Source organism: Hordeum vulgare, chromosome 1H (assembly GCF_904849725.1).
Source record: "Hordeum vulgare subsp. vulgare chromosome 1H, MorexV3_pseudomolecules_assembly, whole genome shotgun sequence".
In the NCBI taxonomy this organism is placed as follows: Eukaryota; Viridiplantae; Streptophyta; class Magnoliopsida; order Poales; family Poaceae; genus Hordeum; species Hordeum vulgare.
The window spans coordinates 401,192,665-401,264,753 of NC_058518.1; the positions used below are offsets into that span (position 1 = coordinate 401,192,665).

General features: G+C 43.8%; 1 pseudogene; it reads left to right on the forward strand.

The window, feature by feature from the left end:
- The first annotated feature begins 19,436 nt into the window (after positions 1 to 19,436).
- Positions 19,437 to 55,100, forward strand: LOC123399639 (annotated as a pseudogene).
- Positions 55,101 to 72,089: the final 16,989 nt, after the last annotated feature.

The window sequence follows — 72,089 nt, forward strand, 5'->3', positions numbered from 1 at the left end:
TATTCCTACCATTAAGGATAAAACGATGGCATTTATTCATGTTAATTGAGTTTACTTTGTGTACATCATGTCACCTTGCTCCAAGCATTACTCTGTTTTATAGTTAATAATCTAGATGCATGGTGGATATCGATCGATGTGTGGAGTAATAGTAGTAGATGCGGGCATGAGTCGGACTACTTGCTTATGGACATTATGCCTATATACATGATCATTGTCATGAATGAATATTTCATAACTATGTGCTATTATATCAATTTCCCAAGAGTAATTTGTCTACCCACCGTATTTTATCTTCGAGAGAGACGCCACTAGCAAAAACTATGGCTCCCGGGTCTACATAAGACATATTATTAAAATCCTAAAAATATTTCTGCCATTTATATTTTGCTATTTTATTTTATATTTATATTATATTATATCACTATTTATTCCTTACAAGTAACCCTCTTGCTCGTGTTGTGTGGAAGTGTTTGCACTTTTGTTTCTAGGTGTTGACGATGAGAGTTTGCGTGATTCTCCTATTGGTTCGATAACCTTGCTTCTCACTAAGGGAAATAATTATCTTTATTGTGTTTCATCTCCCCTCCTCTTCTTGGAAAAACCAAATGCAGTTTTCAAGTAGCAGATGCATGGAGCAAGTGATCTTTATGATATAGGTCATGAAATTCCTCCCCAATCCATAAGAAGAATGGGTGTGGGACACTTCCTACCCATTGAGAAACCCTTGTGGATGAAGGAGAAGGGCAATGTTCTACACAAGTGGAACCCTCACCAACACTTGACCAGCACGCTTCCGAAGAACAAAGTGATGTCCCTCAACCAAATGAACAATATCAAGGGCAAGATCAACCTCATGATGATGGTGACTCGCCAAGTGATGCCAAAGATCATGTTCATGACTCTCATCAAGCTAAAGATCAATAGAAAACTCAAGATCAAGAGCAAGCTCAAGATGGTGCTCATGTTAACAAATAGGGTGCTCTTCAGTCTCTATGGAGGATATTTTTGAGCATCACACCACCAAGACTGCTTCCACTCTAAAATGCCAACAACATGTCTTGGAGAATGTCTATGGGAGCTTGAGTAAAGGGGTAACCACTTGTATACAATTAAAAAAATTTGTGAGTATCACACGTTTGTTTCTTGTATTGAACTTCTACCTCTTGAGCTTGCGTTGGTTTTCCCTTGAAGAGGAAAGGGTGATGCAACAAAGTAGATAAGTATTTCCCTCAGTTTCTTGAGAACCAAGGTATCAATGCACTAGCAGGAACAAGCAAGGCCCCAATCATAGTACCTACACAAATAATCAAACTCTTGCACCCAACGCTAAAAAGGGGTTGTCAATCCCTTCATAGTTATTTGCAATGAAGAGATCTGATAGAGATATATATATAAAAGATTACGAAAACAAAAGTAAATAAATTGGATCAAGATATTTTTGGTATTTTTGGTTTATAGATCTGAAAGTATAATATGGAAAATAGACCCGAGGGGCGTAGGTTTCACTAGAGGCTTCTCTCATAAAGTAAAATAATACGGTGGGTGAACAAATTACTGTCGAGCAATTGATAGAAAAGTGAATAATTATGAAGATATCCAAGGCAATGATTATGCATATAGGCATCACGTTCGTGTCAAGTAGACCAAAACGATTCTATATCTACTACTATTATTCCACACATCGAGCGACTCCTGCCTGCATCTAGGGTATTAAGTTCATGAAGAACAAAGTAACGCATTAAGTAAGATGACATGATGTAGAGGGATAAACTCAAGAATATGATGAAAACCCCATCTTTTTATCCTCGATGGCAACAATACAATATGTGCCTCGCTACTCCTACTTTGTCACTGGGTGAGGACACCGCAAGATTGAACCCAAAACTAAGCACTTCTCCCATTGCAAGAATTACCAATCTAGTTGGCAAACCAAACCTATAATTTGAAGGGACTTGCAAAGATATGAAATCATGCATATAAGAATTGAGAAGAGACTCAAATAATATTCATAGATAATCTGAACATAAACTCACAATTCATCGGATCTCGACAAACACACCACAAAAGAGTATTACATCGGATAGATCTCCATGAAGATCATGAAGAACATGGTATTGAAGATCAAAGAGAGAGAAGAACCCATCTAGCTACTAGCTATGGACCCATAGGTCTGTGGTGAACTACTCACGCATCATCGGAGGGCAATAGAGTTGATGTAGATGCCCTCCGTGATCAATTCCCTGTCCAACAGATTACCGGAAAAGGCTCACAGATTGGATCTCACAGGGACAGAGGCTCTCGGCGGCGGAAAAGTATTTTTGTGGCTCTCTTTTGCAATGGGGGAATATTTGGGAATTTATACGCCGAAGACTCCGTTTAATATCCCTTATATGCAATACTCAAAAACATGAAAAAAAAACAGAAACTGGCACTAGGCTCTAGATTAATAGTTTAGTCCCAAAAATAATATAAAACAACATATTAATGAATATAAAACATCCAAAACACATAATATAATAGCATGGAACAATCAAAAATTATAGATACGTTGGAGACGTATCAAACATCCCCAAGCTCAATTCCTGCTCGTCCTCGAGTAGGTAAATGATAAAAACAGAATTTTTGATGTGGAATGCTACCTAACATATTTATCCATGTAATATTCTCTATAGTGGCATGAATATTCAGATCCATAAGATTCAAAACAAAAGTCTAATATTGACATAAAAACAATAATACTTCAAGCATACTAATAAGGCAATTGCTTCCTTTCAAAATAACATGGTCTTAGAAAGTTATTCCTACAAAATCATATGGTGTGGCTATGCTCTATATTCACCACACAAAGTATATAAATCATGCACAACCCCGATGAAAATCAAGAAATTGTTTCACACTTTTTATGTTCTCAAACCTTTTCAACTCTCACGTAATACATGAGCATGAGCCATGGATATAGCACTATAGGTGGAATAGATTATGGTGGAGGTTGCAAAAAAAGAAAAGATAGTCTCACATCAACTAGGCATATTAACGGGCTATGGAGATGCCCATCAACAAATATCAATTTGAGTGAGTAGGGATTGCCATGCAACAAATGCACTAGAGATATAAGTGTATGAAAGCTCAAAATGGAAACTAAGTGGTTGTGCAAAAGATGTAATTACACTAGTTATATGAAAGTAACAAAATAGGAGACTCTCTATGAAGAACATGGTGCTACTTTGGAGCACAAGTGTGAAAAAAGATAGTAGCATTGTCCCTTCTCTCTTTCTCTCATTTTTTCCTTTTTCTTTTCTTTTTCTTTTTTTCTCTTTTTTTGATGGGCTTCTTTGGCCTCTTTAATTTTTGATGGGCTTCGCTGGCCTCTTTTATTTTTTTATGGGCTTCGCTGGCCTCTGTAGTTTTTTGTAAAGTCCGGAGACTCATCCCAACTTGTGAGGGAATCATAGCTTCCATCATCCTTTTCTCACACAGGACAATGCTCTAATAATGCAAATCATCACACTTTTCTTTACTTGCAACTCAAAGATTACAACTCGATATCTAGAACAAAATATGACTCTATAAGCAATATGGAAGAGATGGTGCGTGTCATAAAAATGGGATCATGGTGTTGCATGGCAATATATCTCGGAATGGCTATGGAAATGCCATAATAGGTAGATATGGTGGCTGTTTTGAGGAAAATATACGGTGGTTGTTTTGAGTAAGGTGGGTTTAATGTATCGCATGAGAGTTGCGCGGTACTAGAGAGGCTAGCAAAGGTGGAAGGGTGAGAGTGTGTATAATCCATGAACTCAACATTAGTCATAAAGAACTCACATACTTATTGTAAAAGCCTATTAGTTATCAAAGCAAAGTATTAGACGCATGCTCCTAGGGGAAGGGTTGGTAGGAGTTAACCATCACGCGATCCCGACCTCCACACAAATGTTGACAATCATTAAACAAATCATGCTCCGACTTCATCGCATAACGGTTCACCATACATGCATGCTACGGGAATCACAAGCTTTAACACAAGTATTTCTTCTAATTCACAATTACTTACTAGCATGACTCTCATATTAACATCTTCGTATCTCAAAACTATATAAATTGAATCAAACTTCTCATCATATTCAATGCACTGAATATGAAAGTTTTTATTATATCCCTCTTCGATGCCCATTATATTAGGACTAAATTCATAACCTAAACCAATTACCATGTTATTTAAAGAACTCTAAAAATAATATAAGTGAGGTACGGGAGTTTAACAATTTCCATAAAACACCACACCGTCGTGCTCTAAAAGATATAAGTGAAGCGCTAGAGCAACATTGCCTAGCTCAAAAGATATAAGTGAAGCACAAAGACTATTCTAATAAATTCAAGAGTGAGAGTGTCTCTCTCATAAGATGTGTGCAACAAATATGGTTGTGGAAAACTAAAAAGTAAAGACTCATATCATACAAGACGCTCCAAGCAAAACACATATCATGTGGTCAATAAAAATATAGGCTCAAGTAAATTTACTGATGGATTGAAGAGAAAGAGGGGATGCCTTCCAGGGCATCCCCAAGCTTAGGCTATTTGGTATCCTTGAATATGGCTTCCGGTGCCTTGGGCATCCCCAATCTTAGGCTCTTGCCACTCCTTATTCTGTAGTCCATCAAATCTTTACCAAAAACTTGAAAACTTCACAACACAAACCTTAATAGAAAACTCATGAGATCCGTTAGTATAAAAAAAATCACCACTTTAGGTACCGTCGTGAACTCATTCTTTATTTATATTTACTGTATTCCAACTTCTCCATGGTTCATACCCCACGATACAACCCATAGATTCATCAAAATAAGCAAACAACACAAATAAAACACAATCTCACAAAAACAGAACTGTATGTAGAAATATATTTACTTTGAATACTTATATAACTCCACAAGTTCCGAAAAATTAGGAAAACCTGGGCAATTTGTAAATCAATCTTGTGTAAAAATTTCAGATCAAAAGAACGTTCGAGTGAATTTACAAAATTCCTCGACTGAGAGCGAAAGTTTCTATTTTTCAGCAAAATCAACTTGCAAACACAGTAGACCATCCTAAAGGTCTTACTTGGCTCAAACAATAATTAAAACAAGAAACGCAATTATTACAGAGGTAATAATGTGTGCATCACTCAAAAACAGAAACAAAAACAAAAACATAAAAATGAAATTGCGTTGCCTCCCAACAAGCGCTATTGTTTAACGCCCCTAGCTAGGCATAAAGCAAAAGATCTAGGTATTGTCATCTTTGGTATTCACAATTTTTGTGAGGGCCTTCTCAAATCATGGGGGCTCTTTCCTCTTCCCTAGGTTTGTAGGTGAATAAACCACCTTATTGTCCAAAATATCCAAACACTTATTGCAAAGGGTAATCAAAGTGTTCAGACGGTTGAGGTCTCCACTCATATGTTTAAAGGGTTCGTGATATTGCTGTAACCCAGTTAAGTACTTATGTAAGTCACTCAATTTGTTGAGAATTTGAGCTCCCTCTTCTTTAAAATTAAACCCCCTTTTTTTGGAGGAACCACCAAAATCCCCTCCAAGACTTCATAAGCAGTGTTTGTATTTAATCCAATAAAAATCCCTTTCGAGGCAAAATCGAAAAGTTCTCTATGATGTAAAGCCAATCCAATGTAAAAATTTCTGAGAAAAACCTTTGCATCTCCTTTTAGGTTGGAGATACGATAAGATTCCATTAGCCTATACCAGGCATCTTTCAAATTCTCCCTTTGTTTTTTTTCTTGAAGTATAAACTTCAAAATCTGGTGACAAAGGGGAAGAGGTAATGCTAGTCACACACACAAGTAAGAGATCCGGAAGGAGAAAGGAAAATGAAAAACGTGAATAAAAGGGCAAATCTTTTTGGTATTTTCTGAAAATTGTTTCAGAAGTGGGGCAGAGTAAAATGGGAGGAAAATGTCAAATAAAGTAAATGCAAGAGATGAGTTTGTTATGGGTGCATGGTAGGATTGATCTTGCTATGTATCCTCCCCGGCAACGGCGCGAGAAAACCTTCTTGCTACCTCTTGACATTGCGTTGGTTTTCCCTTGAAGAGGAAAGGGTGATGCAATGAGTAGATAAGTATTTCCCTTAGTTTGTTGAGAACCAAGGTATCAATCCACTAGGAGGAACAAGCAAGGCCCCAATCGTAGTACCTACATAAATAATCAAACTCTTGCACCCAGCGCTAAAAAGGGGTTGTCAATCCCTTCAGAGTTATTTGCAAGAATGAGATCTGGTAGAGATAGATATAAAAGAGTGCGGAAACAAAAGTAAATATTGCAGCAAGATATTTTTGGTTTATAGATCTGAATGTATAATATGGAAAATAGACCCAGGGGCCATAGGTTTCACTAGAGGCTTCTCTCATAAAGGAAAATAATATGGTGGGTGAACAAATTACTATCGAGCAATTCATAGAAAAGTGAATAATTATGAAGATATCCAAGGCAATGATTATGAATATAGGCATCACGTCCGTGTCAAGTACACCGAAATGATTCTTCATCTACTACTATTACTCCACACATTGATCGACTCCTGCCTGCATCTAGAGTATTAAGTTCATGAAGAACAGAGTAACGCATTAAGTAAGATGACATGATGTAGAGGAATAAACTCAAGCAATATGATGAAAACCCCATCTTTTTATCCTTGATGGCAACAATACAATACGTGCCTCGCTACCCCTACTATGTCACTGGGTGAGGACACCGCAAGATTGAACCCAAAACTAAGCACTTCTCCCATTGCAAGAATTACCAATCTAGTTGGGAAAACCAAACCAATAACCCGAAGAGACTTGCTAAGATATGAAATCATGCATATGAGAATTCAGAAGAGATTTAAATAATATTCATAGATAATCTGAACATAAACTAACAATTTATCGGATCTCGAGAAACACACAGCAAAAGAGTATTACATCGGATAGATCTCCATGAAGATCATGAAGAACATGGTATTGAAGATCAAAGACAGAGAAGAACCCATCTAGCTACTAGCTATGGACCCGTAGGTCTGTGGTGAACTACTCACACATCATCGAAGGGGCAATGGAGTTGATGTAGAGGCCCTCCCTGATCAATTCCCTCTCCGACAGATTACCAAAAGGCTCCCACATTGGATCTCACGGGAACAGAGGCTCCCGGTGGCGGAAAAGTATTTTCATGGCTCTCTTTTGCAATGGGGGAATATTTGGAATTTATAGGCCGAAGAATAGGGTTAGGAGGCCTGCAGGAGACCCTAGAATCCAGGGGCGAGACCCCCCCCCCCCCCCCCCGTTAGGCCTTGTAGGCTTGTGGCCTCCCGGCAGGTGCCTTTCCCCCTACTCCAAGTCTGTCGGGTTTCTTCTGGTCCAAGAAACATCATTCCGGAGATTTTTGTTCCGTTTGGACTCCGTTTAATATTCCTTATCTGTAATAATCAAAAACATGGATAAAATATCAACTAGCACTAGGCTCTAGATTAATAGGTTAGTCCCAACAATAATATAAAACAACATATTAAAGCATATGAAACTTCCAAAACAGATAATATAATAGCATGGAACAATAAAAAATTATAGATACGTTGGAAACGTATCATGAACCCCTTAAGGTACAATAGGCGCTCGAGGACACTGATTGGCTTGAAGCCATGCATCATGAACTCAAAGGCTTCGAGCGCAACAAGGTGTGGCAATTAGTTCCAAGGCCAAAGGATGACCAAAATGACATTTAAACAAAATGGATCTTCACGAACAAGCATGATGCAAATGCTGTCGTCATTTGAAACAATGCAAGATTCGTGTCTCAAGGCTACTCCCAAGTCGAGGGTATCGACTACAGTTAAAGCTTTGCCACCATTGCTCGCCTTGAATCTATTCACATGTTGATTGCATATACTTCTCATCATAATTTTAAGTTGAAACAAATAGATGTGAAGAGTGATTTTTTGAATGGTCCTCTTGATGAGTTGGTATATGTCAAACAACGCCCGGGGTTCGAGGATCTTAAGTTCCCCAGTCATGTCTATAAGCTCGATAAGGCACTCTATGGCCTTAAACAAGCCCCACGTGTGTGGTATGAGCACCTTATTGAGTTGTTAGAAGATCGTGGTTTTCTAATTGGGAAAATCAATCCCATGCTTTTTACTAAGAGGGTTAAAGGGGATTTTTCATATGCCAACTATATGTTGATGATATTATCTTTGGTTCTCCTAAAAAATCTTTCAATCATGAGTTTATTGCACTCATGACCAAAGAGTTTGATATGTCTATGATGGGAGAGTTGAAGTTCTTCCTTGGATTCGAAGGCAAGCAACAAAGATAAAGAACCTTCATCAACCAAGCAAAATACACTAAAGACATGCTGAATAGGTTCAAGTTGGATGATGTCAATCCGTCCAAGACTCCTATGCCACTCAAGTGCCAACTTGACATTGATCCCAATGGTAAAGTCGTGGATCAAAAGGTATATCGCTCCATGATTGGATCCTTGCTTTACCTTTGTGCATCTACACCAGATATTATGTTGAGGGTGGGAATGTGTGCATGTTTTCAAGTGGCGCCTAACGAAAGTCACTATGTGACCGTTAAGCAAATCTTTTTATATTTGGCTCATAGCCTATACTTTGTCTTATGGGACCCAAAGGTGCAACATTTGATCTCATGGGATTCTCAGACTTGGATTGGGTGTGAGACTATGTGGATAGGAACTCAACTTCCCAAGGGTGCCAATACCTTAGTCGCTCTTTGTTAAGTTGGTCTTCAAAGAAACAAAAATGTGTTTCTCCCTCTGCCAACCGAGGCCTAGTATGTAGAGGCCGCAAGTTGTTGTGCGCAATTGCATTGGATGAGGCAAACTTTAAAGGATTATGGTGTCGGTTATGACAAAGGGACTATTTTCTGTGATAATTAAAGTGCTATCAAGATCTCCCACAATCCCTTTCAACATTGCAACGCGAAGCACATTAATATTCGCCATCACTTCATCTCGGAGCACATCAAGCGTGGAGACACTAATCTTATCTATGTCAACACTCATGAACAACTTGCTGATATTTTTCCTAAGCCATTGGATGAAGGAAGATTTCGCGAGTTAAGGCATGAGCTAAATATCATTGATTCGAGAATGTGGCTTGAAGTATTGCACATCCCATCGCACTCATCATTTTGTCTTGTTTAGATGTAGGCATGGATATAGGGGGTTTTGTTCTCTCAATGGACTCTCCGCCCCCCCCCCCATTATGCATAAATCAATCAAGTCTTTCACATTAGCCAGTTTTCATGGTACTTATGCTTCAAAGACGAGTTTTTCTCATGGTCTCAAGGTTAAAAAATTCGCGGTGCCATACCAATTGACTCAAACATAGGTGGCTTCGACCACCGCCCCTCCTAGTGAGATATTTCCTAGAGTTATAGCTTTATGTGTGGTTTGTGTCACTCCAAGTTTGCTCCTCTTATTTTTCATTTTGAACTTGGAGTGTCCATTCCCATTTCATGGCCTTTATGTCTCCAACCCAAGCCATTCTCTCATCTCAAACCCGGATTATTGCATAAGACACCTTTCATAGTTAGTTGGGAATGGTTCTAGCATCTAAGAGGTATGCCCGCTGGGTATGGGGCGGTACTAACTCTTATAAGATGTACTACCACCGCCATCCACGGTACTACCACTGGAGAGATACTACACAGCCTCCTGCCGTGCAGTAGTACCGGGGTGGTACTACCGCTCCCGTGAGCGGTACTACCACTTTGAGTGGCATGGAGGGGGTTATGAGTTGGGCAGGGGGAGTTATAACTCCCACATACCCACTCATCTCTCTCTCCCCTCACGTCATGTCTCTCCAGGCGACAAACTTGCTCCGGCGGCCGTCACCAGACCGGTGATTCCGGCTGTTCCTGCACGATTCTGACCGGTGGAGTCGATCCCCACCCTCTCCTCTTGCCATGGTTGCGGGTATTGCTTTTGTTTTCTTCTCCTACGGTTATATTTTTCGGATCGAGGATTTAGGGAAATATGTGTTGCGTTTGTCGATTTTTGGTCAAATCGAGGCATGAGTTGGACGCGGAAGACTACTAGAATAGTAGATTTGAAGTTTTATTGGAGTATATTTGGGTTTGGCACCACTAGTACTATCGAATCTCGTCGCGGTTGTGGTTGCCCTGGCAACTTCCGCCTCGATCGGTACTGCTGCTCCCTTCATAGTGGTACCAACGCTTGTAGGCGGTACTACCGCTTGTAGGTAGTATTACCGCTATGGGGAAGTGATACTGTCGCTTGTGTTGTCAACTCCACATATCTTATGATTGCACTTCAATTCTTCTTTGTCATTTCAATCGGCTTATGCAACTTATTTACACCTGCTTTTCTCTCGCTCCGTGTTGTGGGTTCACGTGGTGGTAGCGGCTCTGGTCATCAGGATTGTCATCTGAATACGAGTCGTGAAGGTGGCTCCTAGCATTACCGCACATCAGGGGATGACAACACCAATCCCAGTGCCCCGCCCAAGAAGAGAACCAATAAGGTTGCCACCAAGCCACAAAAAACTCGGCCAGTGAGTGAATTTTCAAGCAAGGAGTTTTGTATTGTTCATCGCCGCAACCCGTATATCAATCTGCAAGATGCAACTCTTATGAACCGTCTCTTCTCGACCAAGCAGTGAGGCTCCATATATCATGATGTGCTAAAAAAATAAGGAGAAATTGTTTGTTCCTACTGTCAAGTCCGTTGATATTGATCATATGCATAAGGATCCTAACTATTTGGTGAAGCTCCTGCATTGTGTGACCAGCTGGATATTACCAAGGACTTTGATGCCTAGTTGTGGTCGTGTTCTATGCCATGGTCCATCTCGGAACCGATGATGAGAGGACTTTGACTTGGATGACTAATGGAAGAGTTCTATCTGTTAAGTGGGAGGAGTTTATGGCTTTGCTGGGATATGATGATCAGGGGATCCAGACCCCAATTGGATTGCTCCCTCACATGAAGACCGTCGCCACGCACAAGTCTTCACTCTGTCCCTACTCTACGGTGAAAGTTTCTTCCACCACTGGCAACACGACCTATGTGTTATGCATGTTCTTGGACATCATGCATCGCATATTGAGACAAACGCTCTTCCCTCGAGTTGGGAATTTCGATCAGGTACACTCTTACATTGTAGATATGTTGCTTATTTGCTAGAAGGAGAAGGACATGCCCACGTAAAAGGTTTTGGATGTGTATCATGTCGTGTGGTCGGAGCTTCACTCAGTCATGATGGAGCACAAGTGTCCCATCTATGGTACATTCTTGATGCATCTTATTGAGAGAATCTCGGAACTTGCCTTTCCAGAGGAATTCCTTGACAATGGTGATCTGACCACTCATGAGGTAGTGCAACTGAGGCTGAAGGACAAGTGGAGTACCAATGCTGCTCATGATAAGGAGATTCGTGAGGCTGAGAATGAGGATGGGGATAAGGGTTGTGTTGACCCCAGTTACGAGCCATCCAGCGAGGAGCCGTCTTGGTCTAAGAAGCTCAAATCAAAGATGAAGAAGATATTCTATATGGAGGCAAATGGTCAGTACACAACACACATAGTAGATAAGAAGTCCCGCATACGTGATAAGGTCATGATTAGGAACCTTGGCATGAAGGTTTTCTAGTGGGTCTAAGGACACCATCTCAAATGAGGAGGATTGGACTGCTCAGCATTGCAAGTGGACGGACATAGATGTTGATATGCCTGCTGCTAATGATGATGAGGACTCTAGTGACCGCATGGAGTGGTGATGATGACCTCATGCATTTGTACCATCTTGGACCATAGTAGTCCTCTTTGCCCTTTTGGTGTCTCTATGTCAAAGGGGGAGAGAGTTTAGGGGATTTGCTAAGTCAAGAGCGTGTCTTATTTTCTTGTTTTCTTCACTCGTCAACTCTTTTATCATTTGCTTTGGTTTGTGTTTGTGAGACCTAGAGACAGAGTCACATGGTGTGAGACATATGCTACCTTTTTATTTATCTATGTGTGTCTAAGTACTTTTCTAGTACATGGGTTTATGCTTATCTTGAGCTCTATGTTAATGCTCACATGCCATCTCTTGCATTATGATTAACTCTCATCATGTTAATGCAAGTATTTCCAGTTTATAAAATCTAGGGGGGCGGGTGTTGATCCTAATGTGTATACTTTGCATTACAAAAGCATACCTAAATAGTGCACACACCAAGGGAGAGCTCGTCTGTATTTTATAGATGTTGAGGTTTGCTTAATTCCTTGATATATCTTTGTGCAAATCTCGTGTTAGCATCAATCCACCAAAAAAGGAGGAGATTGTTAGGGCATACTTCTCTCTTAGTAGCTCTAGTGATTGATAACAATGCATTTGCGAACTAATCGTGTGCATTAAGCCTTTCACATAATCTATCATATGTCACAAGACGATACGAGCCCCTTGGAGTTTAAAAGTGAAGACGGTTATTTTTCTGTGTTTCTTTTTCGGTGGAATTGCGACCGTACTATTAAGAGGGGGTCCGCTTCGAAAAGGTTTGGGTGTAATTAACATGTACACACTTTCATTTGCATCCACATTCCTTTCCCGCTTCAACGGAGTTTCCCTTATGTGTCGTCCACACAGGAACCGAAGGCCCCAAGCAGTAATACTGCTCTAGCAAGCGGTAGTACCACCTATAAGCGATAGTACCGCTCTGGGCATGCGATATTGCCGCCTACACACGGTAGTACCCTTGTCTAGTACCGCGTGTACTAGCGCTGCCTCTAGGGGTCTCGACTTTTTGCGCCGGACTCCGCGATAGTGGGATGGTAATGCAAAGTGGTAGTACCACCCATCACTATGGCTCCACTTCCGCCCCCTTTCTGGACCCTTCGCACTCTCAGCGGAGGTAGGGTTGCAATGGGGCGAGGCACTACCGCTTGTAAGCGATAGTATCACTCTCTCAAGCGTTAGTATAGCTTTAGCGGTACTGCATCCATCCCGAGTCTCTGCCTTGCCCCTGTGAGCTCCTATGATGTAATCACAGCGCTAGTACCGCCGGGGCGAGCACTAGTACCACTCCAGCGGCACTATCGCCTCGTGGTTTCGTGTCATTGCACATCACGACATGCACTGCCGCCCAAGTAGTAGTATCTCTCTCATGAGTGGTAGTACAACTTGTGTGTAGGCTCAGAGGTGGATACCGGTTGAATCTTCCCCCAACTATAAAAGGGTGTCCTCTTCCCCAAGAAGACTACCTCTTCCTTCCCCAAGCTCCATTTTTCCTCCAAGCTCCATTTTCGCCCGATCTCTTTCCCTACCCAACAAAACTTTTTCATTCTCTAGGGTTTGGTTGAGAGGGAACCGATCTACACTTCCACCAAGAGAAATTTGATCCCCCCACTAATCCCTTGGAGATCTTGTTACTCTTGGATGTTTGAACACCCTAGACGGTTGAGGTCACCTCGAAACCACAATCCAGTATGGTGAAGCTTCGTGGTGGTGCTGGGAGCCTTCAATTAAGTTGTGGAGATTGCCCCAACCTTGTTTGGAAAGGTTTGGTCACTACCTTCAAGGGCACAATTAGTGGAATCACATCATTTCACATTGTGTGAGGGTGTGAGGAGAATACGGTGTCCCTAGTGGCCTCTTGGGAGCATTGTGCTTCCACACTACTACAACGGACATGTACTTACCCTCAAAGTGAAGGAACTTCGGTAAGACATCCTCGTCTCCATCGACTCCACTTGTGGTTACGTCTTGCCTTTACTTTGCGCAAGCTATATTTGTGTTGTATCCTTTACTTGCTAGCTTGTTGTTGTTGTTATTGCTAGCATCATATAGGTTGTTCACCTAGTTGCATATCTGGACAACATATTTGTTGCTAAACCTAATTTCTTAAGAAAAAATAAAAACCGGTAGTTGCCTATTCACACACCCCCCTCTAGTCAAATATATCGATCCTTTCAGGTCCAATGTGGAGACATACAAACACAAGAAGGCGAAGACTGGATCAATGCAGATCCTCCGAAGATAAAGACTAATCGAATCCTGTGAGATTGCACACACCACATGCCATCCAACTACGTCAGACGCAGCGCCTAAAAGGAGGCTTGGCGGAGAAACCTTTTTCCGTCTTGATGGTGACATTACCGCTCGCCTTCCTGATCGGGACACAAACCCTAAATAGACTAACAAATACTCTAAAAATGAAGCAGGAGCCCCCTTGTCCGTGAGCGGCAAAATACACCGCGCCTCTAGGTCCTAAGGCCACATGAGATGAGACAGATCGGTAGCGCCGTCGGCGGGAGGCGTGAAAACCCTAGATGCATGGGGTCGCTTGAGAGGGAAGGATAAAACCGTTTGAATAGGAGAGTAGGTTGTTGGTTACAACATCTCCAACTAGAATCATCAAAATGAACGCCTCTAAACATCGACATATATGTTCAAACATGTGCCCATACATTAGGCTGGGCGGAGGCCATCCTGGCGTGTCCCTCTAAATCTTTTATTTCAAATAATGCAAGGGTAAATCACGAATGAAATTTAATAAAGTACCCCCTCCGTTTCTAAATATAAGTATTTTTTAGAGATTTCACTAGAAGACTACATACGAATGTATATAGACATATTTTAAAGTGTTGATTCATTCCTTTTACTTCATATGTAGACCCTTAGTGAAATCTCTTAAAAGACTTATATTTAGGAACGGAGGGAGTATGGCATATTACATGCAAAGTACCCTAAATTAAACTAAACTAATTCGAAATTAAGAAGTTGGTTATGACCTTGTAAGCATGGCCTATGATGCCACTCGGAGCGTCGTCGACTTTTTCGCCGTTGTCATTGTTTCATCGTCGTTCGGGTTGCGACGATGGAGTACTCGCGCTTCACTCGATGCACATCCACCTTCATATTGCAACCATCATTTTTTGCCGCCTTGCGTCCCGACTGCTCCTCCTTCTGGCGAAGTGCAAACTTTGACTTGACGAAACCAAGGTGGAGAAGGTCTTGGTTGATGTGTCATTGGTCTCGTTGATAGTCTTCGACCATTCCAGGCCCACGCTGTCGCTAGCTCCTCGTTGGCGAGGGCCTAGGGCGGCACCACCTGGCTCTTGACGAAGGAGGTCGAGTGACGCTTTCATCCATCAAGGGCCCAGGGCGGCACCACCTGGCTCTTGACAAAGCAGGTCGATTGCCGCATTGCATCGGTGAGGGCTTGGGATCACCGGGACAAGGAGGAAGATGTGTTGCATTACCCACTTCTGTTGAGGTAGTACTTAAGGAGGCTACACGACTACAACGGGATGACGACTCGCCCTTCTCAACGGAGGTCAGGCTCCGCTTGGTGCCCAACTAGCGACGTTGCACCGACAGGGGGCTCCTCCTTAATGCATCCTCTAGTTTGGACGTCTTGATTCCATGGCGAGGACGATGATGTCTAGCCTGAGGCTTCGAGAATGGACGCGACAAACATGGCCAAGAGTTGCTCCTCCTCCTCCACGGTCCAAGGCATCGGAGACGACGACGCCTTCTCGTGTGGTGGAAAAGTACATACTTCCTAGACACATAGGGTGGTGGAAACAGAAATGCAAAACATGTCCAAGAATGAAATATGTTTCGGATTTTAAAAATTATTCATAAATTTGGGGAGAACATGATATCTAGAAATAGATTTTTAAAAATGTTCCCAAATTCCATAAATATTCATGAATTTGAAAAATATCCTTAATTTCAAAAAATATTCACATATTTGAAAATTGCTCCCATATTCCAAAAACAAGAAGGAAAAAAGAATAGAAGAAAATAGAAAATAGAAATAAAAATAGAAAAGTAAAGAGAAAAATCACACAAGACAAATGGAATCCACTTCGGGAAGGTTCAAGAACCGGCAACTCCTAGTTGACCCTTCATGCGCCAACTAAGGCAGGTGGAGCTCACATCCGCCAAATCATGGGCCGCTCATGTGGCGAGCGCTCAACTCGCCCGCCTGACATTCGCTCGCTCGCGGCTCTTTTGTACGATTGCAGTCGACCAATTGGCTGATCAATTGTTGACTTTAATAAGAAAGAAGAACAATATAAATTATAAATTATAAATAAAAAAATCATGGATTTTAAAAAAGATCGAGCAATTTTTATGAAGTCAATCAAATTTTAAAAAAAGTTCATTTAAATTTTAAAAAAGTTCTTCAATTTTGAAAAGAAGATCACTGATTTTGAAAAAAGTTTATTGATTTTGAAAAAAAAGTTCACCAATTTTAGAAAAATGATTCACCGACTTTTGAAGAAAGTTTACCGATTTTGGGAAAATGTTCATCAAATGTGAAAAAAGTTCACCGATTTTGGAAAAACTTCATCAAATATGAAAAGAGTTCGTCAAGTTTAAAAAATAGTTCACCGATTTTGGGAAAAAATTCATCTAACTTGGAAAAAGAATCATCAAATTTCAAAAAAGTTCAAAATTTTAAAAACAGTTCATCGTTTTAAACAAGAAAAGAACAAATTAGATGAACTCTTTTCAAACCGTTGAACCAGGTCAAAGAAAAAATAGAAAAATGGTTATACCAGGTTAAAGAAAAAAAAGAAAAAATAATAGGGAAAAAGGAAGAAAGGAGGAAACAGCGGGGGAAAGCGACCCCTCACCCCGCGTGTAGGTCACCTCTCGTTTCTTCCTTTGACTCATCCTACATGGGCCGGCCTAGCGCAGGCACGTGCCCGTTTACAAAATTGCATTACAACGAACGCATGTGGCGTTAAATAGGTTTTGCCTCCAGAACCTTTTGAAAACTAAAAGGAGAGACTTGAGAGAGCAACTATTTAGCGAACGCTCCCTCGCGAGCCTTTCAGCGATCGCTCCTGCGCGGCACCACTTGACGCGTCTTCAGTCGCCGCCGCGTGTCGTGCTCTGAGCGTTTTCTTTGAATTTTGTTTTTTTTATAAATTTGCACTCGTTTTCTCTTTTTTGAGTGGTTTTTTCCGATTTTTTTTGGTGTTATGGTTTTTCAACGGACTTTCCTAATTTTCGGATCAAAAAAAATATTTTTTTCATGAAAAAACGCGTTTTCTTTTTCTTTAAGCGAAAAAACTCGTTTTCAGTTTTTTTTGCGAGAGGCATGATTTTGCTTCAGCAAGAGACACGGTTTTGCCTTCACGAGAGGCACGGCCATGCCTCTTGAAAAGAAAAGAAACGCGTTTTTATTTTTTGCGAGAGGCACGGTTTTGCTTTGACGAAAGGCATGGTTTTGCCTTCGCGAGAGGCACACCCGTATCATTCGGAAAGGAAAAAAACACGTTTTCTAATTTTTTTTTACTAGAGGCACAGTTTTGCTTCCGCGAAAGGCACGGTTTTGCCTTCGTGAGAGGCACGCCCGTGCCTCTTACGAAAGGAAAAAAACCTGTGTGTTTTTTTTTGCGAGAAACACAGTTTTGCTCTCTTTTTTTGCTTCCGCGAGAGGCACACCCGAAAAGGAAAAAACGTGTTTTTTGCTCACTTTTTTTTCCGCGAGAGGCACGTTTTTTGCTTACGCGAGAGGCACGGTTTTGCCTTCGCGGGAGGCACAGGTCGTGCCTTTCGGAAAGGGAAAAAACCACGTTTTCTGTTTTTTATTCTATCGCGTGAGGCACGGTTTTTTTGTCTAGTTTTTTCTTTCGTTTCTTTTCATGAAAAAAAATCATCAAAACCTATCAACATGAGATCTAGTTTTAAAGATTTCGACGCGAGAAAGCCAACGATGAAAACAGTTCGAAATTTAAACGCATGATTTAAGAGATAAAACGTTTTGAAAAAACGGATCTACGAAAAAAAGAAAACTTTCAGGTTGCGACAAGTGACACGCATGCAGTACGCCACTTGTCATAACCTGTGAAGATGGAAATTGTCGTTGAAAGGTGTATTCGCTAGATTTCGACGACTTGGAGAAAGAAAAATCGATCGCAGTTCTACTTCACCCGATGCGACACAAAGTGAATAAGTGGGCAGGCCCGGAAAATAAAGGACGCGCCGAGCGAGAAATAGGATTCAACTCAAAGAAAAAAAAAACGCGAGAAATAGGATCGGCCATAAAAGCCCCTGGCCAGTTCATCTGCCGCCATCGCATTTTCTAGGGTTTTTCTCCGCCTCGATCGCTCCTCCGCCACCTCGGCTGTCCGTCGTCTTCTCACGTGCCGACGTGCGCGTGCGAGAAGCCACAGGATCGGAGCAAAATGGTCAGACCCTAACACCGTTTCGTCTCTGTGCTCTCTAATCGGTAGTGAACATTTGTCTTATGGCGCTTTATTCTGCAATGGCCTCTTCTTGTTCGGTTAGCCCATTTTTTCTGAAGTCCGTAATTTGCATTGCCCGTGGCTTGATGCGATCGGTTGCTTATTTTTTATTTGAGGCTTTAGAGCACACCTTCGTCTTTAACCTACGGTGGCATTCTTCTTGAGACAAATCTTCCTGTCATTTTGATCTGCTTGTAGAGTGAAGTGCGGCCATTCCTGTCAACGCGATACATCGATCGGCGACCTCCTTGTGTAGGCATTTTGTACACATGGTTCTTGTGATGAGATGTTATTTATGTGCTCTCGCACCATCATAGCCATTTTTAATTCCAAAAGTGAATTGTGTGGTAGTACTTGACTAGCCAATGGATCTTTCTAAAAAAAAGGACTAGTCACTGCAGTTTTGCAATTCACAATTTTGTTTTTCTAGGCGGTTATATCAATGGAGTAGCCACATAGTGGTTATGCAGTTCTAAATACCCTGGTTGTCGAGTTTAAGTTATGACGGATTTAAGTTGGATGAGTCTGAGATTATTTTTGGTTGTCCATGCCAATGGGCACTGTTTTTTTTTTTCTCTGAAATTTCCATTGCTCTAGTAATTTGCTAAAGGAATTTACCCAATTAGGATGTTTTGATGATTCAATAGCCAGTTTCGTTTAGATTATGTATTATTTGTGTGACTCTTGCATGCTATCGGAAATACTCCCTCCGTTTCTAAATATAAGTCTTTGTAGAGATTTCACTAGTGGACTACATATGGATGTATATAGACATATTTTAGGGTATACATTCAATCATTTTGCTCCGTATGTAGACATCTAGTGAAATTGCTTAAAAGACTTATATTTAGAAACGGATGGAGTAATATACTACTGCCCTAGAGGTGAAGCTTACATCATTTGTGAAGCTACCGCCCATTCTGCTGTTCAATCTTTGGTATGGTTTGTAGGAGTAGGATTAAGGTATCAAGTTTTTTTTCTTCAGTTATTACTTATTAGCTAGATTGTTCTGCTTGTGCTGATTGTTTTGTATGACATTGAGTCACATGAGTAACTTGATAGTCCACACATATATAGAATAAATTTGTAAATAAATCACTGGGTATACATGTTCTTTTCTTTCTGTCGACAGGCGAGGGGTCTGAAGAAGCATGTGAAGACGCTCAATGCCCCTAAGCATTGGATGGTTGAAAAGCTTGGTGGAGCATTTGTAAGTACATTTGATAGCTATAATATGATGTCCGAACTTTAGAGAGTAACGGGATACACACGTGCTATATTTTCTCAGTACTTATGATAATTTCTTTTGAGCAGGCACCCAAGCCTTCTTCTGGTCCCCACAAAGCTAGGGAGTGCTTGCCACTGATCCTTATGCTCAGAAACAGGCTGAAGTATGCTCTGACCTATCATGAAGTTGTTTCAATCATGATGCAAAGACATATAATGGTTGATGGGAAGGTTAGGACTGACAAGACATATCCCGCTGGATTCATGGGTAATTTTTCTTGCTTGGTTGTGATTGATCCAGATTCTAAATACACACTAGTAATTCATTTCTTGTTTATGAGATGTTGCAGACTCTGTTATTAATTTACTCTGTCCTGCAGATGTTGTGTCAATTCCGAAGACTGGGGAGAACTTCCACCTTCTTTACGACACAAGGGTCGCTTCCGTCTCCACAGCATCAAGGATGAGGAGGCTAAGGTAAGCATATGTACGATCATCAAGAATATTAGTTGTTCTTGCTTTGTATGCTTCTATGTGATATGGTATTTATACATCTGTTTGTATGCTTTGTGATATGCTAAATTCAGCACCGTAATTAGTCATGTTGTTTGTTCAGTATGTTTCTTGGATGTAACTAGCTAGATTGTTACAAGCCCAATTAATTGCAAAAAAAGTCATACAAGACTTATATATGAATTAAGTTGCTTACATAAAGCCCCTTGTCGTTTTGATTTTTTTGGTTACTTACTGGTACTATTTTCTGTCCATATGCGGTTACATCTATATTTTGCTCAGGTTGTTTTCTGTTTTACTTTTCAAAAATAAACTCACTAACGGTAATAAAAAAACATATTCCTAATGATGGTTATCTTGTGGTTTGAGAATTATATCACTTTTTTGGGGAACTGTTTTCTGTTATTGAGGTTGCAATCTGTTCTGCAGTTCAAGCTCTGCAAGGTCAGGACTGTGCAATGTGGACAGAAGGGTGTCCCTTCTCTCAACACCTACGACGGCCGCAACATCCTCCACCCTGACCCTGCCATCAGACCCAACGACACCATCAAGATTGACCTGGAGACCAATAAGATTGTGGATTTCATCAAATTTGACGTCGGCAATTTCGTGATGGTGACCGGAGGTAGGAACACCGGGTACGTCGGGGTGATCAAGAGCAGGGAGAAGCACCAGGGCAGCTTCGAGACAATCCACGTCGAGGATGCCCTCGGCCATCAGTTTGCCACCCGGCTGGCCAACGTCTTCACCATTGGCAAGGAGAGGAAGGTGTGGGTCTCTCTTCCCAAGGGCAAGGGCATCAAGCTCATACTAGTAGAAAACAGGGCTATCGTTCGGCCCTGGCCAACCCATTAGTCCCGGTTCTTGGGGGTATTAGACCCGGTTCGTGAGCCCAGGGGGCCGCCCGGGGCCTCGTGGGCATTGGTCCCGGTTCGTGTGGAACCATTTGTCCCGGTTCGAGCCACGAACCGGGACCAACGGGCTTGCTGCTGGCCCACAACCTTTAGTCCCGATTCATGCCACGAACCGGGACAAATAACTTGCCTACATACATACCCACCGCCGCGGCAGAGCACTCCACAGTGCTCTGTTTTTGTCGAGCCGGCGAGGGGAGGGCATTTGGGTGCTCTAGTTCACCTCCTATGCACATGAGGTGTTCGATGAAATGCCCGAGCCACACTAGTTAAGCTTTCTCCTCTCGAAACTCAACCTCCGAGCTCCATTTTCAACGAGACTTGTCTAGATTTAGTGGTCCGTCACGCCCCGTCCTCGCCCCATCTTCACCGCCGTCGATCGCCCACGCCGATCTCGTCGCCGGCACCACCGTGGTGAGCCAATTGTTCTTATCTTCTTTCTGAAAGAAAAAAAATTCTGACTTCAGATAGATACTTGTCTAATTTTCTTACTTTTATTATTCCTTGTTATTATATAGTGCGATGGTTTTGGTATCCGCCCCCGTCGGCCCTCGTCCTGTCTATGATTCACATGTGGTATATATTATCTTTTCATAACTATTTGGTTCATTTATTGTTTATGACAATTATGATGACCAACGTGACATATATTTTTAATCTAGAAGGTATGTGAACCGGAAATTCCAACCCACCTAGAAATGCTTCTCGAGAAGTTAACTTTGGTTGAAAAAGAAAACAAATACTTGAAGGAAAAATTGAAAATAATTGAAGATAAGAATATGGAAATGGAGTTGCATGTTGCCGAGGTCATTGACGATCGCAAGATGAAGATCGATGTGATGCGGTTGAAGATGGATGCAATGCGCTTGAAGATTAGGAATATTAGAAAATATGCCATTGATAAAGAGGCTTGATATCATTATGCTGTTGGGTCAATTGTTACCTTACTTCCGATTTTGATTGCGTTTGTTGTTGCATTTAAATGTTTTACATAGTTGTATGTTGTTTTATGAGAGAACTTTATGTATTTATTTTTTAATAATAACATTTAATCATTATTGTGCTTTGGTTTTAATGTGATGATGAACTTGTATTAATTTGGCCATTTCTCTATTCATTTTGTTCTGCAATGTTTTTTGATATATACTTAATTTCATAATAGAGATGAACCGACAATGGATGTACGGTGACCGACGCACTTTGGAGTACATTACGAACCGGGACTAATGCCCGAGTCAAAAAGGGTTGTAAATTGATGATGTGGCTTTGAATGGTGCATTTTGAACACAAAAAAACTATGGAGTTCAAATAAGTTCAAAAAAATGAAATCCCTTTGTAACAAACGAGTTTCCGTATGAAACCCTGATACTTTGAAAGAGATTGTCCGTCTTGTACATGAAGTGCATCCAGTTTTTGCCGTAACCCTCTCAACTTTCTCGCACATGCTATATGGGTGAAATGATGATACCATGCCAACTTGGAACCTTTTCAGAGTTCATTTCAAATGCTTTTCAATTTCATGATCTTGTAGCTCAAAATAATCAGTAAATGCATGGAAAATAACAAATGAAGTCAGAAAGGGTTGTAAATTGATGATGTGGCTTTGAATGGTGCATTTTAAACACAAAAAACTATGGAGTTCAAATAAGTTCAAAAAAATGAAATCCCTTTGTAACAGACGAGTTTCCGTATGAAACCGTGATACTTCGAAAGACATTGTCCGTTTTGTACACGAAGTGCATCGAGTTTTTGCCGTAACCCTCTCAACTTTCTCGCACATGCTATGTGGGTGAAATGATGATACCATGCCAACTTGGAACCTTTTCAGAGTTCATTTCAAATGCTTTTCAATTTCATGGTCTTATAGCTCAAAATAATCAGTAAATGCATGAAAAATAACTAATTAAGTCAGAAAGGGTTGTAAATAGATGATGTGACTTTGAATGGTGCATTTTAAACCCAGAAAAACTATGGAGTTCAAATAAGTTCAAAAAAATGAAATCCCTTTGTAACAGACGAGTTTCCGTATGAAACCCTGATACTTCGAAAGAGATTGTTCGTTTTGTACATGAAGTGCATCGAGTTTTTGCCGTAACCCTCTCAACTTTCTCGCACATGCTATGTGGGTGAAATGATGATACCATGCCAACTTGGAACCTTTTCAGAGTTCATTTCAAATGCTTTTCAATTTCATGGTCTTGTAGCTCATAATAATCAGTAAATGCATGAAAAATAACAAATGAAGTCAGAAAGGGTTGTAAATTGATGATCTGGCTTTGAATGGTGCATTTTGAACATAGAAAAACTATGGAGTTCAAATAAGTTCAAAAAAATGAAATCCCTTTGTAACAGACGAGTTTCCGTATGAAACCCTGATACTTCAAAAGAGATTGTCCGTTTTGTACACGAAGTGCATCCATTTTTTGCCGTAACCCTCTCAACTTTCTCGCACATGCTATTTGGGTGAAATGATGATACCATGCCAACTTAGAACCTTTTCAGAGTTCATTTGAAATGCTTTTCAATTTCATGGTCTTATAGCTCAAAATAATCAACAAATGGATGAAAAATAACAAATGAAGTCAGAAAGGGTTGTAAATTGATGGTGTGGCTTTGAATGGTGCATTTTGGCCACAGAAAAACTATGGAGTTCAAATAAGTTCAAAAAAATGAAATCCCTTTGTAAGAGATGAGTTTCCGTATGAAACCCTAATACTTTGAAAGAGATTGTCCGTTTTGTACACGAAGTGCATCCAGTTTTTGCCGTAACCCTCTCAACTTTCTCGCACATGCTATGTGGGTGAAATGATGATACCATGCCAACTTGGAACCTTTTCAGAGTTCATTTCAAATGCTTTTCAATTTCATGGTCTTATAGCTCAAAATAATCACTAAATGCATGAAAAATAACAAATGAAGTTAGAAAGGGTTGTAAATTGATGATGTGGCTTTGAATGGTGCATTTTGAACACAAAAAACTATGGAGTTCAAATAAGTTCAAAAAAATGAAATCCCTTTGTAACAGACGAGTTTCCGTATGAAACCGTAATACTTCGAAAGAGATTGTCCGTTTTGTACACGAAGTGCATCCAGTTTTTGCCGTAACGCTCTCAACTTTCTCGCACATGCTATGTGGGTGAAATGATGATACCATGCCAACTTGGAACCTTTTGAGAGTTCATTTCAAATGCTTTTCAATTTCATGGTCTTATAGCTCAAAATAATCATTAAATGCATGAAAAAAACAAATGAAGTCAGAAAGGGTTGTAAATTGATGATGTGGCTTTGAATGGTGCATTTTGAACACAGAAAACTATGGAGTTCAAATAAGTTCAAAAAAATGAAATCCCTTTGTAACACACGAGTTTCCGGGACTAAAGATCGAGCGAAACCACGTGGCGTGACGGGCAAACACGTGGCGTGCCGCATATGTTATTAGTCCCGGTTCAGGACAAAATCCGGGACTAAAGATCTAGCGAAACCACATGGCGTGCTACGCAAACACGTGGCATGCCGCATATGTTATTAGTCCCGGTTTTAGATACGAATCGGGACTAAAGGATAGCCTATATAAACCCTCCCCCTCCCACCCCTCTCCTGTGTTTTTGGGCGTTGAGGTGTGAGCATGCATGCCATCCTCTTGCCACTCTAGCTCATGCATATGAGAGAAGAAGAATGCCCGTTGTTGTTATGGGGGTCGCTCTTCCTTCTTCTCCTTGTGCTAGATATTTGTTATGCATTAGGGGAAGAAGGAATAGCGGCCATCATCGACGGTCAAAAAATCAAGTGAGGGAGTGTCCACCATATATGAGAGAAACTTTAATAGCAAAAAGAATTGTCATAAAATAAAATTAATAAGTAATTATAAACAAAATAAAATAAAATAAATAAGTATTTTGTTGTAAGTAGAAACAAAACAAAATAAGCTAACTAGCACTTTGAATTTAAGTAGAAACAAAACAAAAAATAAAAGAAAAAATAATCAGTAAATGCAACTAAAATTATCAAATTATTTTTTGTTAAAAATCATTAAACGCAAAAAGAATTTTCATAAAGAACTTTTTTTTGTTAGAAACTTTAATGGCAAAAAGAATTATCATAAAATAAAATAAAAAAGTAATTAGAAACAAAAAAAATGAAAAAAATAAGTATTTTGTTGTAAGGAGAAAGAAAAAAAAAAGCTAACTAAAAAAATAAACAAAACAAAAATAAGGCAAAAAAAACAAAAATAATGGATTTTTTTTAAAAAAATAGATGTTCCTCTCCACGTTGCACCCGCGGCGGAGCTTATAAACAGGCTCGGAAGCCCTTCGCTTGGCGAGGTGGTACTAAACATTCAACCGCACCACGGCTGTGGCAGGCAACCGGTACCAATGCAAAAAAGAAATAAAATAAATAACGCAAAAAAGAAAACAAAAAAAACTGGGAAAAAATAAAAAATTTGCCACCAACTGGGCCACCAGGTCCTGAATACGACTAGAAACCCATTCATGGGCCAGGATTCAGGCCCGCAGTAGGCCGAGAAGGCCCATCAGGCAAAGCATTAGCAAGTAAGCCCGTAAGCCTGAAGTGGAGAGGAGCTCGAGAGGGGTGCGACAGTGGGCCTTATAAACCACTGCGCGCCCCTCTCAACTAGCGAGGTGGGACTAAACTTTGGCCACGACGCGGGCAGCAAACGGGCCTTTGGTACCGGTTCGTGGCACCAACCGGTACCAATGCCCACCCTTTAGTCCCGGTTGGTGCCACCAACCGCGACCAAAGGCCGCCGCTTCCCGCCCTTTGGGCTGCTGAAAAGTGACCTTTGGTCCCGGTTGGTGGCACCAACCGGGACTAAAGGGGGCATTGATACCGGTTGGTGCCACGAACTGGTACCAATGGCTTTGCTATATAAGCCAGCAATTGTGAAAATTTCGCTAGTTTCTTCGATTCCTCCGACGACGCCGCGAGGCTACCCGAGCTCGTCGTCGTCGCCCCTGCCCCCGACCACGCTGCCGTTGCCCGGCCCGAGCACGCCGTCGTCGCCCCTTCCCCCCGACCACGCCACGCGCCCTCGTCGTGCCTTTACCATGCCCTACCCGCCCCGTCGACGCCGTCACCGCCCTTTCCCCCGTCGATCGCCATCGCCCCTGCCCCGACCACGCCGCCGTCGCCGCCCTCTACACCGACGCCGGCGCCGTGCCTCTCCTTGGTCAGGCCGGCGCCACCCACCCTGTCCTGTCCTTTGTTCATATAAATGATGATTTGTTTTTTGCATTTTTATAAAAATGTATATATGTATGCATGTTCTCTGTGCATATAAAAGTTAGATTTTTAGTACATTTTAGGTTAGTTTTATCTATATATGTTCTCTTATTTAGTACATTTTAGGTTAGTTTCATTTTTAGAAAAGTTTTATATATTTAGGAAAAGAAGGAAGAGAAGGAAGAAGGAAGAAGGAAGAAGAAGAAAAAGTTTTATATATGCAAAAGTTACATTTTTAGAAAAGTGTTATATATAGCTAGGAAGATAACAAAGAAGAAGAAAAAGAATGAGAGGAGAAAAAGGAAAATAAGAAGAGGAAGAAATGAGAAGAAGAGGAGAGGAAGAAGAGGAGTTTTTTTTTCTTCTTTCTCCTCTATTCCTTTTTTCTTCTCCTTTTTTTCTTTCTTTTTCTTCGATTGCTTCTCTTCTATTCCTTTCTTCTTCTCATCATATTATTTCTTCTTTTGTCTTCTTATTTTTTATCGGGTATGTCGTTGTCGATATACCCCCTCCCGATCGAACTTCAACACGAGGGGGGGGGGTACCGATATACCCCCTCCCTGATAACATTATTTCCCATGTATATGTATGTCGCGTCGTTGTCGATATAACCCCCTTCCGGATAACTTCGACATGAGGGGCGGTCGATATATATACCCACTCTCGACCGTGATAACTTATACCATGGGAGCACCCCCTCGGCCCTCTCGCTCGACCAAAACTCTCGAGGACACCCAAACCCTAGAGAAAAAACGATGTTGGTCTCCTACCCCCTCCCGCCGCGCCCCTACCCGACAAACTCTCTCGAGGCCACCCAAATTTACCAAGTTAAAAGAGCGTTGTCGTCGAGGCCACCCCAAACCCTTGAAGTGTTGTGTCGAGGCCACCCCAAAACCCTTGAAGCATTGTCTAGGCCACCCCAAACCCTAGAGAAGCAGCGTCGAGGCCACTAACATGATTCCTTATTGTGATTAGCTAGCTAGTTCTACGTTTCCCACTAATATATATCCATCTGTACCATGTTTGAATAATAATTGACATGTTGTAAATATCTGCAGAAACTATGGATCACTCCCGAGACGAAGAGGAAGAAGCGATGTTGGGGGAGATAATCGCACAAGGAAGTGATGTCATTGCGTCGTTTCTCAGAGACACCGATGGTCTAGAAGGACCGGGTGAAGAAGAGGGCTATGTTCATGATGATCTGGAAGGACCGGGTGAAGAAGAGGGCGTTCATGATGATCTAGAAGGACCGGGTGAAGAAGAGGGCGTTCATGACGGCTCCATTGACCGAACCGAGTTTGGCCAGGTATATATATATATTAGTTAAGCCCGTGCTGACTAGTTAATTGATGCATTCATTGTTTTCATATGTACACATATTAATTAACTCTCGTCTTTCTTCTTTTTTTCTCTAGCTCTCCGGATCGACCTCAACTTCGGTAAAGAAATGAGGCCCGAAGAAAAAGTTGCGCTCGGATGAAAGGTTTGAGATCACAGCAATCGCGCGCGATGGCAAGTCGTTTGAACCCATCCGGACAAGGGATGCATTTCGTGCTCAGTGCGGGGTTCTTGTTAGGGACAAGATCCCGATCAGTATCCAGCAATGGTTAAAGCCAAAGAAGGAAGACCCTGAGGTGCCGACGTCTTATGTCTCCGATAAACAGAAAGAAGATCTTTGGACAACGCTTAAGGAAAATTTCACCCTACCGCCAGAGGAGGATCCAGAGAAGCCAGTTAAACAGGAATTGATCAAGTCTCATGCTCTTAAGAAGATGGCAGAACTATTCAGGAGGTGGAAGAACGAGCTGAAAACGATTGTCGACAAAGAAGAGACACCAGAATTCACCGGCCGGTTTGAGAAGATCAGAGATCAATGGCCCGCATTTGTGGCCCACAAGACATCAGAAAAGAGTAAGAAGATGTCAGTGACAAACAAGAAAAATGCTGCCAAGAAGAAGCATCACCATCGCACGGGGTGAGGTGGTTACCTCAAAGCCTGACCTTTGTGGGACAAGGCTGAGAATGACCTGGTTGCTAAAGGGGTCGAACAAGAGACATTGAGATGGCCAGACCGTTGCCGTACTTGGTTCTTTGGGGTTGGCGGAACCTTGGACCCTGTATAAGGGGAGTGCGTTTGGACGGAAGAGAAACTACGAATACCCGTCAGGAAGCTTCAGCACTATATCACCGCAGCACAGGAAGGGGCGTTCATTCCAGACAGAGAGAATGACGAGCTCACAATGGCCCTCGAGCACCCTGGACGGACACGAGGCACGCCAGGCTCCCTTCCGTGGAAGGCCGGGTTTCCGGACGCAGGGGGTTACAAAACCCAGGAGAGGAGGAAGAAACTGGAGCATAGCCAACTGCAGGCGCTGCACGAAAGGGTACAAGGGCTAGAGGAATGAGAAGCAGATCACAACAAACGACCTGCCGAAGCTTCCCCTGAAGCTACCCTGCCATCTCAGTGGAGAAGCAGCATGGCTTCCACCGAGCAGACTCAGCAGCTGGAGCCTGTCTTCACGTGCTACCCCATGGATGCTATCACAGAGTCTCAACATTGCCACCTTATGACGCAGTGGATGACATTCAAAGTCAAGGCGGCTGTTGGCTCTGTTATACCTAATGAACCTGGCTCAACCTACCACGGCCAGCCGATTCCAGAAGGATATGCTAGGGTGATGGTGGATCAAATAACGGAAGGATTTGAGGACCTTGAGCTTGACCACCCTACGGGTGAAGGGGAGATTCGGCTGGGTTCTTCTGTGAAGACTCCATGCCTATGGCGGAAGGAGCTCATCCACCATCTCAACTGGACGCCTCCGCCTCCTCCTCCTCCTCCGGCGAGTCAAGGCCCGCCTCCTCCTCCGCCTCCTCCGGCGAGTGATCAGGGCACTCAGCCTCCTTCTCCGGCGCATGACGGCACTCTACCTCCTTCTCCGCCTGCGCCGGCGCGCCCGAGCAGCCAGCTGCCTCCTCCTTCTCCGCCTCGTCAACAAGGGCTGAAGAGACCCGCCGCCGCTCCGGCTCCTCCGGCGCGTAGTCCTTCTCCTCCGCCTCGTAAGAAAGGAAAGACAGTCGCAGCTGCTCCGTCTGCTCCGACGTGTAGCAGTACAGCCAGAGGCAGGCAATACAAATACGGTCCTTCTCTGAAGCCTCTAGAGAAGTTACCATACGAGAGGAGCCCGGAGGAAAACGAGAAGATCATGGAAGCCGAAGTGAAGAACTTCTTTGAAGGGGTGAAAGAAAAAAAACATCCACCTCTGGAGGAGAAGATAGATCCGATAAAAGCAAAGCGTACTCTGGCTGCCCTGAAGAAACCACCAAAGTCTCCGACGAAAGGCAACTATGAGCACATTATTACAAAGTCATTTATCGAAGCGCAGCGGTCGGGAAGTACTGTTAGTGATCAAAGGTTAGCAGAACGATGAGCTGGGAAAAAAGTTGCCCAGCTCGGCGAACGAGCGAACCAATCGTTCCCCCCGCTCAAGGTGTCTAGCGATATCGTCGCTAATCATCCGGGGATCTTGGTGCCTGGTACCAATCCTGCAGATTACCTTCCCGATGATGCACATTTTGATTTATTGGAGGTGGACGAACACAAATACGTGTACGGGAAGCCTCTCGTCAAAGATGAAAGATCTCTAACAACGATGATGCGAAGATTCCATGATTGGTACATGAAAACTTGCAAAGAGTCTGGGGGAGTAATATTTTGGCGCTGGGAGTTAGAAAGGAGCATGACCTCGTTGGACTTGAACTGTTGATGGTTCCATTTGAGGAGTTCTTCCCGTTTTTCAATCTAAAGGCCCTCGATAAATTAATGATCACTTGCTACTACCTGTAAGTAGTACTACTTCTGTCATTAAGTCTCTATATATAGGTCAGCTCTTTCATTGCATGTATTTTTAATTATCCTCACTATATTATATGCAGATTGAAGATCGTCGAATTGAAGAAAAGACAAATCGGTGATATTGGGTTCATTAACACAAATCTCGTAGATGCATTTATGATTAAATCTCAGGCCAAAGATACCGAGGCCAACCTGCTACAATCATTTGTATTGAATCAAAACAAAGCTATAATACTCTTCCCTTACGAATTCCAGTGAGTGTTACTGTCTTGTGCATATTCGGTTTCCCTTATTAGTCAAGGTTATAGTAATGTAATTGATGAGTTATGCATGCGTGCGCAGCTTCCACTATATTCTCCTAGAGATTAAGCTTGAGCAGGGACTAGTAACCGTCTTAGACTCGAGACGAAAAGATCCCAACGAGTATGCGGACATGACCGAAATTCTAGAGAAGTAAGTTAAATCGATCATTATCGCACCATATCGGCAACTTTGTTCATTTCCTGATATCAAGTAATTGTTTTCTTTGTCTGACACGGTTTGGAAAAAAATCACCGCAAAAACTCCAGGACTGCCGAAGAAGCTGCAATTTAGACACCCGAAACTAAGTACTATAGTAGCATGTTCCACGCATCTCCTAGTGATTCAAGTGCTAGTTTCATCAATACCATTTAGCATGCTTGCTAACTATCAGTTTGATTGACCTCTATTTCTTGTAAAGTGTGTTGGGGAACGTCGCAAGGGAAACAAAAAATTTCCTACGCGCACGAAGACCTATCATGGTGATGTCCATCTACGAGAGGGGATCAGTGATCTACGTACCCTTGTAGACCGTACAGCAGAAGCGTTATAGAACGCGGTTGATGTAGCGGAACGTCCTCACGTCCCTTGATCCGCCCCGCGAACAATCCCGCGATCAGTCCCACGATCTAGTACCGAACGGTCGGCACCTCCGCGTTCAGCACACGTACAGCTCGACGATGATCTCGGCCTTCTTGATCCAGCAAGAGAGACGGAGAGGTAGAAGAGTTCTCCGGCAGCGTGACGGCACTCCGGAGGTTGGTGATGACCTTGTCTCAGCAGGGCTCCGCCCGAGCTCCGCAGAAACGCGATCTAGAGGAAAAACCGTGGAGGTATGTGGTCGGGCAGCCGTGAGAAAGTCGTCTCAAATCAGCCCTAATTGCTCCATATATATAGGAGGAGGGAGGGGGGCCTTGCGTTGGGGTCCAAGGACCCCCAAGGAGTCGGCCGAGCCAAGGGGGGGAGGACTCCCCCCCCAAACCGAGTTGGACTTGGTTTGGTGGGAGGAGTCCCCCTCCCTTCCCACCTCCTTCCCTTTTTTTTCTTTCCTCTTGATTTTTCTTCTCTTGGCGCATTGGGCACTTGTGGGCTGTCCCACTAGCCCACTAAGGGCTGGTGTGGCTCCCCCAATGCCTATGGGCTTCCCCAGGGTGGGCTGCCCCCCCCCCCCCCGGTGAACTCCCGGAACCCATTCGTCATTCCCGGTACACTCCCGGTAACTCCGAAAACCTTCCGGTAATCAAATGAGGTCATCCTATATATCAATCTTCGTTTCCGGACCATTCCGGAAACCCTCGTGACGTCCGTGATCTCATCCGGGACTCCGAACAACATTCGGTAACCAACCATATAACTCAAATACGCATAAAACAACGTCGAACCTTAAGTGTGCAGACCGTGCGGGTTCGAGAACTATGTAGACATGACCCGAGAGACTCCTCGGTCAATATCCAATAGCGGGACCTGGATGCCCATATTGGATCCTACATATTCTATGAAGATCTTATCGTTTGAACCTCAGTGCCAAGGATTCGTATAATCCCGTATGTCATTCCCTTTGTCCTTCGGTATGTTACTTGCCCGAGATTCGATCGTCAGTAGCCGTATACCTATTTCAATCTCGTTTACCGGCAAGTCTCTTTACTCGTTTCGTAATACAAGATCCCGCAACTTACACTAAGTTACATTGCTTGCAAGGCTTGTGTGTGATGTTGCATTACCGAGTGGGCCCCGAGATACCTCTTCGTCACACGGAGTGACAAATCCCAGTCTTGATCCATACTAACTCAACTAACACCATCGGAGATACCTGTAGAGTATCTTTATCGTCACCCAGTTACATTGCGACGTTTGATACACACAAAGCATTCCTCCGGTGTCAGTAAGTTATATGATCTCATGGTCATAGGAATAAATACTTGACACGCAGAACACAGTAGCAACAAAATGACACGATCAACATGCTACGTCTATTAGTTTGGGTCTAGTCCATCACGTGATTCTCCCAATGACGTGATCCAGTTATCAAGCAACAACACCTTGTTCATAATCAGAAGACACTGACTATCATTGATCAACTGGCTAGCCAACTAGAGGCATGCTAGGGACGGTGTTTTGTCTATGTATCCACACATGTAAATGAGTCTTCATTCAATACAATTATAGCATGGATAATAAACTATTATCTTGATACAGGAATTATAATAATAACTATACTTTTATTATTGCCTCTAGGGCATAATTCCAACAGTCTCCCACTTGCACTAGAGTCAATAATCTAGCCCTCACATCACCATGTGAATTACATTGTAATAAATCTAACACCCATACAGTTCTGGTGTCGATCATGTTTTGGCCGTGGAAGAGGTTTAGTCAGCGGGTCTGCTACATTTAGATCCGTGTGCACCTTGCATATATTTACGTCCTCCTCCTCGACGTAGTCGCGGATGAGGTTGAAGCGTCGTTTGATGTGTCTAGTCTTCTTGTGAAACCTTGGTTCCTTTGCTAAGGCAATGGCACCAGTGTTGTCACAGAACAAGGTTATTGGATCCAGTGCACTTGGCACCACTCCAAGATCCGTCACGAACTGCTTCATCCAGACACCCTCCTTAGCCGCCTCCGAGGCAGCCATGTACTCTGCTTCACATGTAGAATCTTCTACGACGCTTTGCTTGGAACTGCACCAGCTTACCGCACCCCCATTAAGAATAAATACGTATCCGGTCTGCGACTTAGAGTCATTCGGATCTGTGTCAAAGCTTGCATCGACATAACCTTTTACGGCGAGCTCTTCGTCACCTCCATACACGAGAAACATCTCCTTAGTCCTTTTCAGGTACTTCAGGATATTCTTGACCGCTGTCCAGTGATCCACTCCTGGATTACTCTGGAACCTACCTGCCATACTTATGGCCAGGCTAACATCCGGTCTAGTGCACAACATTGCATACATGATAGAACCTATGGCTGAAGCATAGGGGACGGAGCGCATATGCTCTCTATCTTCATCAGTTGCTGGGCACCGAGTCTTACTCAATCTCGTACCTTGTAAAACTGGCAAGAACCCTTTCTTGGACTGTTCCATTTTGAACCTCTTCAAAACTTTATCAAGGTATGTGCTTTGTGAAAGTCCTATCAGGCGTTTTGATCTATCCCTATAGATCTTAATGCCCAGAATGTAAGCAGCTTCTCCTAGGTCCTTCATAGAGAAACTTTTATTCAAGTAACCTTTTATGCTCTCCAAAAGCTCTACGTTGTTTCCAATCAGTAATATGTCATCCACATATAATATTAGAAACGCCACAGAGCTCCCACTCACTTTCTTGTAAATACAAGATTCTCCAACCACTTGTATAAACCCAAATGCTTTGATCACCTCATCAAAGCGCTTGTTCCAACTCCAGATGCTTGCACCAGTCCATAAATGGATCGCTGGAGCTTGCACACCTTGTCAGCATTTTTAGGATCGACAAAACCTTCGGGTTGCATCATATACAACTCTTCCTTAAGGAAACCGTTAAGGAACGCCGTTTTGACATCCATCTGCCAGATTTCATAATCGAAAAATGCAGCTATTGCTAACATGATTCTGACGGACTTAAGCATCGCTACGGGTGAGAAAGTCTCATCGTAGTCAACTCCTGGAACTTGTGAAAAACCCTTTGCCATAATTCGAGCTTTATAAACGATCACATTACCGTCAGCGTCCGTCTTCTTCTTAAAGATCGATTTGTTCTGAATAGCCTTGCGGCCCTCAGGCAGTATCTCCAAAGTCCACACTTTGTTCTCATACATGGATCCTATCTCGGATTTCATGGCTTCTAGCCATTTGTTGGAATCTGGGCCCACCATTGCTTCTTCATAATTCGCAGGTTCATTGTTGTCTAACAACATGATTGATAAGACGGGATTACCGTACCACTCTGGAGCAGCGCGTGATCTCGTCAACCTGCGTGGTTCAACAGAAACTTGAACTGGAGTTTCATGATCATCATCATTAACTTCCTCCTCAACCGGCGTCGCAACGACAGAGGTTTCCCCTTGCCCTGCACCACCATCCAGAGGGATGAGAGGTTCGACAACCTCGTCAAGTTCTATCTTCCTCCCACTCAATTCTCTAGAGAGAAACTCCTTCTCGAGAAAAGCTCCATTTTTAGCAACAAACACTTTGCCCTCGGATTTGAGATAGAAGGTGTACCCAACTGTCTCTTTTGGGTAACCTATGAAGACGCACTTTTCCGCTTTGGGTTCCAGCTTTTCAGGCTGAAGCTTTTTGACATAAGCATCACATCCCCAAACTTTAAGAAACGACAACTTTGGCCTTTTGCCATACCACAGTTCGTATGGTGTCGTCTCAACGGATTTTGATGGTGCCCTATTTAAAGTGAATGCAGCTGTTTCTAATGCATAACCCCAAAATGATAACGGCAAATCAGTAAGAGACATCATAGATCGCACCATCTCTAACAAAGTACGATTACGACGTTCGGACACACCATTACGCTGTGGTGTTCCAGGCGGTGTTAACTGCGAAACAATTCCACATTGTCTTAAGTGAGCACCAAACTCGAAACTCAGATATTCACCCCCACGATCAAACCCTAGGAACTTGATCTTCTTGTTACGATGATTTTCCACTTCACTCTGAAATTGCTTGAACTTTTCAAATGTTTCAGACTTGTGCTTCATCAAGTAGACATAACCATACCTACTTAAATCGTCAGTGAAGGTGAGAAAATAACGATATCCGCCGCGTGCCTCTACGCTCATTGGACCACATACATCGGTATGTATGATTTCCAACAAGTCACTTGCACGCTCCATTGTTCCGGAGAACGGAGTCTTAGTCATCTTGCCCATGAGGCATGGTTCGCACGTGTCAAGTGAATCAAAGTCAAGTGACTCCAAAAGTCCATCAGCATGGAGTTTCTTCATGCGCTTTACACCAATATGACCCAAGCGGCAGTGCCACAAAAATATGGCGCTATCATTGTTTACTCTAACTCTTTTGGTCTCGATGTTATGTATATGCGTATCGCTATCAAGATTCAATATGAACAATCCTCTCACATTCGGTGCATGACCATAAAAGATGTTACTCATAGAAATTGAACAACCATTATTCTCAGACTTAAAAGAGTAACCATCTCGCAATAAACAAGATCCAGATATAATGTTCATGCTCAACGCAGGCACTAAATAACAATGATTTAAGTTCATCACTAATCCTGATGGTAGCTGAAGTGACACTGTGCCGACGACGATTGCATCAACCTTGGAACCGTTTCCTACGCGCATCGTCACTTCGTCTTTCGCCAGCCTTCGTCTATTCCGCAGTTCCTGCTTCGAGTTGCAAATGTGAGCAACAGAACCGGTATCGAATACCCAGGCACTACTACGAGATCTGGTTAAGTACACATCAATAACATGTATATCAAATATACCTGATTTTTCTTTGCCCGCCTTCTTATCTGCCAGATACTTGGGGCAATTGCGCTTCCAGTGACCCATACCCTTGCAATAGAAGCACTCTGTTTCAGGCTTAGGTCCAGCCTTGGGTTTCTTCGGCGGATTGGCAACAGGCTTGCCGCTCTTCTTCGAATTGCCCTTCTTGCCTTTGTCGTTTCTCTTGAAACTAGTGGTCTTGCTCACCATCAACACTTGATGCTCTTTACGGAGTTCAAACTCTGCGACTTTCAGCATCGCAAACAACTCGCCGGGAGACTTGTTCATCCCTTGCATGTTGTAGTTCAACACAAAGCCTTTATAGCTTGGCGGCAGTGATTGAAGGATTCTGTCAGTGATAGCTTCTTGCGGGAGTTCAATCCCCAGCTCAGCTAGACGGTTTGAGTACCCAGACATTTTGAGCACATGTTCACTGACAGACGAGTTTTCCTCCATCTTGCAAGCATATAATTTATCGGAGGTCTCATACCTCTCGATCCGGGCGTTCTTCTGAAAGATAAACTCCAACTCCTGGAACATCTCAAATGCTCCATGACGCTCAAAGCGACGTTGAAGTCCCGGTTCTAAGCCATACAAGACTGCACATTGAACTATTGAGTAGTCCTCCTTACGTGCTAACGAAGCGTTCTTAACATCCTGATCAGCCGTAGCGGGTGGTTCATCTCCTAGCGCAGCATTAAGGACATAATCCTTCTTCCCAGCTTGTAAGATTAGCTTAAGATTACGAGCCCAGTCTACAAAGTTGCTTCCATCATCTTTCAACTTAGCTTTCTCTAGGAACGTATTAAAATTCAGGATGACTGTCGCGTGAGCCATGATCTACAACACAGATATATTCAAAGTGGACTTAGACTATGTTCAAGATAATTAGAGTTCAACTTAATCAAATTATATGCTAAACTCCCACTCAAAAAGTACATCTCTCTAGTCATTTGAGTGGTTCATGATCCACTTACACTATCCCAAGTCCGATCATCATGTGAGTTGAGTATAGTTTCAGTGGTAAGCATCCCTATGCTAATCATATCAACTATATGATTCATGATCGACCTTTCGGTCTCATGTGTTCCGAGGCCATGTCTGTGTTGGGTAACGTAGCATAAATTCAAAAAATTTCCTACGCATGTTCAGATCTTCCTATGGAGAGACCAGCAACGAGAGAGGGGTAAGAGCATCTTTGTACCTTGAAGATCGCTAAGCGGAAGCGTTGCTAGAACGCGGTTGATGGAGTCGTACTCGCAGCGATTCCGATCTAGTGCCGAATAACGACACCTCCGCGTTCAACACACGTGCAGCCCGGTGACGTCTCCCGCACCTTGATCCAGCAAGGAGGAGGGAGAGGTTGGGGAAGAAGACCAGCAACACGACGGCGTGGTGTTGGTGGAGAGACGAGGTCTCCCGGCAGGGCTTCGCCAAGCGCCGGCAGAGAGGAGGAGGAAGAAGTGCAGGGCTGCGCCGAGGGAGAGGGAAAACTGTGTCCTCCAAAGGCCAAAAGTGCCCACTATATATAGGGGAAGGGGAGAGGGGGTGCCACCCCTAGGGTTCCCACCCTAGGGGGTGCGGCAGCCCTCCCAGATGGGGGGTGTGGCGGCCAGATGGGGAGGAGGGGGTGGCGCACCCCTCTGGTGGGCCTAAGGCCCACCTAAGTTAGGGTTCCCCCCCTCTTTTCTTTCCCCTGCGCCATGGGCTGAGTGGGGAGGCGCACCAGCCCAACTAGGGGCTGGTTCCCACCCCCACTTAGCCCATCTTACCTCTTGGGGTCGCAGCCCCCCTTCGGTGGTCCCGGTGGTCCCGGTACGTTACCGGTGATGCCCGAAACACTTCCGGTGTCCGAAACCATCCGTCCTATATATCAATCTTTACCTCCGGACCATTCCGGAGCTCCTCGTGACGTCCGGGATCTCATCCGGGACTCCGAACAACTTTCGGTAATCTCGTATAACAATTCCCTATAACCCTAGCGTCATCGAACCTTAAGTGTGTAGACCCTACGGGTTCGGGAGACAGGCAGACATGACCGAGACACCTCTCTAGCCAATAACCATCAGCGGGGTCTGGATACCCATGGTGGCTCCCACTAGCTCCACGATGATCTCATCGGATGAACCACGATGTCAAGGATTCAATCAATCCCGTATACGATTCCCTTTGTCTGTCGGTATAGAACTTGCCCGAGATTCGATCGTCGGTATACCTATACCTTGTTCAATCTCATTGCTGGTAAGTCTCTTTACTCGTTCCGTAGCACGTCATCGTGTGACTAACTCCTTAGTCACATTGAGCTCATGATGATGTTCTACCGAGTGGGCCCAGAGATACCTCTCCGTCACACGGAGTGACAAATCCCGTTCTCGATTCGTGCCAACCCAACAGACACTTTCGGAGGTACCCGTAGTGCACCTTTATAGTCACCCAGTTACGTTGTGACGTTTGATACACCCAAAGCACCCCTACGGTATCCGGGAGTTACACAATCTCATGGTCGAAGGAAAAGATACTTGACATTAGAAAAGCATTAGCATACGAACAATACGATCTAGTGCTAGGCTTAGGATTGGGTCTTGTCCACCACATCATTCTCCCAATGATGTGATCCCGTTATCAATGACATCCAATGTCCATGATCAGGAAACCATGATCATCTATTGACTAACGAGCTAGCTAACTAGAGGCTTGCTAGGGACACATTGTGATCTATTCATTCACACATGTATTAGTGTTTCCTGTTAATACAATTATAGCATGAACGATAGACGATTATCATGAACAAGGAAATATGATAATAACCATTTTATTATTGCCTCTAGGGCATATTTCCAATAGCTCCCACTTGCACTAGAGACAATAATCTAGTTACATTGTGATGTATCGAACACCCATAGCATTATGGTGCTGATCATGTTTTGCTCGTGGAAGAGGTTTAGTCAACGGGTCTGCAATATTCAGATCCATGTGTACTTTACAAATATCTATCACTCCAGTTTGGACATGGTCCTGGATGGAGTTGTAGCGGCGCTTGATGTGCTTCGTCTTCCGGTGAAACCTGGGCTCTTTGGCTATGGCAATGGCTCCAGTGTTATCACAGAAGAGTGTCATAGGACCCGACGCGCTTGGAACCACTCCAAGGTCGGTGATGAGCTCCTTCATCCAAATTCCTTCATGAGCCGCTTCTGAAGCAGCTATGTACTCCGCTTCACATGTAGATGCTGCCACGACTTCTTGCTTGCTGCTGCACCAGCTCACTGCCCCACTATTCAACACATATACGTATCCGGTTTGTGACTTAGAGTCATCCGGATCTGTGTCGAAGCTAGCATCGACGTAACCCTTTACGACGAGCTCTTCGTCACCTCCATAAACGAGAAACATTTCCTTAGTCCTTTTCAGGTACTTAAGGATATTCTTGACCGCTGTCCAGTGTTCCGCACCGGGATTACTTTGGTACCTCCCTACCAAGCTTATCGCGAGGTTTATATCAGGTCTGGTACACAGCATGGCATACATTAGAGAGCCCACGGCTGAAGCGTAGGGGACATAACTCATCTTCTCTCTATCTGCTGCCGTGGTCGGCGACTGAGTCTTACTCAATCTCATACCTTGCAAAACTGGCAAGAACCCTTTCTTTGAGTTTTCCATATTGAATTTCTTCAATATCTTGTCAAGGTATGTACTTTGCGAAAGACCTATGAGGCGTCTCGATCTATCTCTATAGATCTTGATGCCTAATATGTATGCAGCTTCTCCAAGGTCCTTCATTGAAAAACTCTTGTTCGAATAGGCCTTTATGCTCTCCAACATCTCTATTTCATTCCCCATCAATAATATGTCATCCACATATAGTACGAGGAAAGCTACAGAGCTCCCACTCACTTTCTTGTACAGACAGGCTTCTCCGTAAACCTGTATGAACCCAAACGCTTTAATCACCTCATTAAAGCGAATGTTCCAACTCCGAGATGCTTGCACCAGCCCATAGATGGAGCGCTGGAGCTTGCATACTTTGTTAGCACCTTTAGGATCGACAAAACCTTCTGGTTGCATCATATACAACTCTTCCTTAAGATTCCCGTTAAGGAATGCTGTTTTGACGTCCATTTGCCAAATTTCATAATCATAAAAGGCGGCAATTGCTAACATGATTCGGACTGATTTCAGCTTCGCTACGGGAGAGAAAGTCTCTTCGTAGTCAACTCCTTGAATTTGTCGAAAACCCTTTGCGACAAGTCGAGCTTTGTAAACGGTTACATTACCGTTTGCATCAGTCTTCTTCTTGAAGATCCATTTATTTTCTATGGCTCGCCGGTCATCGGGCAAGTCCACCAAAGTCCATACTTTGTTCTCATACATGGATCCTATCTCGGATTTCATGGCCTCAAGCCATTTGTTGGAATCCGGGCCCGCCATCGCTTCTTCATAGTTCGAAGGTTCACCGTTGTCTAACAACATGATTTCCATCACAGGGTTGCCGTACCACTCTGGTGCGGAGCGTACCCTTGTGGACCTTCGTGGTTCAGTAGTAACTTGATCCGAAGCTTCATGATCATCATCATTAACTTCCTCTTCAGTTGGTGTAGGCATCACAGGAACAACTTCTTGCGTTGCGCTACTTTCCTGTTCGAGAGGGGGTGTAATTACCTCATCAAGTTCTACCTTCCTCCCACTTACTTCTTTCGAGAGAAACTCTTTCTCTAGAAAGGATCCGTTCTTGGCAACAAAGGTTTTACCTTTGGATCTAAGATAGAAGGTATACCCAATAGTTTCCTTAGGGTATCCTATGAATACGCATTGCTCCGCTTTGGGTTCGAGCTTTTCTGGTTGAAGTTTCTTCACATAAGCATCGCAGCCCCAAACTTTAAGAAACGACAACTTAGGTTTCTTGCCAAACCACAGTTCATACGGTGTCGTTTTAACGGATTTAGACGGTGCCCTATTTAAAGTGAATGCTGCAGTTTCTAATGCGTATCCCCAAAATGATAGCGGCAAGTCGGTGAGAGACATCATAGATCGTACCATATCTAATAAGGTGCGATTACGACGTTCAGACACTCCGTTGCACTGCGGTGTGCCAGGCGGCGTTAGTTGTGAAACGATTCCACACTTTCTTAGGTGTGTGCCAAACTCGTGACTCAAATATTCTCCTCCACGATCAGATCGTAGACATTTTATTTTTCTGTCACGTTGATTCTCAACCTCACTCTGAAATTCCTTGAACTTTTCAAACGTCTCAGATTTGTGCTTCATCAAGTAGATATACCCATACCTACTCAAATCATCGGTGAGAGTGAGAACATAACGATAACCACCGCGAGCTTCAACGTTCATTGGACCACACACATCAGTATGTATTATTTCCAATAAGTCGGAGGCTCTCTCCATTATTCCTGAGAATGGAGTCTTAGTCATCTTGCCCATGAGGCACGGTTCGCATGTGTCAAATGATTCAAAGTCAAGAGACTCTAGCAGTCCATCAGTATGGAGCTTCTTCATGCGCTTAACGCCGATATGACCAAGGCGGCAGTGCCACAAGTATGTGGGACTATCATTATCAACTTTGCATCTTTTGGTACTCACACTATGAATATGTGTAACATCACGATCAAGATTCATCAAGAATAAACCATTCACCAGCGGAGCATGACCATAAAACATATCACTCATATAAATAGAACAACCATTATTCTCTGACTTAAATGAGTAGCCGTCTCGCATTAAGCAAGACCCTGATACAATGTTCATGCTTAAAGCTGGTACTAAATAACAATTATTAAGGTTTAAAACTAATCCCGACGGTTGATGTAGAGGTAGCGTGCCGACGGCGATCACATCGACCTTTGAACCATTCCCGACGCGCATCGTCACCTCGTCCTTGGCCAGTCTCCGCTTATTCTGCAGTTCCTGCTTTGAGTTGCAAATGTGAGCAACAGCACCGGTATCAAATACCCAGGAGCTACCACGAGCGCTGGTAAGGTACACATCAATAACATGTATATCATATATACCTTTAACGTTGCCGGCCTTCTTGTCCGCTAAGTATTTGGGGCAGTTCCGCTTCCAGTGACCTTTTCCCTTGCAGTAGAAGCACTCAGTCTCAGGCTTGGGTCCGTTCTTTTTCTTCTTCCCGGCATCTGGCTTACCGGGCGCGGCAACAGCTTTGCCGTCTTTCTTGAAGTTCTTCTTACCCCTGCCTTTCTTGAAACTAGTGGTCTTGTTGACCATCAACACTTGATGCTCCTTCTTGATTTCTACTTCTGCAGACTTGAGCATCGAGTACAACTCGGGAATGGTTTTCTCCATCCCTTGCATGTTGTAGTTAAGCACAAAGCCTTTGTAGCTTGGTGGGAGAGACTGGAGGATTCTGTCAATGATAGCATCATCCGGAAGTTCGACTCCAAGTGAAGTCAGACGACCGTGTAACCCAGACATTTTGAGTATGTGCTCACTGACAGAACTGTTCTCCTCCATCTTACAGCAGAAGAACTTGTCGGAGACTTCATATCTCTCGACACGGGCACGAGCTTGAAAAACTAGCTTCAGCTCTTGGAACATCTCATATGCCCCGTGTTGCTCAAAACGTCTTTGGAGCCCCGTTTATAAACTGTATAACATGCCACACCTGACCAGAGAGTAGTCATCACTCCGCGCTTGCCAGACGTTTAGAACGTCCTGGGCTGCTGTGGGAGCGGGAGGGTCACCTAGCGGCGCATTAAGGACATAAGCCTTTTTAGCTGCTTCAAGGATGAGCTTCAGGTTGCGAACCCAGTCCGCATAGTTGCTACCATCATCTTTCAGCTTGTTTTTCTCTAGGAATGCGTTGAAGTTGAGGTTGACGTTGGACATCTACAATATTTATAAAGACAACTTTTAGACTAAGTTCATGACAATTAAGTTCATCAAATTAAGTATGAACTCCCACTTAAATCGAAATCCCTCTAGTCATCTAAGTGATACATGATCCATGTTGACTAACCCGTGTCCGATCATCACGTGAGACGGACTAGTCACCATGGTGAGCAACTTCATGCTGATCGTATTCAACCATACGACTCATGTTCGACCTTTCGGTCTCTTGTATTCGAGGTCATGTCTGTACATGCTAAGCTCGCCGAGTCAACCTAAGTGTTTTGCGTGTGTAAATCTGGCTTACACCCGTTGTATGCGAACGTTAGAATCTATCACACCCGATCATCACGTGGTGCTTCAAGACAACGAGCCTTCGCAACGGTGCACACTTAGGGGAATACTTTATCGAAATTTTAGGAGGGATCATCTTATTATGCTACCGTCGTTTTAAGCAATAAGATGTAAAACATGATAAACATCACAATGCAATCATATAGTGACATGATATGGCCATTATCATCTTTGCTCATTCGATCTCCATCTTCAGGCATCGCATGATCATCATCGTCACCGGCGTGACACCATGATCTCCATCATCATGATCTCCATCATCGTGTCTCCGTGAAGTCGTCACGCCAACTACTACTATCACTACTACTATGGCTAACCGTTAGCAATGAAGTAAAAGTAGTAAGCACATGGCGTTGCATCTCATACAATAAATTAAGACAACTCCTATGGCTCCTGCCGGTTGTCATACTCATCGAAATGCAAGTCGTGAAACCTATTACAATAACATGATCATCTCATAAATCATACATGCAACATCACAACTTTGGCGATATCACATCACATGTCAAACCCTGCAAAAACAAGTTAGACGACCTCTAATTGTTGTTGCAAGTTTTACTTGGCTGATTTGGGTTTCTAGCAAGAACGCCTTCTTACCTACGTGACAGCCACAACAATGATATGCCAAAGCTATTTACCCTTCATAAGGACCCTTTTCATCAAATCCAATCCGACTAGAGTAGGAGAGACAGACACCCGCTAGCCACCTTTATGCACGATGTGCATGTTTGTCGGTGGAACCAGTCTCACGTAAGCGTACGTGTAAGGTCGGTCCGGGCCGCTTCATCCCACAATACCGCCGGAAAAGAATAAGACTAGTAACGGCAAGCAAATTGACAAACCATCGCCCACAACTTTTGTGTTCTACTCGTGCATGGAATCTACGCATAGAAAACCTGGCTCGGATGCCACTGTTGGGTAACGTAGCATAAATTCAAAAATTTTCCTACGCATGTTCAGATCTTCCTATGGAGAGACCAGCAATGAGAGAGGGGTAAGAGCATCTTCGTACCTTGAAGATCGCTAAGCGGAAGCGTTGCTAGAACGCGGTTGATGGAGTCGTACTCGCAGCGATTCCGATCTAGTGCCGAACAACGACACCTCCGCGTTCAACACACGTGCAGCCCGGTGACGTCTCCCGCACCTTGATCAAGCAAGGAGGAGGGAGAGGTTGGGGAAGAAGACCAGCAACACGACGGCGTGGTGTTGGTGGAGAGACGAGGTCTCCCGGAAGGGCTTCGCCAAGCGCCGGCAGAGAGGAGGAGGAAGAAGTGCAGGGCTGCGCCGAGGGAGAGGGAAAACTGTGTCCTCCAAAGGCCAAAAGTGCCCACTATATATAGGGGAAGGGGAGAGGGGGTGCCACCCCTAGGGTTCCCACCCTAGGGGGTGCGGCAGCCCTCCCAGATGGGGGGTGTGGCGGCCAGATGGGGAGGAGGGGGTGGCGCACCCCTCTGGTGGGCCTAAGGCCCACCTAAGTTAGGGTTCCCCCCCTCTTTTCTTTCCCCTGCGCCATGGGCTGAGTGGGGAGGCGCACCAGCCCAACTAGGGGCTGGTTCCCACCCCTACTTAGCCCATCTTACCTCTTGGGGTCGCAGCCCCCCTTCGGTGGTCCCGGTGGTCCCGGTACGTTACCGGTGATGCCCGAAACACTTCCTGTGTCCGAAACCATCCGTCCTATATATCAATCTTTACCTCCGGACCATTCTGGAGCTCCTCGTGACGTCCGGGATCTCATCCGGGACTCCGAAGAACTTTCGGTAATCTCGTATAACAATTCCCTATAACCCTAGCGTCATCGAACCTTAAGTGTGTAGACCCTACGGGTTCGGGAGACAGGCAGACATGACCGAGACACCTCTCTGGCCAATAACCATCAGCGGGGTCTGGATACCCATGGTGGCTCCCACTAGCTCCACGATGATCTCATCGGATGAACCACGATGTCAAGGATTCAATCAATCCCGTATACGATTCCCTTTGTCTGTCGGTATAGAACTTGCCCGAGATTCGATCGTCGGTATACCTATACCTTGTTCAATCTCATTGCTGGTAAGTCTCTTTACTCGTTCCGTAGCACGTCATCGTGTGACTAACTCCTTAGTCACATTGAGCTCATGATGATGTTCTACCGAGTGGGCCCAGAGATACCTCTCCGTCACACGGAGTGACAAATCCCGTTCTCGATTCGTGCCAACCCAACAGACACTTTCGGAGGTACCCGTAGTGCACCTTTATAGTCACCCAGTTACGTTGTGACGTTTGATACACCCAAAGCACCCCTACGGTATCCGGGAGTTACACAATCTCACGGTCGAAGGAAAAGATACTTGACATTAGAAAAGCATTAGCATACGAACAATACGATCTAGTGCTAGGATTAGGATTGGGTCTTGTCCACCACATCATTCTCCCAATGATGTGATCCCGTTATCAATGACATCCAATGTCCATGATCAGGAAACCATGATCATCTATTGACTAACGAGCTAGCTAACTAGAGGCTTGCTAGGGACACATTGTGATCTATTCATTCACACATGTATTAGTGTTTCCTGTTAATACAATTATAGCATGAACGATAGACGATTATCATGAACAAGGAAATATGATAATAACCATTTTATTATTGCCTCTAGGGCATATTTCCAACAGTCTGCACATGCTAGGCTCGTCAAGCTTAACCCAAGTGTTCCGCGTGCGCAACTGTTTTGCACCCGTTGTATGTGAACGTTGAGTCTATCACACCCGATCATCACGTGGTGTCTCGAAACGACGAACTGTAGCAATGGTGCACAGTCGGGGAGAACACAATTTCTTCTTGAAATTTTAGTGAGAGATCACCTCATAATGCTACCATCGTTCTAAGCAAAATAAGGTGCATAAAAGGATTAACATCACATGCAATTCATAAGTGACATGATATGGCCATCATCACGTGCTTCTTGATCTCCATCACCAAAGCACCGGCACGATCTTCTTGTCACCGGCGCCACACCATGATCATCCATCAACGTGTTGCCATCGGGGTTGTCGTGCTACTTATGCTATTACTACTAAAGCTACATCCTAGCAAAATAGTAAACGCATCTGCAAGCACAAACGTTAGTATAAAGACAACCCTATGGCTCCTGCCCGTTGCCGTACCATCGACATGTAAGTCGATATTTCTATTACAACATGATCATCTCATACATCTAATATATCACATCACATCGTTGGCCATATCACATCACAATCATACCCTGCAAAAGCAAGTTAGACGTCCTCTAATTTTGTTATTGCATGTTTTACGTGGTGACCAAGGGTATGTAGTAGGATCGCATCTTACTTACGCAAACACCACAACGAAGATATATGAGTTGCTATTTAACCTCATCCTAGGAGCTCCTCGGTCAAATCCGATTCAACTAAAGTTGGAGAAACCGTCACTTGCCAGTCATCTTTGAGCAAAGGGGGTTACTCATAACGATGAAACCAGTCTCTCGTAAGCGTACGAGTAATGTCGGTCCAAGCCGCTTCAATCCAACAATACCGCGGAATCAAGAAAAGACTAAGGAGGGCAGCAAAGCGCACATCACCGCCCACAAAAACTTTTGTGTTCTACTCGAGAAGACATCTACGCATGAACCTGGCTCATGATGCCACTGTTGGGGAACGTCGCAAGGGAAACAAAAAAATTCCTACGCGCACGAAGACCTATCATGGTGATGTCCATCTACGAGAGGGGATGAGTGATCTACGTACCCTTGTAGACCGTACAACAGAAGCGTTATAGAACGCGGTTGATGTAGTGGAACGTCCTCACGTCCCTTGATCCGCCCCGCGAACAATCCCGCGATCAGTCCCACGATCTAATACCGAACGGACGGCACCTCCGCGTTCAGCACACGTACAGCTCGACGATGATCTCGGCCTTCTTGATCCAGCAAGAGAGATGGAGAGGTAGAAGAGTTCTCCGACAGCGTGACGGCACTCCGGAGGTTGGTGATGACCTTGTCTCAGCAGGGCTCCGCCCGAGCTCCGCAGAAACGCGATCTAGAGGAAAAACCGTGGAGGTATGTGGTCGGGCAGCCGTGAGAAAGTCGTCTCAAATCAGCCCTAATTGCTCCATATGTATAGGAGGAGGGAGGGGGGGCCTTGCCTTGGGGTCCAAGGACCCCCAAGGAGTCGGCCGAGCCAAGGGGGGGAGGACTCCCCCCCCAAACCGAGTTGGACTTGGTTTGGTGGGAGGAGTCCCCCTCCCTTCCCACCTCCTTCCCTTTTTTTTTTCTTTCCTCTTGATTTTTCTTCTCTTGGCGCATTGGGCACTTGTGAGCTGTCCCACCAGCCCACTAAGGGCTGGTGTGGCTCCCCCAATGCCTATGGGCTTCCCCGGGGTGGGCTGCCCCCCCCGGTGAACTCCCGGAACCCATTCGTCATTCCCGGTACACTCCCGGTAACTCCGAAAACCTTCCGGTAATCAAATGAGGTCATCCTATATATCAATCTTCGTTTCCGGACCATTCCGGAAACCCTCGTGACGTCCGTGATCTCATCCGGGACTCCGAACAACATTCGGTAACCAACCATATAACTCAAATACGCATAAAACAACGTCGAACCTTAAGTGTGCAGACCCTGCGGGTTCGAGAACTATGTAGACATGACCCGAGAGACTCCTCGGTCAATATCCAATAGCGGGACCTGGATGCCCATATTGGATCCTACATATTCTACGAAGATCTTATCGTTTTGACCTCAGTGCCAAGGATTCGTATAATCCCGTATGTCATTCCCTTTGTCCTTCGGTATGTTACTTGCCCGAGATTCGATCGTCAGTATCCGTATACCTATTTCAATCTCGTTTACCGGCAAGTCTCTTTACTCGTTCCGTAATAGAAGATCCCGCAACTTACACTTAGTTACATTGCTTGCAAGGCTTGTGTGTGATGTTGCATTACCGAGTGGGCCCTGAGATACCTCTCCGTCACACGGAGTGACAAATCCCAGTCTTGATCCATACTAACTCAACTAACACCTTCGGAGATACCTGTAGAGTATCTTTATAGTCACCCAGTTACATTGCGACGTTTGATAGACACAAAGTATTCCTCCGGTGTCAGTAAGTTATATGATCTCATGGTCATAGGAATAAATACTTGACACGCAGAAAACAGTAGCAACAAAATGACACGATCAACATGCTACGACTATTAGTTTGGGTCTAGTCCATCACGTGATTCTCCCAATGACGTGATCCAGTTATCAAGCAACAACACCTTGTTCATAATCAGAAGACACTGACTATCATTGATCAACTGGCTAGCCAACTAGAGGCATGCTAGGGACGGTGTTTTGTCTATGTATCCACACATGTAAATGAGTCTTCATTCAATACAATTATAGCATGGATAATAAACTATTATCTTGATACAGGAATTATAATAATAACTATACTTTTATTATTGCCTCTAGGGCATAATTCCAACAAAGTGGTTGTGGCAGGAACCAGGGAATGATTACTGTGGATACTACATTTGCGAGTCCATCCGCCACGTGACCTGTGAGCGGGGCTACTCTGACAAACAATATGACGTGCGTAAATAATAATATTCACAATTTTATTTTATTACCATCATTTGTGTTCAGTTTCATTTATTCATATATATGTATTGACCCCCTTCTTCAAATTAGATATATCGGATGCAGAATGAACTCCTACCAGCAGATCGTATGCGAGGAATTCAAGAGGAATTGGTGGCATTCTTTCTTGACCACGTGATCGCTAAAGACGGAGAATACCATGTGAACCCTAACGAGTTGAAGTTTAATTAGGAGATTATATTGTATATATGTAGCCAGTAGCATCGGATAGATATACGAGAACTTGTTGTTCGACCAATCTCTTAGAGAAGGAGAGGTGGTCGATATCACTTCTCTTTGTATGCATATGTTCATGATGATCTTCTGTTTCCTTCATTTGCTTACTAGCTAGCGTGTCTAGTCCCCTCTATACATATAGTATGCAGCGTCGACCAAGCACGGAGATAAGAGAGGACACGTCTCTCTATTCATTAGCTAGCTAACACAATATATGGAACACCTAAATTAACCCCCCAAAACCCCCTAACCCCCCCCCCTTTAAAAAAAACCATCACCTGAAATGCTGACGTGTGGATGCCTTTTGGTCTCGGTTGGTGTCACCAACCGGGACTAAAGGCCCCCCTGCCCGGGCTCGCCGCACCGGCCACGTGGAGGCCCATCTGTCTCGGTTCGTGTAAGAACCGGGACTAAAGGCCAAGGGCATTAGTAACGACCTTTTAGTCCCGGTTCCGAAACCGGGACAGAAGGCCCTTACGAACCGGGACAAAAGGCCCTTTTTCTACTAGTGTCACCATCATCGAAGAGGCAAGGAAGCGCATTGCTACGACTGCTGCCGAGGCTTGATTTCAGAACCCTCCTAGTCCTAGGATAAATAAATGGATTTTTTTTGTGGGGGAATAAATGGATTTATTGTCAGGAGTCATTTAGACAAGCCATGTTTTATTGCTGCATTTGACATTTGTTGAACTGTTCTGAGTTGTTGTGTTTCTTTGAGCACTGAAAGTATTTGATCAATGTCCATCAAAATATTGCCTTTTGCCGATCTTTTAGCAAATGAGAAGTTATGTTTGTTCGTAGTTTAATTAGTTCTCGCTCAAGAAAATCTAAGCTACCACTGCAATGTTTGTTGATCTACATTATTAGGTCATCTACAACGACCGTCCCTCAAATCGGACTATATCCGCCAACGGACATGGATATGCGAGCGTGAGAGCACCTCCAAAAGGAATGTGTGGTATGTCCATCTTTTATGTGTTTGGGTTGGTTCGTATGCCCCCTTTTGTGTTTAGGTCGGACGTGCGTCCAACACGCACGCGCATTTTCGTCCTCGTCGACGGCCTGCGTCCATATTTTACTTTGTACACATATTTTTGGTTGACTTTAAAACACTATTTTTTATTTCATCAAAGACATTTGGATACATGCATTTATCAATTCTTAGCTATGAGAACAAGACCAAAGAAAACAAGAACCAGGACGACGGTCGACCGTGGCTTTGTCGGAGATCCGGCGATAGGATAGATCCAAGCGGCTAAAGGTGGCTGAACACCTGCATGCGACACCGATGCATTGCCGGGTCTGGGTGGACCAGCACACGGCCAATTGAAGGCAAGGCGCAGTCGCCGACAACTGGATTCAGAAAATCTAGCTGGCAGGATGCGCCAGATCTCGCCGCCACAAATCTACCGCTTGGCCACCCGCACAGGATCGAGGAGGCACCAAGCCGGTGGTTGTGCTGGGAGTAGGGGAGGGGTTGGAGACCGTGGTGGATGAAAAAAATTGGCCGGCGGCGTAGGGTTTGTGCACGGGCGGGCGGCGGGCGAGGGAAGGGGATTAAAAAGGGGGTTATCTATCCACGACGGGCGGGCGATGGGAAGGAGTAGGCCGGCGAGTGTTAGGGCATATTTCTTCATTGGTGGTTTTGGTGATTAATGACAAAGCTTTTGTGGACTAATCATGTGCATTAATCCTTTCACAGAATTCTACATATGACACAATACCATTATAGCCCCTGTGTGGATAGTAGTGAAGACCGTTATTTTTCCGTGTTTCGTTTTCGACGCAATTGAGTTGTAGGAGTACTGTACTATCAAGAGGGGTCCCCACCGAAAAGGTTTGAGTGGAATCAACACATATTGTAGGATTCAAAGTATGTCTAGAGGAGGTGATTGGACCACTTGACCAAATAAAAAATAGCCTTTTCCAATTTTAGTTGCGGGCCACGTTTACCAATTATGACTAGTCAAGTTCACCATACACATGCACATCTAAGAGTATAATAGCGGAAAGTAAAGACATGCAAATGTAATATAGAGAGAAAGGTAAGGAAGATCAAACGCAAAGGTAGTCATGACGATTTTTGGCGTGATTCCGATAGGTGGTGCTATCGTACGTCCATGTCAGTGGAGACTTCAACCCATGAAGGATAACAGATGCGAGAGTCCATGGAGGGCTCCACCCACAAGGGCTCCACGGAGAAGCGGCCTTGTTTATTTCACCATGGCTTATGTCCACACAGGAATATCCTCACTCACAATAGACCTTCATGAAGTAGGCGATCTCCTTGCCCTTACAAATTTCTTGGTTCAACTCCACAACACAAAGTAGGAGGCTCGCAAGCAACACCTAACCAGTCTAGGAGGCACCACCCTCCAAAAGGTAATAGATGCGATGGAATGATAAAATCCTTGCTCTTATGCTTCAAAAGATAGTCACCTCAACACTCAATCACTCTCTCACAGATTTGGCATGGGTAGGAGATATTGATTTTGTGGAAAACAACTTCGGGAGGCTAGAGATCAAGTTTGAAATTGTTGGATTGGAATCTCTTTATCTCAACACATAAGTAGGTGGCTCTCTCTCAAAAAATGGATCTGGTATGTGTGTGTGTGTGTGTGTGTGTGTGTCTTCTGAGTGCTTTCTCTGTGAATGAGAGAAGGTGGAGGGGTATATATAGGCATCCCCCAATATCCAACCATTACAACATCATTGCCAAAATAACATAGATAGTTCAAAGGTATAATGTGGTAAATGTGGCAAAGTTGCACTAAATGTGGCAACATCATTTGTAGCATATAACACCAAACAAACAAGTGAACGATCATCATGTAGATAGTACAAAGGTATAATGTAGTAGCATCAACAATCAAAGTGTATGATCAAACACAATGAAGTTTAAATCAAACAAAAGACTAAATGTTGTAAAACCAAACGAGAGCAAATAAAATGCAAAGCTCTGTCTCTCTTGAAGCCCTAATTGATCTATACACTTCTCCCCCTTTGGCAACAAGTTTTGAAAAGTTCAAGGGTCTTGAACCAATCATCTATCTAGGCTCGAACTCCTCCAGTGGCAGTTGTTGGAGTGGAGATGAGAGCATCGACAAAGGCTTCTACGCATGTCCTTGGAGTTGGAGGTGTAGACATTGGAGGTGCAGGAGCTGGAGCTGAAGCTGAGGGTCCTGAAGCTTGAGTTGATGAAGTTGGTATCACTTCTGGTACTAGCACAATTGCTGACCTAGACTGGGTCTTGAACTGAGTATTATGGCAATAGGCGACTCTTCATCATCACTACTGGAATCGGGAATCCAACAGAATCAACTTCATGCTGGAGCTGCTGAACATTATTAGTCCACTCATTCACCTTAACATCCAGGTCATGGAATTTTATCTCCATGATCCTCTCAAGGCTCTTCCCGTTCAGCAAGATCTCTGAAATTTTCTTATTCGTCCCTTGGATGGTGTTGACAAGAAAAGACATCTGCTCCTCTCTAGTTATGAGTTGTGGAGCTGGTGCTGGAGTATTTATAGCTGCCTCTGTGTGTGCTGCCTCTGCTTCCTCTGCTATTTCACAAGCTGAAGTTGAGGTGGGATGGCTGGGGTCCATCACAACGACATTGTCCTTGAAGTCTGGCAGAAGTGGTAGATGTGGATGATCAAGTTGATATGCATGCTTGCCAATCTTGGCGTTGACGAGCATCTCAATATCACGTGCATACCCACAAAATCTCTTTTGACCTGCAGCAGTCCTCCTGACAGTCTCTACTATAAAGTCCACCACTTTGAACCGGGAGTGGGTGTCTAAGTGGTGCAGCATGTTAATGGAATAACCTTTGATCATCTTATCGTATCCTGACTTGGGCATTAGGGTCTATCTCATAATGGTGTTCGTTGTACATATTCCTGCTTGCACAAAATAGACACACCCAAATTTATGTGTCTTCACATATTGATGGGGCATTGGATTGTATATGGTTGACATTGTGTTGTGGTTCATCTTGGATTCTGAGTACACATCGAAATCTTCATATAGTGCCTTTGGGGCACCAATGATAGTGGCCCACTCATCTACAGTAGATTCATACCGATGACCTTCAGTCATCCATACTATCCTTCCATCAGGATAAAAATGAGCACTTGAATAGAATTGCATGATCATCTCATCGTTCCAGGAAGTCATCTCTCTACCAACAAAATCTTCAATATCAACTAGCCTGGAATTTTCAATCACATGAGGAAAGTAGTCCTCATTGGACTTAATATATTCCCAATCAACATATCGCATGTCATTGACAGCAGGACTCTTGTCTAGCAACACTTTCTCATAGAAATATTGTTGCTCCTTAGTGTGGAAACGAGGATCAACATCAGTTCTTCTCCTGATAGCATATTGATATGTCTCCAACGTATCTATAATTTTTTATGGTTTCATGCCATTATGTTATCAACTTTGGATGTTTTATATGCATGAATATGCTATTTTATATCATTTTTGGGACTAACCTATTAACTCAGTGCCCAGTGCCAATTTCTGTTTTTTCCGTGTTTTTGACCTTTTTTAGAAAAGAATATTAAACGGAGTCCAAACGGAATAAAACCTGCACGATGATTTTTTCCATAACAGAAGATACGTACTGGACTTGAGAACCAAGGCAGGAGGCCTCGTGGGAGGTCACGAGGCCCCTAGGTGCGCCCTAGGGGGCGCGCCTAGCAGGCTCGTGGGCCCACGTGCCTCCTTTTCCCTACCTCTTTCGCCTATAAATTCTCTAAACTCCCGAAACCAACAAAGAGAGCCACGAATAATACTTTTCCGCCGCCGCAAGCTTCTGTCTCCGCAAGATCCCATCTGGGGACCGTTTTGGTGCCCTGCTGGAGGGGGATTCGGACACGGAGGGCTTCTTCATCAACACCATTGCCTCTCCGATGATGCGTGAGTGGTTCACCACAGACATTCGGGTCCATAGCTAGTAGCTAGATGGCTTCTTCTCTCTCTTGGATCTTCAATACAAAGTTCTCCATGATCTTCATGGAGATCTATCCGATATAACTTTATTTTGCGGTGTGTTTGTCGAGATCCGATGAATTGTGTATTTATGATCAAATTATCTATGAATATTATTTGAGTCTCCTCTGATCTCTTATATGCATGATTTCGTATCCTTGTAATTCTCTTCGAGTTATGGGTTTCGTTTGGCCAACTTGATCGATAATTCTTGCAATGGGAGAAGTGCTTGGTTTTGGTTTCATACCGTGAGGTGTCCTCGCCTAGTGACAGAAGGGGTAGCGAGGCACGCATCATGTTGTTGCCATCAAGGGTAAAAATATGGGGTTTATATCATATTGCATGAATTTATCCCTCTACATCACGTCATCTTGCTTAAGGCGTTACTCAGTTTGTTATGAACTCAATACACTAGATGCATGCTGGATAGCGGTCGATATGTGGAGTAATAGTAGTAGATGCAGAAAGTATCGGTCTACTTGTCTCGGACGTGATGCCTATATGTATTATCATTGCCTTAGATATCGTCATGACTTTGCGTGATTCTATCAATTGCTCGACAGTAATTCGTTCACCCACCGTAATACTTACTATCATGAGAGAAGCCTCTAGTGAACACTATGGCCCCCGGATCAACTTCACATCATATATTTAGATCTACAAAAATACCAAAAATACTTTGTTGCACTTTTCACCTTCAGATCTCACCTTGCAAATAATCGTGAAGGGATTGACAACCCCTTTATCGCGTTGGGTGCAAGTTTGTTTGTTTTTGGTCAGGTTCATTGGTGCCTCATCTTGATACTCCTACTGGATTGATACTTTGGTTCTCAATCTAAGGGAAATACTTATCGCTACTTTGCTGCATCACCCTTTCCTCTTCAAGGGAAAAACCAACGCAAGCTCAAGAAGTAGCACATATGGATCTGCAGTCCTCCAATGCCTCAAACCTTGATCCCTTCTATTCTTCATGTCCTCAGCAACACGATGAGCAGCATTGTGCAATGGGAAGTGCGATCTCAATTTCATCAGCATAGATGCATCTCCTTCCTCCCCCGCGACAAACTCTATGGATGCACATCATTTGTTTTTCTTTGTTGCAGGTATATAATTCGTAGTCCTCTTGTGAGCTACTGGCTTCTTAGGTGCGGAAGGCTTGGGTGCATACTTCTTTGGCATATCATCAGCCATGAGCTTGTTCTTCTTAGCGGGAGGGGCATCAGCTGTAATCTCTTCCTCCTCTTCCTCGGCAGCTTCTGCTAGGTCTTCATACATCGATGTTCGCCTTCCAACAACATGCACTACTCTATTTCTGGCTCTTTTCTGACCTGGCTTCTTAGCAATCCTGGAAGAGGGGGCTCCGAGGGTGTGCTTCAATCGTCTCCTAGTAGACTTTGGAGCTATCACCTCAGCAGGTCTGGCATACTCCTTCCTCATAGTCCTCTTGACTATGGTCTTCTCCTTCTTCTTCTGGGAAGTAATCTCCTCTGGGATAAAATCAGCATCTTCCTTATCTGAATTAAGCTTCTACCTAGACCTGGTAGCTTCCTTGGGCAAACCATGGGAGCTAGGTGTACGTGGTCCAGAAGCTATCCTCTCTCGACTAGTGCGTGAATTCATTTCACTACTGGTCTCACTAAAGTTGTTCTCACTATCCTCTGATCCTGGCATACCGATAGACAGCCAAGCAGACAAGCACACCATGTGAAAATAATTAGAAGAGATAGAATGGATGAGCATCACAAAAATCAGAAGTTTTTGAAATTTTTTAACTCCGAAAAAATTAGGTTTAACTTTCTGCAAAAAGGGATACCGGTTCCACCAAAACAAAAAGTTTGGAGCCACCGAGACTAACATTCTCTTTAACAGAAACTTGGCAACCCTTTTCAGTTTCACCATAAAGGGGCACTCGGTTTCATCGATTATGTTCTGAGCAGCCCTAAAATCTGGATCGGTAAGACCGATTTTTCTAACTCGTTGATACCGAGATTCAGTTTTGCGGACTGGTAATCCTAAGTTCTTCGTTGTTCTCTAATCTACGAGAATGTTCTTCTGGATGGAGTTATTGCAATCGTGGAAAGATTTCATCAAAGCCTATTTGCGTATGATTCAGAGAGGGGAGCGCGGAGAGGGGTCAGATCCATACGGTAGCTTTGTGATGGATCCACTACGATGGCGTAGATTCCCGTCGACAATGGAGACTCCAGTGGCGACGGCACACAAGAGAAAATCGATGAAGTCCAGGGGACGAGGATACGGCAGCGAGGAGGTGCGGGAGACAAGGTTTGAAGAAGATATTTCAAATATCAGGTCCACGGACAATATATACCCCTTGGGTGTCGGTGACTCTGAGTTGGAATTTTCGGTGCCACCGAGTTCCATAACTGCTAGTTGACATTGAAACTCGGTGAGGCCGAGAAGAACCAATCAGTGGTGCTGAGAATGAAAAACCTGATCAACCCTAGGCTTTGGTGGGACCTATTTTTTGAGGTTGGTCACACCAAGATGTACTTTGGGAGGTTTTGGAAGTTAGCCCTTGTCGAGACGGATCTCCGAGTGCTCCTCACACAGAGTGTCCCTAAAATGCTTGCTCAAATTTTGTGAGGAAGCATGAATAGAATTTGAGACGAGAAAGCATAGATAGCTATAGAGAGGTACTTAGGCATTCTTGTATATCCAATTGGCCAAATAAAATAGAAAGCCAAATAACAACAATTGGATATCCTGGAATGAGCGAAATATGCATACCAACACGCTCACACAATAAGATGTCAAATAAAACATGGTGAACATGCAGAATCACTTTAGTATCTACCAAGCACTTTGGCGATGATGAAGTCCTCTATATATGAGTATATTGACTTAGGAGCCAAGCAAGACTACTTGATCATAGGTCATACTCATCGTTTAAGCACAAGTGGGTTACCACTTATACATACGGCTTTCAATATGTTCACATCTTTAAGATATGCTTACAATCAAGTCTTAGAGTAAATCTCCCCCTTGATGTGACATCCCCCCTAAGAGGGATAAACTAACCTTGGGTTTTGTCGTAGAAGACTTCATGTAGGTGTAGTAGTGGTGGATGCTCATTGTTGATGAAGATCATCTTGAGTTGGGAGCAATCCTAGTTGTTTCTTACTCTTCTCACCTACATGGGTTGGTCCCAAAGCACAAGTAACATACGCAAGGATATCTATGGACATGGAATTAAATGCATGTAATATAATGTCCAAAGATACATTAATTACCTTGTCCCTTGCTTACCTTTGAGGGAATGTGTGACTCCTTGAACTAATGCATATGGTAGGAGTTATTGCATATAGTGCTTGCCAAAATGAATAAGAGTGAATTTAGTTGGCGGAGTCACCTCTCAAGACCTTCTCTAGTTCTTCTTCTTGGGGATCCACATCAACTTGACGGGGATTCTAGGAGTTGTGGTAGCACTAGATAACGTAGAGCTAGTAGTGTCCTTGGGAATCCACCTGACCACGGCTTGGGGTTCTTCCTCAAGTGAGTCAATCTCCTCTTGAAGATTTCCCTTGCCCTTGTGGTCTTGTGGTAGAAGGTCATCTTCAGAGCTTGTTCCCTTGGGGAGAGTAGGATCACACTTCTCCTTTTGAGGAACAGACTTTAGGGTGGGATAGTGACCTTCATCCCATTCAACCGTGTTGGTATTCAAGTAGCCAACACCTTGCTTCTTCCGATGTCCCTCTTTCTTGACCACAGTTTCCTAGAATTTCTTACTTCCGGCAAGACTCTTGAAGACACCTCTCTCTATAGTTCCTTCAATAAATCATTTTCTTGCTCAAGTGTAACTTGGATAAGAGAATCATTAGTGGAATCGAGAGAGCTACTATCAACAACATCATTTGATTTAACTTTAACATTGTTGTTACTTGATGAAGAAACTTTCTTGCCTTTGTTACTAGTGTTCTTAGGTTTAACTTGTGGAACAAAAGTAGACAAGAGTAATCGTTTGGCTAGATAACAACAACTCTTATTTCGAAGATCATCATTGATTGCTTTTAGAAACTCATGCTCTTTCTCTAAATTTAGCTTCTCAAAGCGTAGCTTCTCATGCGTTCTTGCAAGCTCTCTATGATCTTCTAGAGTAGTTTCATGAGCTAACTTAAGAGTGTTTAATTCTTTAGTAGTCATTCAATCTCTTTATTATCATCATCATTTTGACTTCTCTTGACTAGCATCATTATTATCAAGTTCATTTTCAATGTTATCACTAGTCTTATCAAAGAGCAAATCATCCTCTCTTAACAAGCCATTCTCATCACTATCAAAGTCAATATATTCGGGGTGTGATACCTTGGGGCCTTTTGCCATTAATTAGTTTCCAATCCCTTCATTTGGTGAATCAAATAAGTTGTATGAGTTGGAGGAAACGAGTGCAAGATCGGCAACACCTTCATCTTGACTATAGTCGGGGTGAGAGTGATAGCTTCTCTCGGATTGGTTGTCGGACTCGGATCCGGATACCCATTCACCAACGTGATCTTGATGTCTTTGAGATGCTCTTGCTGTAATTGTCCATCCTCTCTCATTCCTTGCCTCTCCGGGAGTGTCTTCGTTCATAACGATCTTCAATACTCCTTATCTCTCTGCGAGGTAACTCATCTCTTGAGCTTCGTCTTCTAGGTGACTCTTCTCTTCGTTTGTGGGGATCCGAGAACTCATTGGAATAGTGTCCGAGCTTTCCACAATTGTAGCAGTTTCGGTCATGACTATATGTCGGGACCCCGATCCTGAGTCATAAGAACCCAGCCTGTAACACATCACATCACTTTGCGGCCTCACGCACGGTAAACTCCACGGCTGCCACCTTACCTTGGCCGGGACCGTTTGCATCTTTTGGCTCATGTATATGAATATGTTGCTAGCGTTCAAACGACAAAGAACCCGGGTCGACATGACTAGTTATAAACCCAAGCAGTACATCCGTACAGGGACATGCATACATAACCCAACAAGGCAGGTGTCGATCAACAACATGTGTAGACGAGTCGTAGCAAGCTACAAGGACTCCATTACACCGTGTGACATTTCCCCGAGGGGACAGACACAACAACAAAGAAGGATACACGCCGGTCAATCAATGTGTCTAGGACAGTAGCAAGCTACCAAGGCTCGATAGAAGCACAAAGAGGCATTTCCCTGTAAAGAGTACTACTAAAGGCACACAACTAGGTGTCGAATCCCACACATATAATGCATTTCATGACATACACACAATATGCATGATATGTGTAGATACAACATGGCATCACAACATAACTCTATGACTCAAGCTTTTATTAAGGACTCATAAGAATCAACATAGTGTGTTATTACAAACAGGGGTCCCGTGACCCAACACTCAAGTCATACAAACAACAAGCGGAAGCACAACATGTTTGGGTACAGACATCTACTAAAAGTGGCTGGAAGAGCCTGAAAAGCTACTACGACCCTACCAAAGGAGCCAGACCTCTGTTTGGAATTCCCAAGCTATTCCGGTCAACATTGAACACATCATGTAGAAACCTTTAATGAGACTAAATTGTTCTCTGCAAAAACATAAATAAAGCAACCGTGAGTACAAAGGTACTCAACAAGTCTTACATCAGAACTATCTACATATGCATCATGTTTCAATGAAAGAATTGTGGGGTTTGATTGCAGCAAGCCAATTTTGACTCTTGGCTAACCTGTACTACGACTACAAGTTCTTTCTTTGAGGTGGGATAGCGCACACGAGTCCACATATTCACCAATTCAATACACCACTATGAATCCACTCTCGTCTCCCTACGAGAAGGCCTTCCATATCACTCACACTTATTTTGCATGTTTAGAGTATCCATTTAAATTGTCTATGTACCACGTAATGCTTCCAAGTAGTCCATATCCGAGGACGCGGCTATTCAAACAGATTGATTCACCCTGCAGGGGTATACTTCTTCACACATGCTCTCACCACTTAGCACCATATGCACGTCATGCATCTCGGCAACCTTCAAGCGGAAGCACTGGCGTGGGTGTCGGCCACGACCGTTAACCACACAAGACCCTAGTCCAGGTTTATCGCCTATTTGAGACTGAACCCGCAAGGAAGTCCGGCCGAGGTTTCCTCTACGGCCCAAAACGATGTGCGCAGGGTTTCCAAGCCCACCACCCGGGTGCCACTTCGTACACCGTGCCATTGTGTATCTACCATAGAGAAGCCTACCCCGTCGGGAGATCTAAACACGGCCACCAACACTTTTCCTACAAACACCAGAAACTAATTGCAACTCCTGGACAGGGATCTAGGCAATTAATAAGCTGAGCGGGGTCATATTTCAGGGCCCAATGCATGGTAGTACCTTGTCTTGGATAACATACACAGAACTCAGTTCTTAAGGACGGTCCCAATGAGACAACCCACCATGTACTCCTACATGGCCTCTCATCTCTACCTTTACAAAATCGAATTCACACTTTTACTCTCACACTGTAGGACATGAACACAACCATTCCGATTCATCATCCAGATGGATCAGACCCGACACGACTCTGAGCATAGCAGGCATTGTAAGCAAGCATGGACGAGGAAGCACAACAAAGCTCAAGCAGTTGCTACTCATGCTAAGTGGTTTCAACTATTTACTGTGACAAAATCAGGTCATGGAGAGGAATGGGTTCAACTACCGATAACATGTACAGTTGAAACGTGCTTGTCCTAATGCAGTAAAAGAGAGCAGGAGCGAGAGAGTGGGTTTATATCAATATGCTCAAGGGGGTTTGCTTGCGTGACACGTCTGAAGATAGCAATGAGTCTTCATCAATGTCAACGATCACATCGTCGGAACCATCGTCTACCGAGAGGGAACAACACCGGCAAACAAGAAAGGAACAACAATTACTTCACGGAAATGCAACACTATGATGCATGATCAAGAAATGGAGATGAAATGTGACAGGGCCAATATAGCTACCATTTCTTAGGTTGAAGCTGGATTTGAATCAGGATTCAAATACCACTTCAAGCAAGGTATTTTCTGGATACCCTTTGAATTGATTCGACCTGATGCTCAGGTAAACTTGTTTTTAACATGCATGAAGATGGCATATTGGGGTGCTGAGTTTCCTAGATCATTGTTTGGTCATAGTAATTGAAGTGGAATTCAAATAGGAATCAAATTCCAACTCCAAACTATTTATTAAATTTACCCTATTCATCATTTTGCCTATTTGGTGTTGTTAACTTTCTCAAACCAGCATGAAAATGCCATGATCGGATTCTTTGGATTTTTCTGATCCTTTTTCATATATAAATTATTTTCATTGGACTTACAGACTATTTTCTATGATTTTTAGAAGTTTTAGGCATTTTCTGGAATTATAATAAAACAGATTTAGTATTTACTGCATCAGCAATGCGTCATCATGGTCAAATGTGCCTCGGCTGGTCAAACTGACCGGTGGGGGCCACTGGTCAGCGTCACCGGGGCAAATCCCGCGCTGACCAGCCCTTAAGTGGGTTTGACCGGCTCCTGGGGCCCACCGTCGGTGGCTTGGGGGGGCTTAGCACTGGCTAGTGATTGGCCACGTCGGGGGCTGCCGGAGCCTTGCCGGCGGCGACTACGGGCGCGGCGGAGGCTCGCCGGAGTTGTGCTAGAACGCGCTACACGGGTCCATTTGCGACGCTGCTTGCGGCTACGAGACGCTCGCGAAGCGGCCGTTCTCGCACGGGGTAGCAAGAGGTAGAGAGAAATGGAGAGGAGGTGGAGGAGATCGGGACGGCTCTTCTAAGTCTATCCCACTCACCAAGTCGGCGGGGAGGCCATGCAGGCAGGAGGCGTGGCGCTCTCACGAGCTCGCCGTCCCCTGCTTCTCCTCTGCCTTCTGGCAAGAGGTAGAAGACAGGGGTGCCCCTGGTGGGCTGGGCCGACCAGGTAGGCGACATGTATCTCTCTCCTCCTCTTCTTTTCTATTTCATTTTTATTTCTTTCTAGCATTTGCTTTTAGGTTTTAAAATAAATTGTTTGACCAAAAATAAAACCCTAAAATGTTATTATGTGACAGAGATAATAATATCCAATGCCACATAAAAGTTTCAACATTTTTGAAACTTTAAAATAGAAGGAATCAAAATAATTCCATTCCAATTAGCTATTTGGTCAACTCAAAAATCTTTTTTCAAAAGTTCCTGTGACCTAAAATTATGGTTTGACAAATTTATTTTATGCCACTATTTTGCCAAGTATTTGGGACATTTTCCTGGTCCCTTTTAAGGTAATATTTTATTGCCTTGTTGTCAAATTTTCAAATCATTGGGGTTTTGATCACTTCCTATTTCAAACATAAAAGTTTTTATAATTCATGCATGAATGCTTGGAAAACAAATGAAAGCTAGGGCTGTGACACTATATGAACGCTTGTCATCATATCTTGAGCTAGGGCTTCTCTCTTTGACTCTACTCTGGTAGAACTTGTTGAATTTTCTGACCATGGGGCTTATCTCTTCATTGGTAACAAGGTTGGCATTTGAAGTAGTGGGTGCATCACTTGAAGCTTTGTAAGCACCACTTGACTTGTTGTGCAACTCATCTTAGTCCTTGAGTGACATTTCATGAGCAATAATCCTTCCAATGTTTTCCCTTGGTTTGAGATCCTTGTAGTTTGGCATCATTTGGATCAACGTGCACATGGTGTTGTATCTTCCATCCAAGGATCTAAGTATCTTCTTCATGATGAATTTGTTGGTCATATCTTCGCTTCCTAAGCCGGCAATCTCATGTGTGATGAGAGATAGCTTAGAGTACATCTTAGCGACTCCTTCACCATCCTTCATCTTGAACTTATCAAGTTGACTTTGAAGCACATCCAACTTAGATTCCCAGACAGATTCACTACCTTCGTGCATATCAACCAAACTATCCCAAATTTCCTTTGCATTCTCAAGGCGTACAATTTTGTTGAATTCTTTGGGGCACAAGCAGTTGAACAGAATGTCGTAGGATTGAGCATTGTATTGCCAAATCTTCAATTCTTCCGTTGTCTCATCACGATCCGATTCTCTTCCTTCTCCGAAGAAATCACCTTGCACACCAACACGAACAAAATCCCAAATAGTAGAGTTATGACCAACAATTTGCATTTTCATCTTATGCTTCCAACTAGCAAAGTTTGTACAATAAAAATATGGACCTCTACCGTGACAATTTCCCTCACTAGATACCATACTCTCCCAGGTTGTGAAACCAATGCAATGGAGACCAATGCTCTTATACCACTTGTAGGATCCGAAGCATGTCTAGAGGGGGTGATTATACTACTTGACCAACTAAAAACTTAGCCTTTTCCCACTTTTAGTTGTGGGGCAGTTTTAGCAATTCTGACTAGTCGAGTTCACCCTTCACATGCACATCTAAGAGTAAAGCAGCGGAAAGTAAAGACGTGCAAATGTACTGTAGAGGGAAGGTAAGGATGATCAAACACAAAGGTAGACACGACGATTTTTGGTGTGGTTCCGGTAGGTGGTGTTATCGTACGTGCATGTTAGTGGAGACTTTAACCCATGGAGAGTAACGACTGGAGAGTCCATGGTGGGCCCCACCCACAAGGAGTCCATGAAGAAGCGAGCTTGTCTATTCCATCATGGCTTACGTCCACACATGACTAGCCTCACTCACGGTAGATCTTCACGAAGTAGGCAATCTCCTTGCCCTTACAAACTTCTTGGTTTAACTCCACAACACGAAGTAAGAGGCTCCCAAGAGACACCTAACCAATCTAGGAGGCACCACCCTCCAAAAGGTAATAGATGCAATATAACGATGAACTCCTTGCTCTTGTGCTTGAAAAGATAGTCTCCTCAACACTCAATCACTCTCTCACAGATTTGGCATGGGTAGGAGAGATTGATTTTGTTGAAAGCAACTTTGGGAGGCTAGAGATTAAGTTTCAAATGGTTGGATTGGAATCTCTTGAACTGAACCCATGAGTAGGTGGCTCTATCTAAGAAAAATGGATCTGGCAAGTGTGTGTGTGTGTATGTTCTGAGTGATTTCTCTACGAATGAGAGGAGGTTGAGGGGTATATATAGGTATCCCCCAAAATCCAACCATTACAACATTATCGCCCAACTCGGTGACACCGAAATGAATCTCGGTGGTACCGAGTTGCACTAAATGGGGCAACTTTTGAATTCTCGATGGAACCGATACAATGACCAATGGCAGTTTCCAAATCTCGGTTAGACCGATTTCAAACTTGTAAATTCCGATTGTTGGAATCTGCTCAACAAAAAGTTGGTCACATGATTTCGGTGGCACCGATATGAAGCTTGGTGGTACCGAGAGATTAGGGTTTGGCAAAGGATCTATAACTCGAAAAATCGGTAGGCCCGAGTGGGAAAAGTTGGTGGCACCGATTTTTTTGTTTTGGCTTGGGACAGATATATTTGTGGGAGAATGACTGAATATTTTTGGTGGCTATCTCTAAGCACTTGAGCAACCAATTCATCATAATACCTCACCCCCTTTTAATAGTATTGGCTTTCTTATGGACTCAAAAGTGATTTCTCACAAATGTAAAATGTAGAGTCCTCTTGCTTGAAGATTGATCGAGTCCTATTCCTTTCCTTGCATCAAAGGGTTTCTCCTAATAATCCTTTGGCCAATGCATCTTTGAACTTTTCTGAAATATACTTGGATAAGATCATTAGTTGAGTGATACATATGGTGTGATTAATTATCAAAACCACCATAGGGAGCAATTGTGCTTTCACATACACTTTCACTCTCACCCATGTTCTTTTCCGCATCAATGGAGTTGTTCCATCTTTGCGTGTGTTCTGGTCCTAAAGAAGCAAAGCGGTAGTACCCCACGTGTCAGTGGTAGTACTGTGTTGAGCTGGTGCCACTACCACCTTTGGGCGTGTAAAGCCCAAGATGCGATCCTATCCTCAATTTGGCACGAGGGCCTTGTCAGGGATAGAAGCGCATCTCGTCGTTTCGCAAGAATGGATATCGTTACAAGTACATGTACTAAAAACAAGAGATATATAGAATTGGGGATTTTTTTCACTGTTTTAACCTTTTTTCTAAAAATGAGCACAAAATGCACCAGATTTGAAAGCATTTCACGATCTGACCCTTTTAGAAACGCCACAAGCCGTGGCATTGCTGCCCCACTATGCAACGCGTGTCTACCATGGCGTTGCTACCGTACGGTGACATGCTTGTCTACCGTGGCGTTTTTTCTTTTTTGCAACGCCAGTCTAAAGTGGCGTTGCAGGCCCACTGTGAAACGGCAATAGTGCTGGAGTTGCTGCCGAACAGTGACACGCCTGTCTACCGTGGCATTTTTTCTTTCTTGCAACGCCAGTCCAATGTGGCGTTGCAGGCCCATTGTGAAACGCCAACAGTGCTGGCGTTGCAGACCCACTATGGAATGCAACGATGACATCCAGCCAGCCCACGGCATGCTACCAGCAACATGTGTACTGCTGAAACGCCATGAACCATGGCGTTTCACGCGTGGCCTGCAACGCCACATTAGACTGGCGTTTGAGTGGGTCTGCAACGCCACATTAGACTGGCGTTTCTATGTGCGTCTGCAACGCCACGGGCTCTGGCGTTTCAAAAAAGGTCACATCGTGAAATGGTTTCAATCAGAGTTCATTCCGTGCAATACTTTCATCCCATGGATCAAAATCGTGAAAAAATCCTAGAATTGGCTTACACTCGCCACAAGCTACATCAGAGTCACATCAGTACAATACATAATCATCATGAAGAAGAGTAGGGTCTGACTACGGACGAAAACAAACGAGAAAAGAAGAACGACATCCATCCTTGCTATCCCAGGCTGCCGGCCTGGAATCCATCCTAGATCGATGAAGAAGAGGAAGGAGAAGCAACTCCAAATGAACAATCAACATGCTCGCGTCAAGTAACCTTTACCTGTACCTGCAACTGGTGTTGTAGTAATCTGTGAGCCACAGGGGACTCAGCAATCTCATTTCCAAAGGTATCAAGACTAGCAAAGCTTAATGGGTGAGATATGGTTTAAGTGGTGAGGTTGCAGCAGCGGCTAAGCATATATTTGGTGGCTAAACTTACGAGTACAAGAAATAAGAGGGGGGGTGAACTACGCATAGCGGACGTGAACTACTGTTGATCAAATGAATGATCCTGAGCACCTACTTACGTCAAACATAACCCCACCGTGTCCTCGATCGGAGAAGGAACTCATGAAAGAGACAGTCACGGTTACGCACTCAGTTGGCATGTTTTAATTAAGTTAACTTCAAGTTATCTAGAACCAGTGTTAAACAAAGTTTCCACGTTGCCAAATAACCGCCGGCACGGCTTTCCAAAAGATTTAACCCTGCAGGGGTGCTCCAACTAATCCATCACAAATTACCACAAGCCGCATAGAAATCCTCGATCACGACACTCGCGATCTCGTCGGATTCCTTAGTGGAAAACCTCAACTCTGAGATTACCCAAAGCATCACCGGAATCCCGATGCACAAGATATCTCGTCAAAGGTAAAACTAATCCAGCAAGGCCGCCCGGCGTGTCGACGATCCCGATCGGAGCCGCGTATCTCGTTTTCAGGACACGACGGATGAGCAACGCGTACGGTGGCCTGATAGAAATCTCCCAAGTTGCCCTGGGTTGGCCCCGTACAGTGCTCTGTTTTGGACCAGCACTGGCCCTCCCTGTATTATGTAGAATTACTCCTCGGGTAGCGCTAACACCCTATGCATTTTAGTATTAACAGAATTATTATGTTGGGCAAATGTAGTACCAATGTTGGGCCTTGCCAGACCAGCTTTAATCTAAAACGAATTATCAAGGGGGTCCCCATAACAACCCCGATCGTGTTAGGAGCACTCAAATATGGAACATAACACCGTAGCCGAAACTAAGGGGGCAAAGGTGGAACAAAACACCAGGCTAGAAAGGACAAGCCTTCCACCTTTTACCAAGTATATAGGTGCATTAAATTAAATAGCATTTAATAGGGTGATAGAACAAGGAACCCATGTTATCACATGGAAGCAACTGCACCTGCAACTAGCAACGCTAACACATGGTTAAGCAACCGGTAACATAGCCAAGCAGTGGTTTGCTAGGTGGTGAACATGTTGAAGGTTTTCATGGCATTGTTGAGAGGCTGATATTCAACAGGTGGTAGTCAACGAGACAATAACGATAGAAACGATAAAACTAGCATGATAATGATAGTAATGGTATATGGGGAAATGGTCATCTTGCCTGAGATCCCGCTTGGAAGAAGAATGACTCCGTGAAGCAGACGAACCGATGTAGTCGAACGGGTCCTCACTTTCCGACATGCTTGCGGAACTCTATCGAGACGGAGGAAATCGGAAACAAGAATCAACACATGATATTCACCACACAATGCACAACCCATATGATGCATGAACGCTGAACACATGCAAGACACGACATGGCAATTCACAACACTCAACCACTACACATTAAGTGAAGTTCAATATGCAACGAGTTGCATATTGACGAAACTCCACATACGAGTTATTTAGTTCTATCCCGATTAGGTACACGACAATATTAAATGTGGTTACACATGGCAAGAGGTGAAGCGTAATTAAACTATTTATCTAGGCATTATAAATGAGGTCGGAAATGACATATAGCATCTCCGAGACGACCTCACATGTTAATTTGTAATTCTGTCCAGATCTGAACTAACACATTTAAAAGTTTGCTAAACAGCAAAAAAATAGGTTCACGTGGTTCTACGCGTCGTTACAAGCAATTTACACATAGAGAACATCTCCAACGGAGCTACGGATCAAAAGATACGGACACCGCAAGATATGATGGCATGAATGCAAAATGTGTGCAACGACGGTCACGAGCACTTCGAAACATACAACCAGCAAGATAAAATGAAACTACACGAGATTCTAAGCAAGTTTCATATAGGACACGATCAAATCGGAGCAACGGTTCAACAACTACGAGCAAAACAAGATATCACTACAATCTACCAAAATCAGCCACATAGCATTTTCTACACCCCACAACTACGAGCTACACAAATCCAACATGCTCAACCAAGGCATGAGACGATAGAGGGCAAGAAGCACTACAACATACAACTAAAAACACCTAGCATGGAAGCATGGATCACTAGGAAAAGAAGTCACAAAATGGCTTCTCACACACTATTTCAGACTTAGTGAAAATAACAGTTTATGAAACTGCAGTTTTTGATCTGAAGGCATATTCATAGCAGCAAAACCATAAGCTACAGGACTCCAAATGGCATGAAAATTCACATCATGCTAGAGAATCCTAAAGTCTACAATTAACTCCATTGCACCAACCTCAAAAGAGCTACAGATCACCAGATAAACCCATGCAAAGACAACAACAAAATATAATAGATCTCAGACTTAAGCAAGTAAAGAAGGAGCAAACCACACCTAAACATGTATTTCTATTGCAACCAAAATCACCAGGGGCTAGACTAATCATCCAAGAGCAACACTCTTGTTGACAACTCCTTCATATCACGCACAGATTAAATCCCACTAAATAAACAGAAGGGCATCACGGCAAAATATCACGCGAACTAACATGCTCAAAAGCTGAAACTAAATACACAGTTAAATCCTATGTATTTTTCTACCCCGAAAACATATATAACATGTGGGGTTGCAAAATAAAATCATGCCATATGTATATGCGGGAAAATATCCTAAACACGGAATATCAACTAGCTATGGAATCCTACATGCAAAAAGACCAACGTCTACTCTAAAATACATGGCAAAGGGGTTCCTAAAACATGAACATTTTATTTACGGAGTTTGTGCAATCCGGACACGCACGAGAAAATAAATACGGGACAAACCCTATTGGGACAACACGTAAAACTATGCATTCGGAGGTCCAAACTACCTCAAATTTTTTGCAAATTGCAAATTCGTAATCTATGCGAGATTTTACACAAAATCCATATCTAAATCACTCCGATCCGACTTACGGATTAAAAGATACGGCGTTTTTAATATCTAGCATAACCTGAAATTAACTAAATTGCCGGGAATAATTGGGGGAAAATACCATGGGCCAAATTGGAGTTGGGCCGAGGCGGGACTAAGACAGCCAACGGGGCCTGGAGAGGAGGAGGCGTCTGGGCCTCGGCCGGGGGGAGGCCGAGGGGGCTGCTGCTGCTCTCATCGGGGCCTGGCGCGCTGCGGCGGGAGCTGGGCCGAGGCGGCCTGGGCCGGTGCGGGTCGAGGCGGCCCATGAGCGAAGCCTCAATGCGGGCGGAACCGTCGTCGTCCTCCTCGCTCCCGCACGAACAGAGAAGGAGCGCCATGGTGAGGGGCTTCGGCGGCAGCGCGTCCAGGCACGGGGGGCCGGGGAGAGACTCCGAGGACGAGCGGATCCGGCCGGGATCCTCCGGATCTGGCCGTCGGCGGGGCTGCGGTCGATGCGGCGGCGCGAGCTGGTGGCGGGCGAAGTGCTGGCGGCAGGGCTTGGTTCTGGCGGCGGCTAACCCTTGCAGGTGAGCGGGGCTACCGGCGGCGGCGGCTCCGGTGGGTTCCGTTGGCGGCCGGCGACGAGACGCGCCGTCGCGAGGAGCTGCTCGGCTACCACGTGAGGAACAGGGGAACGGCGGGGATCGGGCTCCCGATCTAGAGCTCGGCCGGCGGATGGGCCTGCCCAGGCCCGATCTGGGCTCGCGGGCCCAACGGCTGGAGGGGGAGAGAGATAGGTGGGAGGCTGCGCTAGGGTTAGGTGAGGGCACAGTTTTCGAGGCACACGGGGTTGGTTGTCTAAAAATTAGGAGGGGGTCTATTTATAGACAAAGGGGGGGGGCTAGCTTTAGCGAAATTTTGACCCGAATCCAACCGCGCGATCGGAATCGGACAATTCGGAACGTGGGAACGGTTAAGTGGCCATGTAGAGTAGTTATCTGGAGACGAGAGGGAAAATGGGTGACCCGGCAACGTGATTTAAAACACCGGAAGATGTTCGACGATAGATCGAATACGGTGCCGCTACGGACGATCGTTCGGGTACTAGACGGACTCCGATTGCGACGAGATTTGACAGGCGGCCTACCTATATCCAAATAAGACCGCATGTCAAATTCCAACCCAATCAGAGAAAGTTTTACGCACACTTTTAAAAACAAGAATCGAACGATGTCGCCGGCGCGTGCGAGTATGATCGGGCTCAGAACGGACAACGACGAGAACCGGCAACTAACAACGGATGCAAGTGTTGAAAACTGGTGGCAACAGGATGCCTATGCAATGCTGATGATGCGCATGATGCGATGATGATGCGACAAATAAAAATAAACAAACGACGAAAACGGAATAGAGGGGGAATCTTCTCGAACGTCGGTCTCGGGCAGTCACAACTCTCCTACACTACAACAGGATCTCGCCCCGAATCCAAGAATGAAAGGGGGAGAGGATGAGAAAGAACAAGAGGTAAAAACTTAGTCGCTTCTTTGACAAACGAGTGAAACCAACGATCCTTGAAGGTTGCAAAGAGATGAGGAATGATAAGAGAAACAAGCAAGAATTCACGGAAAATTTCGGCAGCACTTCGGTAGGAAAATGGGACAAAAAATTCGATAAGATGGGAGAATTAGACAAGATTCATAACAAACAACTAAATAGAACAAGGGAACACCATGATCTTGATAGAACAACATGATAGACCCAAAAGAGCAAAATCACAATGCCTCCGGACAAGAAGAATTGACGTGGTTGTTGGAAAAACAACAACGAAAAGAACAAGATAGTAGCGGGCTTATGGAAACCTTTTCAAACTAATGAAGTGACAACCAGCCACTAACAGAAACAAGGATTGTTTTGGGAAACAAGATAAGCAAAACTTCTTACACCAAGAGGATACGTTGAAGACTAGGATTAATGGAAACACCATAATAGCGACAATCCTTAGATACAACTTTAGGTGAAGTCTCAAACAAGATAGGTCAATGAAGAAACCATGGGTTTGGAAAAAATCTCATGATCATAGAATCGGTGGGTTTACATGTTTACTGAAACAACTTCTCTTCGAGACTCCTACACTAACAGAACACTATAATACCACCTCAAAGGATAAAGGAGGAAGAATTGCACTTTGAAATGCAAGAGAAAGGATACTTGAGCTTCTCCAACAAGAATCTTGAAGAACACTTTGAGAATGAATTAATATCATGATCCGCTCCGTAAGAAGAATTCAGATTACTATGAACAAGAATAAGAATTATGTTATGCTTATCCTTCATGAAGTTTAATTGATGACAAGCAACGGATTTAGCGTCGCACTTATACTTCTTGAAAGAAACTTGAAGAGATAGATAGATATGCACCACATGAAGCATAATACCAGTGAGAATTCACAATTGAATGGAAACACCACGAATTAATGGAGATACATGAGAATGAAGAGATCATGAGCCACCTGAGAGAAAACTTGAGCGAGGCACCGGAATAATCAAGAGATGAACGAAGAGGCAACAACGGAGAAGAATTTGAGAATGAAAGATGCAAGCTGAGAACGAAGAATCTTCTGAAATGATGGCCTTCGGAGGATCGAGAAATGAACACAACATCGAAATGCACCGAATAGCAAGAGAGAGATACACATGATTGGGAACAATCCAAGAAGATGCCACAAAGCTAAAATGACGAATATCCAAGAGAATGGACCAAGATTTGTGAGAAACACTCCTTCGAATTTGCAAGCTGAGAAAGATGACGAGAAACAACACCAAGAATACTGAGACACTCCGGAATAAAGAAGAATGAAAGGTTGAGCCAAAGACGAGAAACAATTCAAATTGATCTTGAAGAAGGAATATGACTGATGGAAATCATTCTTACGTCATAATTAGAGATCTCCGGAAAATATTACAAGAGCTATATAAGATCCTGGGAAAGAACCTGTGGGTTATGGGCCCACTCAAAGAAACCACCGTTGAAAAGATTTCATAGAAAGAGAGATATTGCACCGGTATAAAGAAAACTAGATGAGGTTGAAAACCTCGAAATAATGAAAGATCTGAAAACAAGAAACTCTGAGATATCTTCAACGCACCGGATAGAAAATAGATGAATGAATAACAAGATAGGCTGATAAGAATTTCCCACACAGAAAAGAATTACAAGGACGAAAAGGATATGATGAACACGTATAGCTGAATTGAATTCACCTAAAAAGATTACAAGATTGA